At 37.1% G+C, this 72,089-nt stretch overlaps 4 protein-coding genes across 4 annotated transcripts; 1 reads left to right on the top strand and 3 right to left on the bottom strand.

Annotated features, from left to right (window-relative positions):
• Positions 1-7,042: 7,042 nt before the first annotated feature.
• Positions 7,043-8,815, top strand: LOC111388276 (DELLA protein RGL1-like). Its single transcript, XM_023012962.1, has one exon. The coding sequence runs from the start codon at positions 7,043-7,045 to the stop codon at positions 8,813-8,815; it is 1,773 nt and encodes a 590-aa protein (XP_022868730.1).
• Positions 8,816-8,831: 16 nt separating this feature from the next.
• On the bottom strand, positions 8,832-10,609 carry LOC111388275 (bZIP transcription factor 2-like). Its single transcript, XM_023012961.1, has 3 exons — positions 10,382-10,609; positions 9,706-9,849; positions 8,832-8,873 (listed from the first exon to the last, which is right to left on the bottom strand). Exons 1-3 carry the CDS (start codon positions 10,607-10,609, stop codon positions 8,832-8,834), a joined length of 414 nt encoding a protein of 137 aa, XP_022868729.1.
• An 11,812-nt stretch (positions 10,610-22,421) lies between these two features.
• LOC111388274 lies at positions 22,422-24,299 on the bottom strand. The gene is made up of 3 exons (XM_023012959.1): positions 23,544-24,299; positions 22,831-23,210; positions 22,422-22,776 (listed from the first exon to the last, which is right to left on the bottom strand). The coding sequence occupies exons 1-3, from the start codon at positions 24,297-24,299 to the stop codon at positions 22,422-22,424; spliced, it is 1,491 nt and encodes a 496-aa protein (XP_022868727.1).
• An 11,536-nt stretch (positions 24,300-35,835) lies between these two features.
• On the bottom strand, positions 35,836-64,998 carry LOC111388272 (serine/threonine-protein phosphatase 4 regulatory subunit 3-like). Its single transcript, XM_023012958.1, has 25 exons — positions 64,911-64,998; positions 64,651-64,703; positions 59,428-59,508; positions 59,192-59,291; positions 59,000-59,084; positions 58,847-58,896; positions 58,331-58,410; positions 57,784-57,843; positions 57,171-57,270; positions 57,004-57,081; positions 42,098-42,162; positions 41,878-41,946; positions 41,713-41,790; positions 41,541-41,636; positions 39,821-39,891; positions 39,524-39,601; positions 39,319-39,429; positions 38,764-38,788; positions 38,464-38,681; positions 38,260-38,374; positions 37,509-37,640; positions 37,311-37,418; positions 37,129-37,235; positions 36,946-37,014; positions 35,836-36,840 (listed from the first exon to the last, which is right to left on the bottom strand). Exons 1-25 carry the CDS (start codon positions 64,915-64,917, stop codon positions 36,327-36,329), a joined length of 2,550 nt encoding a protein of 849 aa, XP_022868726.1. The 5' UTR covers positions 64,918-64,998; the 3' UTR covers positions 35,836-36,326.
• Positions 64,999-72,089: the final 7,091 nt, after the last annotated feature.

Below are 72,089 nucleotides of genomic sequence, written 5' to 3'. Positions count from 1 at the left end.
TTCTATTCCTTGATATTTGTATAATTTTTGACATAAAATGCTACGAGGCTTTCGGGTCAAACTCTATGTTAAATTCTTTGGGATGGACCGTTAGATAAAAAATGTTAAATCCTACGGGATGGACCGTTTGGTCAAGTATGTTAAATCTTATAGGAAATGAGGATTATTAAGAAATTCCTTGAGCTCTAAATCTAAGAAATGTTGATATGTTATGTCAGTTTTATATTCATATCATGTGAATAAGAATGTGCATGTATTCTTATTGAGTATTTTCAAAATACTCACTTTTACAATACTTTTCAGATGAGAACGGATCGTTTGGACGCGTGCAAGATTGACCGAGTGATGCTTATGAGAACGCCAAGTAAATTTTTTAGAAAAGATAATTATCAAACTTTATTCGAAAACATCTTCATATTGAATTTTGTGTACATTGTTTAATAGTTATTTTTATGCATTTTCAACACTTAATGAAAGTAATATTTCCGTTTAAATAGACAAAGAAGATGATGTAACACCTCGAGCTTTGGAAGATTGACAGAATGATGCTTATGGGGTTGCCAAGTAGATTTTCTAGAAAAGATAATTGCCAAACTTTTATTTGAAGAACTTCTTCATATTGAATTTTGTGCACATTGTTTAATAGCTATTTTCATGCATTTTTAACATTTAATGAAAGTGGTATTTCCGCTTAAATTAGACAAAGAAGATGTTGGTAACACTTCGAGCTATTTTTATTTTAAAATTATTAATAATAATGAAAAAGAGCTCAGGGCTTTACAATATCTTTTAGGTCAAATCTCGAATTTAACATATCTTTAGTAGATTTAATCATCTTATTGTCACTACCAATGATAAACATGTCGTCAACCATTTTCAGTATCATTAACATAAACACATTTGTCACACTCACTAATGTTAAATCCACTCTCCATCATAACATTATTAAATTTTTCATGACATTGTTTGGATCTTGTTTCAAGCCATATAGTGATTTCACTAATTTACAGACTTTCTTTTCCTGTCTTGATGATGAAAACTCCTCGAATTGTTTCATATAGATTTCTTCCTCTAAATTTCCATTTAAAAAGGCAATTTTAACATCCATCTGATGTACTTTAAGATTTCGCAAAGCGGCAATAGTAAGTATCATCCTAATAATTGTTATTCTCGTTACTGGAGAATACGTATCAAAGTAATTAAAGCCTTTCCTTTGTTTGTAACCTTTTATTACTAATCCGGCCTTATACTTTTCGATATTCCATCCGCTTTTATTTTTCTTTTGAAAATCCATTTGTAACCTAGTGGTTTGCTTTCTAGAGGAAGATCTACTAGCTCTCATTTATGATTTTACAATATGGAATCTATTTCATTTTTAATGGTATCTTTCCAAGTCCTTCCGAAGAATTCATAGCATCTTGATAACGTTGGAGTTCGCTTTCAATCATATAGGTCAGAAAATCAAGAACATAAAATTTTTCTGTCATTTTCTGTTTGCTACGTCTAACCTCAGTCTTCATTTTCTAGTTCTTGGTCCTGACTATTTTTTGTCATAGTCTCATATGTTAATTTAAAGGAGCTTGCTTCCTCTTTGGACTTGTACAAAAATACATGTTTAAAGATGAAACATTTCTTGATTCCAATATCTTGTTTTGTGTATGTTTGGGATTTTAGAGTCATACACAAGAAATCGATAAGCACTGTTATTATGTGCATAGTCAATGAAGATGCAATCTACAATTTTTGGGTCTATCTTTACCTTCTTTGGTGTTGAAACAGCCACTTTCACAAGACATCCCCACACTTGTAAGTACTTATTGGAAGACTTTCTTTCTTTCCATAAATCATAAGGAGTTTTTTCCATTTTCTTCCGAGGCAACTTATTTAAAATTTAATTTGCTAATGACACAGCTTTCCCCCACATGTTCTACGATAACCTAGATTTTACTTGCATTGCATTTATTATTATTTTTAAGGTGCGATTTTTTTGTTCAACAACACAATTTTGTTGCAGAGAATAATGTGCATTGGTTTCATGTATGATTTCATGTTGTGCACAGAATTGAACAAATGATGCTCAATACTCACCACCTTGATCATTTCAAAACACCTTAATTTTCTTATTAAGTTGATTTTCAACTTCATTTTATAGAAAGAAAATTTCTCTATGTTTTCATCCTTTCTTTTAAGCAGATACACATAACAGTATTTTGTGTCATCATTAACAAAAGTAATAAAATACTTGTTGCTACCTTTTGTCTGCACAAGTTTTAAATCACATACGACACTGTGAATTAAATCAAGTGACTCTATATTTCGTTCAATTAATTTAAAGGATAACCTTGTTAATTTTGTTTCAACACAAGTTTCGCAGTTATCATTTGATTACGCCTAAAGAATAACGCGGTAATTTTAGTATAGTTTTGGGGTGTCGTATCCATAAGGAGATGGGAAAATAGTCCAAAGGTTCAAAAACTAGGGTTTTGTTGTGATTTTATGCAAATGCAACGTGTTAATTGAAATAGAATTCAAATAACAATGTATCAGTTAAGGAAATTTAAATCAATGTGTGAAGTAGTAAAGCGTCGGAATTCCCTCGATTAGATTGGATCAATCAACATCAATTTTGAATGAAGATACTCAATTAAAGGTTCTTTTTTTATCCGAACACTTTAATTGGAAGATTTACACATTCAAACCCTTCTTTATTTCCTTAAGAGTTCCAAATCTAGATTTCTCACACAACATAATTTCACAATTGTTTATTGAAATTAGATCCAAAATCGATCATATACCTCAAGCATATGATAGTAAAAGATCACACCAACAAACGGTCTGAAATTGAAAATCAATAAATACTTCGATCATTTGATAAAAAAAACTTGATTGAATTAATGAAAATTTAATGTGAATTAACCCAATCTCAAACATGCCAACAAATATAAGAAATCTAATTTTAGAATTTTTAACAATGAAAAAAACAAATTACATGCAAGAAAAAACGTTGAAAAAATCAAATCTAACCGAATTTCTTCGTGGCTTCACCAATTAATTTAATTTTCCATGGATTTCTTGAGCTAAACTTGAGAGAAATTTGATGTGGAGAGGAATAATGGCGTTCTAGGTCGAGATTAGGGCTAAAAAACGTGTGATAAACAAGTTTCCATAAGTGTCCGCGTCAAAATAGAAATCTGGGATTTCATCCTCGAAAAATACCCATGCGGCCGCATGGTTATAAGCCATGTGACTGTATAGTTAAACCAAAATGGTATCAAAAGTTCTCGGAATGCAGCCATGCGACCGCATGGTTGTCACCATTTTCTTCGCCAGATAGCTTCCTGTATTTTGACCATAACTTTCTTTCTTGCTATCCAATTGAGATGATTCAAGTTGCGTTGGAAAGTTAACACGAAGGGCTACATTTTTTTTCAAAATTATCTTCAAATTTGATCATCTTCCATATCAAAATGGGGTCCTAATATGAGGCTGAAAACTGGTACGTAACTTTTTCAATTGGGAATTGATTTGTGAAGATATTATGATTATATTTCACTTTCTTTGACTTCTAATTGCACCCAATTGACCTTTAGCATTCTTGAATCATCATTCTATCGCCCGTCTCGTCTATGGATTATTTGCAACTTAGCCCATGAACTTTCACTTTCTTCCACTTTGTCCCTTTTTACTCATTTCTTCCAAATTTCAACATTTTCCATTAAATTGCAACCTAGATCAAAACATAAAAGTAATGAATGCATTTTGACGTTAAATAATCGTATGAATGCGACAATTAAGAGGGGAAAATATCATATTTTACACTCTTATCATCGTTGGAATCAATGTGGAATGTCGGTATGCAAAGTTAACTAGTCTATGTAAAGTATCATAGTTAACATGTCCTAGTCCACCATACCACAAGTTGGAAGACTCAGGCAAGTAAGCAGAAGATTTTACTTATTCATTTTTTTACTTAACAATCATTACATTCAGTTTAAATATACCATCGGAAATATAACTTTTTCCACAAACATTCCACCTTTTGACAAAATGACTTTGTCTAACTCAAATATAATACGAAAACCATGCTTATTCAAAAGGTTCTTGGAAATTTTCGGCACGTACAACACATATTTAAAAGTCAGCTCCTTCCCCGAGGTCATTTTCAGATCCACCTTTTCTTGACCCTTGATTTTAAAAGTTGCTGAATTTCTCATGAACAACTTCTCTCCATTCCTAATTGCTTTGGAAGCAACAAACAACTCCTTATCAGAGCACACATACTGTGTAGCACCCGTGTCAATCCACCATTCTTTTGGGTTAGAACTTACCATGTTCGCTTTAGAAATGACTGCTGCGAGATTCATTTCCGACACATCATGTGCCATGTAGTCAACTACATTTACTTCTTTATTATTCTTCTTTGGAAATCTGCACTTCAAAGACTTGTAACCTACTTTGTCACAATTGAAACATTTTTCTTAAAATTTCTTTTTAGAAATGCCTCCTTTCAGTCCCAGCTTAGTACATTTGCCATTAGATGTCCTAGACTTGTTCTTTAAAGTCTTAGAACTTTGATCGTGCTCAACAACATTAGCTTTAGCCACAATAGGATTGAATACCTTCTTATGGAACTTCTATTGTCTTCTTTAATTCGAAGTCTAACAACCAGTTCTTCAACATTCGTTTCCTTTCATTTGTGCTTAAAATAATTCTTAAAATCTTTCCAGGTGAGGAGCAGTTTTTAATAATTGCAGTCACTTGGAAAGTTTCACTTAGAATTATTCTTTCGGTATGAATCTCGTAAAGAATCACTTGGAGTTCTTATACTTGACTGATTACTATTTTAGAGTTCACTATCTTATGACCCAAGAATTGGCCAACAATGAATTTCTTGGCCCCTGCATCCCTAGTTTTATATTTTCAATCCAATGACTCCTATAGCTCCTTATCAGTTTTCATGGTGCTTTACACATTGTACAACGAGTCTGCTAAGTCGTTCACGATGTAGTTTCGGCATAGAAAATTCGAATGTTTCAAAGCATCAACCATACTGATCACTTGAACATCTTCCTCACCCTCATTGAGTTTTGGAACAATTTCAGTCAAAAATCTGGTAAAATTCAAGGTGGTCAGGTAAAATAACATTTTCTGCTATCACCTCTTGAAATTCAAGCCATTGAATTTCCCTGATTTTTCTCCATAATTAACCGGAACAGTAACAGTGTGGCTAGTTGTTGGAGTCATAGATTGACTCACAACATGATTTGATAATTTAGCCACAATCTGACCCATAACACTACTGGATACTTGAGCCACAGCAGAGCCCACGGGCTTATTTCCTGCAGCAATAGTTTAGAATACATCCATGCTGGTTAATTCGATTGTAATTTCGGAAAGACAAACGTAGAATTTGTTTCTAAAGTTAACACTATAAGAAACCAATTTTTTCTTTCAATCTATTTTAAGTTTGTTGGATTAAATGTTAGTGGAGGAATACCAGATTGACACATACCGTATATGCAACATACCGAATTTACGTATATTGTATATGCAACATACTGTATTTATGCATACCGTATATGTACCTTAACGTATTTGCTAGTTATCGTATATGCAGCAACTTACTGTCTATGCAACTTGTATATTCCGTATATACAGTGAACTTGAATATTATCCAAAATATAGCAGATTAAATTGCAATAAACTGAACAAGTTAATCTACTTAACCAAAATAGCAGATTAAATTATAATAAAACAAAATTAATAAACTAATTAGCCAAAACAAGAAATTTTAATCGAGGCCTGTGTGAATAGAGTTTCTTTAAAATAAAGGATTAATTTGGACATCTATCTCCCAGGATACAACGAAGGAACAATAGAATTTGAGCACTTCAAATACTACTCTGTCGAGTAGAGTTTGTGTCAGAACAGTATCACAAAAAATACAGACAAGACCAAGATTGTATATATGCAGTATGCAGATCGAAAACTTATGGAGAAACTGTTTATGCAAACTGTGGAAAATCGGGTTGTATATATAGGCTCAACGTCATTAATGCCATTAAGTCGTATATGATGACAATGAATGTAGGAGTTTCGACTTTTTTGGAATTTATACGGTCGGTTGGAGGAAAAAAATTAGCAAAACATAGACTCTTCTAAGGGGCCAATTTTCAAATCTGAAACTTATTTCGATTCGATTTTCCCCCTACACTCGCACATAGAGAGAGTCTCTATGTTATACATGATTACACCATTCCAAAGTGCAATCCTATTTAATGTGATATATGCTTTCATAATTTTCCTATGTGGGACAACATCAAATGGATTCCTTCCAACAATATAAATTCCTTTCAATTGGCAGACTTTGAGCTCCAATTTCTCACTCTCATTTTTGGTAAGTAAATATATGATTTCGATGTTTTCACGGAGGAGAATACAAATCAATCTTGAACTTCCAAAATAACCAACCGGGTTCCACTCAAGTTTTGTGCCAAAGTTCGCCACTCAACACATTTTTTTAGCAGAAGTTACGTCGGTGTCCTACTGGATTGCGATTCTTGTTTGTGTTGTCAATTATGTGCTGATAAAATTTAGTGCTTGTTCGTGCCCTATTATTTGTGTGTAATGTATTATGGAATAGTGATTGATGTTGAAATGTGTGGTAAAAAAAGAAAGAATTTTTTTTGATTTACGTGTAATATTATTTTAATGAAGAATGTGTAGATGAAAATCAGTACTCTAACAAAAAATGTGGCAAAATGTGAAAGAAAAGAAGACAAACAAAGCCTTAATGTAACTTATTTATATTAATGTCAAATATCAGACGAATGCTGGCTATTGAAAATGTCGTCCACATTGATTGAAGTGATTGAATATGCCAAAGTTTGCACCATTTACAAGGAACTTACACTAAATATTTGTTGGAAGCTTCTGTAATTTTATGAAAAATGGAACTGCTATTTATAGGAGGATTAGCTATTACAGAAACTAAGTGTAGAAGTACTCATTGAACGTTCAAATAGAGGTTCCAAAAGTTGAGATGTCAAACGGAGTTTTCCCAACCGATCAATTTACTTCTGATGGAGTAAAGAGTACTGAGAACTGGGGAGGTGAGAAGTTAACAAATCATAATGGCCTCTTTGGAGGTGGGGAATGGGACCTATCAGATTTTGATCCATTTGGCTCCAGCATGGTGGTCTTTCAGGCACAAGATAGTATAACTCGGCCAGGCTTTGCCATGTCCGAGTACCAAATTGACCGACAACTAAAACGGTACACTGATTTTGTTAGCTTTGATGATTTGTATCTTGATGTTGTCTCTCTGCCTTTTCGATCACTTGACGATGAATACAGAAAGCTTGTTAGTATCAAGTCGCAAAATTCAGAGCTTAATGCACCCAAGAAGAAAAGACAGTATGGATTCCCTTCAGGTTCTCTTGAGATCCTGAAGAGATATGGAAGCAGATGCAGAAGGTTCAACGGTAAAAAGGGCAGTATGCCGAGCTCGGAGATACAATACACTAATAGTAACGATCCAACACTTTCAGCTGAAATAATCATTCGACTGGCTGCAGAAAAATTTATTCAATCCAGTTCTACTTCTAAATGTAGCGATGAGGTTACCTTGCTTAGCCATCCGTATTCAAGTTCAATTTTGGCAAACTCTGCAGGAGATTCAGAAGAGGTTCATCTTGTCCAGAATCTTCTGTCCTCTGCAGAAAAATTGGGCGAGCAGCAGTACGAGCGTGCGATCCAGCTCCTTCGTGAGTGTGACAAAATGAGTTCCAATAGAGGAAGCCCTATCCAGAGATTAGTCTTTTATTTTAATGAGGCTCTTTATGAGAAGATTGAGAGAGAAACTGGAAGAATTACTCCGAGGGGTTTGGGGAAAAAGACTGCAGATCCTCTAGAAGCATTGAAGTGTCGAGATTCAACCCTTATAGCATTTCACGGTGAGATGCCTATTTCTCAGATTACCAAATTAGCAGGAATTCAAGCCTTAATAGAACATGTAGCAGAGGCAAGGAAGGTACACGTCATTGACCTTGAGATCAGGAATGGATTACATTGCATAATCTTGATGCAAGCTCTTTTGACTAGATTCGAAAATCCTGTTAAGCATCTTAAAATTACGGTTGTGGGAACAAAATCAAAGGAAAAATTAGAAGAGACAGGTAGGCGTCTTACAAGCTTTGCAGAGTCCCTGAACTTGGCATTTTCTTTTATCATTGTCATGATAGATGATATTTTAGATCTCAATAAAGACCTCTTCAAGTTGCATGATGATGAAGCTGTTACCATCTATGCAGCATACACTTTGACAACTATGATTGGATGCCCAGATAGACTGGAGCACGTGATGAGAGTGATCAAAACTATCAATCCTGGTGTAATGATTTTCACAGAAATTGAGGCAAATTGTAATTCTCCAATTTTTGTGGACCGATTTGTAGAAGCACTGTTTTACTATGGTGCATTTTTTGATCTCCTGGCCGATTGTATGAAGGACGACGAGAAAAATAGAAGGGATGCTGAATCAACTTGCTTCAGCTCTGCAATAAGAAATATTGTGGCAGCAGAGGGAGAGGAAAGGAAGATTCGACATGTGAGTATCAGTGTCTGGAGGGCATTTTTTGCACGTTTTGGTTTGGTTGAGGTAGAACTGAGCATGTCATCTATTTATCAAGCCAATCTGGTGCTTAAGAACTTCAGCTGTGGGTACGCCTGCACTTTTGATATGGATGGAAAATGCTTAACTATTGGTTGGAAGGGCACACCTCTTAGTTCACTTTCTGCATGGAAGTTTCAATGAAATCTGCTACTTTCCACTAATTCCCTTTCCACTGCTCTTTCACATATCCTATATTTCTCTGTAATTACACAATATCTTTATGCATGATGAATCTTAGCAAAATTAAGCTTGTTTTGGAGTTTCTCAAGTAGAATGATATAATCACTTGTTCTTTCGCTTGGCACTCTAGTTATAGGTAGATAATAGAAGAGGGGTCCACGTACGTATTTAACCAGAAAAAAATAGATTAAGCCTTTAAATCAAAGTCAGGTCCTATATATGTATTAAGGCTCATTTGTATTTGACAGACATCCTGGACTCCCTCAGCTTACATCCACCTTTCTAATTGAATATAAATTTGGATGTGAGTGTTCTATTTAATGTTAGTTTGTTATATCATTAGCAGAAGCATGAGTTCAAATTTCTGATTATCAATTAAGATACCATCCTTTGAGGTCAGGGTTCCTTTACATCTGTTCGAATTAATCCATTTTTTGTCAAACATGACCAGTTGAGGTAGTTGAATTTTTCCGAGATACTAGTTGCAGTTATAGGTTTAATGTTTCTTTTCTAAATTACATCATAAGGTTGGTAGTGTGCAGAGGGAGATTTCTGTCCAATTGTAGAGCTGAATGGTAGTGCATTATATATACGGGCGCTTGGTGTTTGAGTAGGAATAGACATTTCACACTTCGACTTCTCATTCCTAGGATTGTAATGCAGTGCCGAATTATATATATATATATATATTTGTGTGTGTGTGTGTTAGATAGCGACCCTATTAATTTTAATCATTTGACATTGAATTGTGGGCACAAGTATTACATAGGAAGTATCTCAATGATGGGGGATTCTTACGCGCTTTTGATGGTAAAAGTTAGCAACGAGGAGATAGAAGAAACTGTATTTACCAAGGCAGAACATAGGGTGAATAAACTTGTGTTTTTAATATTCTGCTCACTAGCGTCTGTACTCTTCGAGAAACATTTACACTTTAGAGCTATAGCATTTTTGACATGTTGAAGATGAAATTTAGTATTCCGAAACATCTCAAGCTGTTCAATAAATAGTAGAACATAATTAGTACTCAGTTCAACCTCCTGTCCAATTTCATAGGTAATGTGTTTCATGAAAAATAGCTAGTGGTCACATGGTTTTATTACTCAAGAAACTGTATGATATCATTTCTCATTTGACGTTTTAATTGCTTATAAAGTAGAACTTAGTCAAATGTACATCTTAAAAAGTGCTACTTAAGTAATTAACGAGCTATTAAAATAGAATGTTTCTAAATTGACTATTGTCCTAAAAGAGTTCGATGTTGAAGAATATTGTCAGGTTTATCATGTTCTTTTTACACAAAACGTTAAAAAACAACGTATTTACTTTTTCGAAAAACGTAAGCCATATGCAAATCATGCACGGATTTGATGCTTTAAATCTGGAAAATCCCAGCAGAGGTCATTGTAGGCTGAGACTGGAAATGAGGCTTCCATAGTTTAAGCAAGGGACCTTGTAAAATCTCCATTGAGGGCTCATTTGCCTCACTCATATACCTAGAAACTATGTCTAGTCTAGAGACTCTACCCTTTTTCGCAGTTCTTCGCGCTGCAATCTCAATATTTTGTTTCTAGATTCAGTGCTCTCGTAAAGTGGTGTAATTTCATTGATCTTATGAATCATTTCATTGCATTTGGTCGTGAAATACATAATCTCATCGTTTAGATCTTTAACGTGTTGCTCATGCTTCATCCTTGATCGTTTAGCTGATTCACGGTTTGATATCAGTCTCTCCCTCTTCTTCTCATCTATCATATCTTCAGAACTTGAGTAGTTGAGTTACTAAACTTATTCCTTGATGAGGTTTACCCTGTTAGAATTTATTGAATGAAATTAAACTCCATAAAGCAGAAGAAAGAGGCACTCCATGATTGGAGGAGAATAAACCTCCATGAAAGGAGGGATTGGAATTCCACAATCCAATCATTTATTAATGAATACAATGACTCCATTTATAGAGAAAAAAGATGAGTAATTAACTGACTAATTTACTAATTAACAGGCTAATCACTAACTAATTAACATCCTAGACATGAGCTGGAATATTCTAAATTTGCTATAACATATTTCTAACACACCCCCTCAAGATGGATTATAGATATCAACAATAGTTCATCTTGAAGATTAAAGAGTATATTGGAGGGAAAAAAACATGATGAATAGCCTTGCAGAACAAATCTCTTGAATCCATCATATGAGCATCCATTAGATCAGCACGAAACATCACCAGACATTCCATTCCCATTCCATTTCGTGCCAGTGCACAATGCTTTCAGAGTTGAGGAGACTTGTTTTGTACGATAAACTTGGTAAGGTTCATATTGCAGAAAGGGATGATGTTCTCAATGGTAGCAAACTGGCGGGTCTTCAGATTTCACCAGATCTGATAGAGAAACAAGACTTAGTATAGGCTCTGACCATCCATAAAGATCTTTGAAAGTTCAGAGAACCAAAATCTGAAAGAGGAGAAATTTTATTGCAGAGAATCAAAGGACGAATTTTGATGTTGCTGGCGCCATTTTCTACAGACGAGAACTGAACTTTTGCTGGAATAGCACTTTCTTGAATTATGCTAAAATAGAAGAAATTAGAGATCTGCTTTCATTTGTACAGAACACAGAAAGAGGGGATGAAAATCTCATAAAAACACAGCAGCAGGAAGAACTCTGCTTCGATACCATGTTAGAATTTATTGAATGAAATTAAACTCCATAAAGCAGAAGAAAGATGCACTCCATGATTGGAGGAGAAGAAACCTCCATGAAAGGAGGGATTGGAATTCCACAATCCAATCATTTATTAATGAATACAATGACTCCATTTATAGAGAAAAAAGATGAGTAATTAACTGACTAATTTGCTAATTAACAGGCTAATCACTAACTAATTAACATCCTAGACATGAGCTGGAATATTCTAAATTTGCTGTAACATATTTCTAACATACCCTACAATCGTTCTATTATAAAGAAATATGAGAATTTGTATAACTTTCGTGTCTATGAATCACAACACACTAGAGACTCAAGAGAAAACATAGAACCACTACAGAAATATCATGACTAAAAGTCTAAAACATGCATAAATGAGCTGGAACATTCTAAATTTGCTGTAACATATTTCTAACATACCCTACAATCGTTCTATTATAAGGAAATATGAGAATTTGTATAACTTTCGTGTCTATAAATCACAACACACTAGAGACTCAAGAGAAAACATAGAACCACTACAGAAATATCATGACTAAAAGTCTAAAACATGCATAAATGAGAAATTAAGATGAGCTGAAGAAATGTGAAGGGTTTTGAGAATTTATCCATAGCAATATATATATAAACTTGGATAAGGTTCAACGAAAGCAAAACCACTTATGACATTCTTGTTGGAGAAAATAATGGTTTCATTATTCTCTTGCTTTTGTGTTTATTAGTTACACGTATCTACAACGCTTCAACTACATGTGTTTACGTGTCTTAAAGTAAAGTTTGTTAAATTTTTTTGGTACACGAGATATATTGCTATGAGTAATTTAAGATCATACTCGACTTGAAATTAATAAAAGAGATGAATTATATGTAAGTTTATATGAGAGACTAAAAAGAGAGTAGAGGTAACAAATAAGATACAGCTCAAATGCTGCAAAGATATTCTTTGTTGTCATTAAAATAAGAATTTAAACAGTTTGGCAACCACGGATTCAAAAGTAGTATTCCACTTAAAGTTGCATTGGCTCACTAATATTTATTTTGTTTTCTTCTTGTCATATATGCCTACTCATCAATTTAATTTATCAAAATATCAATGGTTCTTATTTTCTTTTTTCATTGACTATTGTCCTACATGCAAGTTCGGATTGCTACATGTTGACCTAATGCTTTTTGTTGACGCTCAAAAATGACACCAACAGATGTTGAGCCCACTCACGTCCACGCAGGCAAATTCCAACGCGTTTAGATTGTTGATTTGATCGAACGATAGAATAGACGTAGGAGATGCTCCTTCGACACGAGACTAAACAGTTCAGGCGCCGGAAAAGTGACTAAAAAGCTTGCAAACAAGCAGTCATAATCTTGCCCAAGGACGATCACAACTTTTGCAAGTAAATGATAAAAGAGAGCAAAAAGGAATACAATCAAATGGCAAGAAACGTATGGAGTTGTAATTATTTTCCCCTCCAAGATGTATCAAAAATTAATATACCCGTTCCTTATTCTTTTCCCAGGTTTGCTCCCCTTTTTTCTCTATATTGTTATTTCTATTGTTTGCACACCCTCCTTTTTGTTTTTCTAAGGGAAAGTTATATATTGAGTTTTGGGAAAACATGGTGGCCGTTGGATCCGAATCACGTGCTCCTACCTCCTTCTTTTATATATCACATCCTTCTTACACATGTATTTATTACATTGAAAAAGAGTCAAATGCCCTATATTTCTAGACTGATATTCTTGACACGAGATAAAGTAGACGTCAAATCAATCTTTCATAAAGATATTCGCCAATCAGCAGATATGGTAGCCTCTTCCTCTTTTAAGACTTCAGCCTCATCTTTTAGAGATTTGGCTGGTGGTGAACATAGGGACTTCGACATAGACCCTTCGTCAAGGCCTCGGCATATATCCGGGTGAGTAGCACCTTGACCAGAATAAGGACTTCGGCTCTGTAGCCTTCATAACCTTGTCGCTTCATCTTTTCCTATGTTTTGGGTTTGGCTCTTCTAATGTCATTAGTGGGGCTTCCACGTGTTGCTTTTTGATGGCAAACTTAATACGGGGAATAACAACATCCCCTCAAGTCTAATTGCTAAATATTCATATGAGAGTTTAGACTTGACAAAAATATGCAACAATAGACATCGGAACTGAGACCGAGGCTCATATGTCCCATACAAATAAACGACGTTTTCTCAAAGTATGTTCATGGAGAACTAAAGTCATGAATGCCGAAGTCATGGATTGTAAGAATCGAGGTAATTTGCACCGTTGTCGAAGTGGTTCAAATTTTGACTGAAGTGATATATTATGTAAGACGGTTTGGAAAATTTGAACGTCTCTTGTTATTTATCATCATAGATTGCTATGCTGTCGTTTGGCTTTCTTGAAGAGGGCGATGTCTCTTATTTTCAATGTGTGCCCCTGAACACGTGTTTTGACTTGGACCATAGAAGTTAAAGCATTAGAAGCAGTGAATGGTCCAGATGTGGCCTGAATTTGGACGGCTCAGATCTTTGAGATCTGATGGTTGACAATACATGTGCTTGCCTGTAAAAGGCTCACTTGCTTGGATACTCATTTGTTTGTATAAGTCATGTTGATTCGTGAATGTCTCTGCAATATGACCAAAAATTATATTTGTCCTTGGTGGATTTCGAGGAGAGTTGGTACAAGGGACTGCTTGGTTTCGGACGATGCCATGGAATGTGCGAATGGGATAATTCTTGGGTATAATGCACCAGATGTTTGGGCCTATGAAAATGAACATGCAACCTCAGCACAATCTTCTTTGAACGCCTTGAGATCAATGCTGAAATGCGGGGGGTTGCCAATTGCTTTGAGTAAATTATGTTGCAATAGGGTACGACCTCTATTTGAAGTGCCCCAAGTGGCATTATATGGATTCTCAAGGGTCGGCGTCAACGTGCCTCCCCTAAGCAGCTAGGTGTCACGAGTTTTATGTAACGTGATTTAACCACAAGCGTACGGTGTCAAGTTTTGTAGTATATTAAAGAATTGAAAAGTGTTGAACCCACAGGGATTGATATTCGACTTCTACTGAATACTATAATTGTGTCCGCGTTTACTTTATCTAGACAATCGAATGTTAAATTGATGTTTGAATATTAAACTAATGTCGATGAATTAAACAATGCAAGGAACGTGAAGTAATTTTTTAAAGATTGGATCAGAATTATGTAATGTCTAGGGAGTGATTTCACCATATTATCGACATAATTCTCAACCCCTATAGATATTCCTATCAACTATTTCCCAAATTCATAGGAGAGAATCCTAAATTAATTGTATTTCCTTTTCTCGAACGTCAAATATAACCTATCTCTATATTTTAATGCCAATATCTCTATTCCGAATTAAATATATAAAGATTATCAAGCATTTGGTCCTTGTTTTACCCTCAAAGATTTGCACTTTCTCGCGAAACCTACAAATCTAAGTTATATTGTTCTTAGATCATGCCTAAATTTCCCTCTCTCGAGCATCAAATTTAGAGCAACAATTCATTCAATTGGTGATCAGGCAACTAAAAGCATTACGTAAAAACAATACAAATCAATTCTGGAAAAATCAATGGGAATACTATAAAGAAATAAAATTATGTCTCAAATAGGTTACATCAAACCCTAGATTTAAAAGTTTAGTTCATAGTGGAGAATAAAATTACAATGAAATACAAAATAGAGTGCATGGATAAGAGAAAGATAGAAAAAAACTCAAGTTGCTACTCTATTTCTCAGTCTTGTCCTTGATTTCTCAGTTTTCTACCTGCTTTTTCTCCAAAATCGGGTCAATCTTCTCTCAATTGGTGCTTCTTTTTCTCTTGCCTCTTCAGCCATCTCCACCCCTAAACTTGGTCTTCATCTTGGTACTTATATTTTCTAAGAGTCCTCAATGGTTAGGGTATGATTTGTGGGCCGAAAAGATAATTAAAAATCCGGGTTTTATTGTTTCGGGATTTAGCGCCATGGCGTCGCGATGATAATGTTAACTGGCGCCATGGTGCCTAGGTCTGGCGCTATGGCGCCAGTGTTTCTGCATCGCTTCCTCTTTGTTGGGCGCCATGGCGCCCAGGTTTGGCGCCTTTTCAGTGTCGTGGCGCCAGTGCCACTGCTTTGCTTCGCTTCACTTTGTTGGCGCCTTTTCAGTGCCGTGGCGCCAGTGCCACTGCTTTGCTTCGCTTCACTTTGTTTTTCAAGCCTATTTTTCACTCCAATCTTATTCAATACTTGCTTATTCATGCTCCATTTCATTGATCATCATTTTTCCTCATCACAGGCTCCCAATAGTGGTATTTTCTCGAGAGTTGTCCAAACTGCAAAACAACACGAACACACACATCAAAACGTTCAAAAATGCCCAAGAACAAATCAATAAACATGATTTAGAAGCTCTAGTTTAATGAGTGAATTACACTCAGCAAACACCCCCAAACTTAGTTCTTTGCTTGTCCTCGAGCAAACACAAAACTAAAGATAATCATTAACGAACACAAAAGCACAACTAAACAGACAAAGTCACTCAAAAGAAACTTTACGTTAGACACCTTGCATTTATAGCTCAAGATTAAAAACACAGCGTCAAATTCATGAATTACTTCAAAACTACAATGCACGCGTCAAATTCTCGCTTATTCAATGCAAACGGGTATGTGTGTGGAGAGTTAAGCACAACGCTGTACAATAATAAATTAACCCAATTTCCAACCTTAAAAGTCAAGTATTTCCTTGCCTCGCTCGTGGGATTCACACACCCCCAAACTTGTTTTCTTTTCTCTTTCCAAGGTGTATTCTAAAGTTGAATTTTCAATGCTAAATTCTTACACCACTCAAGTTTGGTTAGATTTCACTATTGCAGTTCAACCTATCAACAGATAAGGATTCTCCTTATTTTTGACTGCTTCAACCTCTAGGAATCAACCAAGTTACTAACCTCTTATCAAAGGTTTAATCCTCTAAAACAAGTGTTCCGGGCTTAATCAAGACATGTGATATCAAATTTTTTTTTTAATTATAAATGTATTCTTTAAACACCCTTTGGGTGGACGTCACTTCCTTAAACTTTCTAAATGACCCTTGTAATGAGTTTTAGGCCGATGACTCCCAAATCAGACGACTTTAGGGCACCAGGTTTTAAACCCTTACATGCTTAATCACTCGAGTCATAAAGGCTACGAAGAGATGATTCACAATGAGATTATTAAAGTTGTCCTCATTGGGATCTTTTTTATGTAATGACTAGTGCAATGCCCCTTATTAAACACCTATTCTCGAAAATCGACCTCTAACTTAAAGTTTTCACCCAATTTTCATCCTATTAGTCTTAGACAATCCACACAAAATTTAGCACACATGGAATCCACATTTATCTCCAGGTTTCCCCGCAACAGCTTAACTTACCTAACATCATATATTTGGTTTAAGGACATAATAATGTTTAAAGGTTGTTTCGGTTTAACATCTAAGTTATCTTATTCAACCTATAAACATGAATCAACCTACTCATGTACAACGCCACAATCAACACGTGCAAATATAATTTTCGTTTCATACGAATAAGCAAAAATCTAACTCACACATATAACTTATCCATAATCCATAAACCAATACGTGTTCTTAATATTATACATCATCGTCGACAAGGCTGTCTAACTCACACAAGCATGCAAAACATGAAATGAATTTTTTTTTTTTATAGATGCACACAATCACACAAAATAAAAATAAAAAGGCAATTTTAGACAAATTTTAGACAATTTAAGACACTCCCCCCAAACTTAAACTACACATTGCCCTCAATGTGAAAATGGAAGAAGGGAAAGAGAGATACCTTAGTGAAGACATCAATTGTCTTTCTCTTCATCAAGTGGAGCAAGAGGGTGGGAATGAGGTGGAAGTGATGGCGGTGGAAGAAAGGTGAGCTCGAGATGGGCGAATGCCATGACCGCCATGCAAGTGTTCTGGTATTGAAATTGGTCAAAGATGGTGGATTGTAGATGAATCATTTGTACTTGTATGCCATCCTGCCATCGGGTCATGCGCAAATCCATGGCTTCAAGACGCCGAATGATGTCCCCCGTAGCATCAGAAGGTTGTAGAGGCGGTGGTGTACGAGGTAACGGACGAGATGACTAAGAAGAGCTAGGCACTTCCTGATGTCCCACACGCCTATCATGGAGGTCCCATGTAAGTGGCTGTTTTGGGTGTAATACTTCATCAGTTTCACGCATGGGAACACCCCCGTGTATGAAAAGGTCATAGGTTAAAGAGGGGTGACCCAGACTGCTTGTTGCGAGCCCGACAAGGATGCAAAGAATGCTATTTTGAATGACTCGGCCAACATCAATAGAATATCCTTTTTGAATCACAAAATTCAATAAGGCCCGTTCCTTTGTGACCTCGCTGGTGTTGCTACTAGGGATCAGTTTGGATGATATGAAGTGGTGCCAGATTTTACAGTTAGGTATCAGACCAGATGAAGGGAAGTGGGTTACATCACTAGCTGATCTTTTCCATTCAGTATCGAGGCGAGCTATAGTGAAAATTATCTCCCCGGGATCAACCCCCTCATCCCGGAGTCGAGAATAGTCATCATTGGGTATATCTCGCGTGTGGTAGAACCAGTTAATTGAGGCACTATCAAACTTGATCCAAAAACCCCGTACAAAATCCTTGAAGTTCTCATGTTCATTGGTGTTGGCATAGAACTCTTTCACCAAAGGAATGGATGCAGCACTAGGTTGCTTAGTAAACTTCTCCCATCCCAAACTGTGAATTTTATTTGGTAAAAAATTATCAAGGCCCCTCTCAGGAATGCAATTTCGATGTACCACACTGTGCCTATAGCGTTCCTCTGCTTCGAAACTAATGAATCGTCGACGATCAAACGCTATAGTAGAGGAAGAGGCAATGACCTTGGATTTCTTTTTAGGAGGCATGGAGTAAGTGTTCTTTCACAATATCAAATGAAGTTAACCGTCCACCTGAATCAATTAAAGGATTTTGTCTTAGAAAATGAAGTATGTCCCAAGTAAGCACGAAAATCTTAATGAAACAAAGTATCGAACATGAGGCAGGCGGCTAGAATAAACAAGTACAAAGCCAAATGCAAGCCATCAAAAATAACCCAAGAATAATACAAAAGGAGTCTTTGGTGAAATTTATCAAACACTTTGTGGGCAAGACAATAAATTAGTAGTTAAGAAAATTCAAGCCCATAGAAAATTGCAAAGTCTTCTAACATAGATTCCAACATTAGCAAAGAATGTCAAAGAGGAAGAAGAAAAAGCACATGGTGGGTATACAACAAAATAATTTCGAAGATAACACAAAAGCCCACACAAGCTTTCCCAAAACACAATCCAACAAAGAAAAATAATATTGTGACATAGTCCTAAACAAGATTACCATTAGAAGTTCGAATTAAACCAAAAAAAAGAAAATTGCATTGTAAAAGAATGTACCTTCTTTGAAGAACTAGTCACTAGCCTTTCATTTCTAAGATATGGGTTGTTATAGATGTGAAAATGTATAAATGTGGGGTAGTATGAGAGAATTTGGTGTGTGCAAGTGTGGGGAGGAAGAGGGGGAGAATTGAGAGAAGAGAAGAATAAAAGGGTTTGGGGGTAGGGAAATGAAAAAAAAAAAAAAAACGTATGATGATGTTTTTTAAAAAGGGTTAGGCGCCCAGGTCTAGCGCCACGATGCCAGTGTTACTAAAAATTATTATTATTATTATTATTATTTTATTTTTTTAAAGAGAGTTGGCGCTGCAGCGCCAAATATGGATGCCACGGTGCCAACTACTCTGAAAAGGAGGTAAACAATTTGTTTTTTTATTACGTTTACCTCCTACCTACTCCCTTCCCATATTGATTAGAGTGTTGATGCAACCATTTTGAGCATGACCCTACAAAATAAAAAGAAAACGAACTTACCAAATTGGCCTGAGAAGAAAAGAACATGTCAAAATAATGAAAAGAAACTTAAGGAATAGAACTTAAGTTGCCTACCAATAAGCGCTTCTTTTACGTCTATGGTTGGACGTGAACGTGGTGTTAAGTTGGTTTATCAAGGTTAATTTCTTCCACATCCCTATTTTCTTCTCCATAGTAATGCTTGAGGCGTTGTCCATTTGCCTGAAAGGTAGACCCATCCATGCTTACTAACTCCACTGCACCATAAGGGAACACCTTACAAATTACAAATGGTCCAGACCACCGAGATTTGAGCTTGCCAGGAAAGAGTTTCAAGCGAGAATTGAATAGAAGAACTAGCTCTCCTGCCTTGAAATCCCTCCTTAGGATTCTTTTGTCATGCCACATTTTTGTTCGTTCCTTGTATATCTTTGCATTTTCGTATGCATCATTCCGGAATTCCTCCAACTCATCAAGCTGCAACAAGCGTTGTGAACTAGCCAATTTCATATCTAAATTTAATTTCTTCACAGCCCAATAAGCTCGATGCTCCAATTTCACCGGCAGATGACAAGCTTTTTCGAATACCAGACGGTAGGGTAACATTCCAATTGGTGTTTTAAAGGTAGTTGGGTATGCCCAAAGAGCGTCGTCCAGTTTGAGAGACCAGTCCTTTCGATTGGTATTTATTGTCTTTTCCAAAATTTGTTTAATCTCTCTGTTAGACACCTCTGCTTGCCCATTCGGCTGTGGATGATAACCAAGTGCCAACTTGTGCTTAACATTATACTTAGCTAGAAGAGAATTGAACAGTTTGTTACAGAAACGTGTACTTTCCTCACTTACTATTGCCCTGGGCGTGCCAAAACGAGTAAAGATATTTTTCTGTAGAAACCTCAAAACCACCTTTGCATCATTTGTTGGTGTAGCAATGGCTTCAACCCATTTAGATACATAGTCAACTGCAAGGAGAATGTATGCCTGACCAAAAGAAGATGAAAACGGACCCATGAAGTCGATACCCCACACATCAAATTCCACCTCAAGCATATTAGTTAATGGTAGCTCATGATGCCTTGAAATGTTTCCAGTACGTTAACAACGGTCACATGTCTTCACAAAAGCATAGCAGCCTTTGAACAGATTCGGCCAATAGAAATCGGATTGCAATACCTTTGCAGCAGTACGCGTGAGACCGAAATGACCTCCATAAAGTGAAGAGTGGCAATGCTGCATGATTGATTATGTTTCTTCACCAAGGAAACACCTCCTGATTATTCTATCAGCACATCTTTTGAACAATATTGGATCATCCTATAGATATGACTTGACGTCATGGAGGGATTTCCTCTTTTGATGAAAGGTCAAGTCAGGTGGCAATCTTCCAAACACTAAGTAATTAACAAAATCAGCATACCGTGGGATCTTTGTTGATACAGTTAGCAAGATCTCGTTAAGGAAAGTTTCTCGAATTTGACTGTCATCTACCACCTTTTCATTCTCTAACCATGAGAGATGGTCTGCAACCACATTCTCACTGCCTTTCTTATCCCAAATCTCTACATCAACTTCCTGTAGTAGCAATATCCATCGAATTAGGCGTGGCTTGGCATCCTTCTTTTCAAAGAGATAACGGATTACTGCATGGTCCGTGTAAATTATCACTTTGGTGCCAATGAGGTAGGATATGAATTTATCACATGCAAACACTACTGCTAGCATTTCCTTCTCTGTTGTGGTGTAATTTAGTTGAGCTCCATTAAGAGTTTTGCTGGCATAGTGGATTGCCTGAAAAATCTTATCACTCCTTTGTCCCAAAACCCCCTACTGTGTAGTCACTGGCATCACACATAACCTCAAATGACTTATCCCAATCTGGTGCTACCATCACTGGAGCAGTGACTAATTTTGTCTTTATGGTTTCAAAAGCCAGTAAGCAATCTCCATCAAATATGAATGTTGTGTCTTTCTCTAAAAGATTACATAGGGGTTTTGTCACTTTTGAGAAATCTTTGATAAATTTCCTGTAGAATCCAGCGTGCCCTAAGAAACTTCAAATGCCTTTGACATTGGTGGGTGGTGGTAACTTTGCAATTGTATCAATTTTTGCTCTATCCACTTCTAGTCCCCTTGCTGAAACATGGTGGCCTAGCACAATTCCTTCTTGTACCATGAAGTGGCACTTTTCCCGGTTTAGAACTAAATTCTTGTCCTCACAACGTTGCGGCACTAAGGAGAGATTGTGAATGCAGTTATCAAAAGAAGTACCAAACACTGAAAAGTCATCCATAAATACCTCCATAATGTCCTCAACCATGTCTGCAAAGATTGCCATCATGCATCTCTAAAAAGTGGCCGGTGCATTACATAACCCGAATGGCATCCGTCTATAAGCAAAAGTTCCATAAGGACAGGTGAAAGTTGTCTTTTCTTGATCTTCTGGTGCTATAGCGATCTGGTTGTAGCCCGAATATCCATCAAGAAAACAATACTAGGAGTAGCCAACTAATCTGTCCAACATTTGATCGATGAACGGGAGTGGGAAATGATCCTTTCTAGTTGCCTTGTTCAACTTCCTATAGTCAATGCACACCTTCCAGCCAGTTACTGTTCTAGTTGGAATTAGCTCATTGTTGTCGTTCTTAATTACTGTCATCCCTCCTTTCTTTGGTACCACCTGCACTGGGCTAACCCATTCACTATTTGAAATGGCAAAAATGATTCCTGCCTTCAATAGCTTTAGTATCTCCGCTCGAACCATTTCTTTCATTGCTGGGTTTAACCTTCTCTGGTGTTCGATGGAAGGCTTGCAAGAATCTTCCATGAGGATTTTATGCATGCAGACTATAGGACTTATCCCCTTGATGTCAGCTATCGACCAGCCCAAAGCAGCCTTGTGATCCCTCAACACTTTCAATAATCAGTCATCTTCGTCCCTGGTGAGTGATGAAGAAATGATCACTGGAAATGCAAAATTGTCTCCCAGAAATGCATAGCGGAGGTGATCTGGTAATTGCTTCAGTTCAATCTTACTACTTTCGCTGCTTTCTTTATCATCTAATTCCTCTGATTGTTGAATATCTTCACACTGTGACAGGTTGTTTTCAACTGGTGTAGACTTTAGAGCCAATATGCAATCAACTAGGTCTTTGTTCCCTGCATATTCTCCAAAAGAGCTGATTTCATCCTTTGTTGAACTAAACATCATACACTGCTCCAAGGGATCTTCAATATATAATTTCTCATCGCGCACAGCAGAATCAATGAAGCCAGTCCTGTGGCATGTGTCAGTGTCGTCCTAGTACTTCATTGTTTGATAGATATTGAACCTCACCTCTTCTTGATTTACTCTCAATGTCAAATGTCCTCCTTGTACATCAATTAATGCTCTTCCAGTTGCTAAAAATGGCCTGCCTAAAATTAGTGGGATTTCTTGATCTTCTTCTATATCCAGTACCACAAAATCAGTTGGGAAGATGAATTTGTCGACCTTTACTAACACGTCTTCAATAATACTTCGTGGGTAAGTGAGGGACCTATCAGCTAGTTGTAGAGTCACTGTTGTTGGCTTGACTTTTTCGAGGCCTAACTTCTTGAATACTGATAACAGCATTAGGTTGATGCTTGCTCCTAAATCATAGAGGGCATTTTCAAAGGAAGAGCTTCCAATGGTGCATGGAATAGTGACGCTGCCCGAATCTTTTTTCTTCTGAGGAAGTTTCTTTTAAAGAATAGCGCTGCATTCTTCTGTCAATTTTATCGTTTCATATTCCTCCAATTTTCGCTTCTTTGACATCACTTCCTTCATAAACTTTGTGTAATTTGGCATTTGTTCCAAAGCATCTACAAAAGGAATATTAATGTGAATTTTCTTGAAAATTTCTAAAAATTTTGCAAATTGATCATCAAATTTTTTCTTTTGAAAACGCCGTGAAAATGGAAGTGGTGGTGTGAGAATTGGTGGGTTGTCAGGGAAGGATATGGAGTAAGGTCTGTGAGCTTTATTTGTTCCTTTGGCTTGCTTTTCTTGCTCTTATACTACTTGTTCTTTCTCCTTATCAGGTGTGGGGTTGCTTTCTTCGGTGGGTTCACTTTCTCCAACTTGCTTGCCATTCCTTAATATAACGGCTTTACAGTGCTCCTTTGGATTGACTTCTGTATCACTTGGAAATTTTCCTTGTTGCTGAGACTTCATTGAGGTAGCCAACTGACCAATTTGCACTTCAAGATTCTTCATTGTGGCTCCCATGTTGGACACATGTGTTTCAATATTATCCAACCGTGATTTATCTTTGTTGAAGCGTGATCTTGTCTCAGAAATGAATGTCCCAAGAATGTCTTCCAAGGGTGGTTTCCCGTCAGAATTTTGAGTGTTGAATCCGGGTGGAGGTTGAAGTGTGTTTCTATTGTTGCCATATGACAAGTTCTCGTGATTCCTCAACCCTGGATGATAGTGATTGGCTTGGTAACTTCCTCTTTGATTGTAGTTTCTACTGTTGACATATTGGGCCTGCTCATTTGCAACCTCTGTCTCTTGGTGTGATGAAGAAGTACTCATGACTGAATCTACCTTCTGTTGATTTCCTTGAGTGGTAAGCATGACTATCTGATTTGTGAGTGATGCAACCTGAGCTGCTAGTGCTGTGATGGGATCCACTTCATGAAATTCTGCCACTTTCTTTACACCCGATCCCTCACTTGGCCATTGGTAGCTGTTGGTGGCTATGTCATCCAATAAAGCATATGCAGCCTCTGTTGTTTTAGCCATTAAAATGCCTCCCGCGGCTGCATCTACCATAGTCCTTGTCTGCCCATTTAGCCCATTATAAGATATCTCAATTTGCACCCATTTCTGGAACCAATGTGAGGACATCTCCTAAGCAAGTCTTTAAATCTTTCCCAGCCTTCATAGAATGGCTTGAAGTCGAGTTGTTTGAATTGGCTAATTTCACCGCGAAGTTGAGCTGATTTAGAAGGTCGAAAGTACTTGGTGAGGAATTTCTGAGCCAAATCATCCCAAGTTGTAATTGAGCCATACGGTAGTGACTGGAACCAAGCCTTTGCTTTATCCCTTAAAGAGAATGAGAATAGGTGGAGTCTAATTGCATCTTCACTAACCCCATTCATCTTCACCGTGTCACAAATTTCCAAAAAGGATCCAAGATGAGCATTTGGGTCTTCTATTGCAGCACCCCAAACTGATTTTGCTGCACCATATGTATCAATCTTGGCTTCAATTCGAAATTGTTTGCCGCAATTGTTGGGCGTGCGATGCCGAAATAGTTGTCATTGACAATTGGTCTTATGTAGTCCCGAATAGCCCTTTGTTGGTTATCCTCATTGGCTGCTCTAGCATCCTGTTCTGCCATTGCTTCCCGTTCATTTCTTTGTATGCCTCTGAGAATGCAAAATGTGCATTCTGGTTCAGGATCAACAGGTAGTAGATATAGATTTCTCGCCCTTCGCATAAACAGGTGAAAATAACCACAATGAAGCTTTTAAAGATAGACAAAAAAAGAATAAAACTAAATTAAATATTACGATAGAAATAACAATCTAAAGTTAAATGAACGCTAGTTGGTAATAATATCAATTGAAATCGAATGAATCAATCCCCGGCAGCGGTGCCAAAAACTTGTCACAAGTTTTATGTAACGTGATTTAACCGCAAGCGTACGGTGTCAAATTTTGTAGTACATTAAGGAATTGAAAAGTGTCGAACCCACAGGGATTGATATTCGACTTCTACTGAATACTATAATTGTGTCCACGTTTACTTTATCTAGACAATCTGATATTAAATTGATGTTTGAATATTAAACTAATGTCGATGAATTAAATAACACAACGAACATGAAGCAATTTTTTAAAGATTGGATCAGAATTATGTAATGTCTAGGGAGTGATTTCACCATATTATCGACATAATTCTCAACCCCTATAGATATTCCTATCAACTATTTCCCAAATTAATAGGCAAGAATCCGGAATTAATTCTATTTCCTTCTCTCGAACGTCAAATAGAACCTATCTCTATATTTTAATCCCAATATCTCTATTCCAAATTAAATATATAAAGATTATCAAGCACTTGGTCCTTGTTTTACCCTCAAAGATTTGCACTCTCTCAAAACCTACAAATCCAAGTTATATTGTTCTTAGATAACGCCTAAATTTCCCTCTCTCGAGCAATAAATTTAGAGCAACAATTCATTCAATTGGTGATCAGGCAACTGAAAGCATTATGTAAGAACAATACAAATCAATTCTGGAAAAATCAATGGGAATACTATAAAGAAATAAAATTATGTCTCAAATAGGTTATATCAAACCCTAGATTTAAAAGTTTAGTTCATAGTGGAGAATAAAATTGCAATGAAATACAAAATAGAGTGCATGGATAAGAGAAAGATAGAAAAAAAAAACTCAAGTTGCTGCTCTATTTCTCAGTCTTGTTACTTGATTTCTCAGTTTTTTGCCTGCTTCTTTTCCAAAATCGGGTCAATCTTCTCTCAATTGGTGCTTCTTTTTCTCTTGCCTCTTCAGCCGTCTCCACCCCTAAACTTGGTCTTCATCTTGGTATTTATATTTTCTAAGAATCCTCAATGGTTAGGGTATGATTTTTGGGCCGAAAAGATAATTACAAATTTGGGTTTTATTGTTTCGGGATTTGGCACCACGGCACCCAAGTTTGGTGCCATGGCGCTACGATGATAATGTTAACTGGTGCCATGGCACCCGAGTCTGGCGCCAGTGTTTCTGCTTTGCTTCCTCTTTGTTGGACGCCATGGCGCTAGTGTTACTGCTGGTTTGAACTCTTTTGGGCGCCATGGCGTCCCTTTTTCGGCGCCGTGGCGCCAGTACCACTACTTTGCTTCTCTTCACTCTGTTTTCCAAGCCTATTTTCCACTCCAATCTTATTCAATACTTGCTTATTCATGGTCCATTTCATTGATCATCATTTTTGCTCATCACAGGCTCCCAATAGTGGTATTTTCTCGAGAGTTGTCCAAACTGCAAAACAACACGAACACACACATCAAAACGTTCAAAAATGCCCAAGAACAAATCAAAAAACGTGATTTAGAAGCTCTAGTTTAATGAGTGAATTACACTCATCACTAGGCTATCCCTCTGTCGGAGCGTACTAGGTAAAGTGTATTGTAGTCGTAGCTTGAGTTTCAACATGGTCCGGTAGATCTCGTAGTTGTGAAGATTGCTGTATATGGTAGACACCCCTCAAAAGGGAGAGGTCCGGTGGATTGTATATCTGATGTAATAGTTGCACCTTGTATTTCTATTTTTTTACTTATTTTACTAAGTGCTTTGTAATGCTTTGTAAGTGGCTGATCACCTCAGTTGTAATGTGTTCGTAGTAATGAATAAAATTTCTGTCTTTTTATGCAAATTTTTGTGTTTGAGCTCGAAATTGTTACTGTTTTGTGATTGGGTGTGCTCTTCGAGTTCCAGCTCGTTTTTCAAGTTCCTTTTAGGCCTTTCATTTTTGGAGGTGGCCCTCCTTGGGGTGTAGCTCTTTTTATTAAGGTGACTCTTTTCGGCTAACCTTCGTTGACAATCTTTTAAGCTGATATATTTTGAAGTGCCTCCGTAGGCTAATGCCTCTTAGGTTAGTTTGCATAGGAGTGCCTCTTAGGCTATTTTCTTTTATTCCTTTAAAGGAATTGCCTCGGAACATGTCATATATTTTGTTGAAATTTCGACGGCCTCTTCTCTGTAATGTTGATTAAACCAGTCCACTAACAAATAGGCACAGGGCCCATTTTTCCCTTCCCAATACTTATAAATGGCATCTCACACTTTTCTAAGATACGATATACAAGAAGCCTATCATGTATCGCAACAAGGCATATGCCTGATGATGGTGTATGTAATGCGACATGTATACTAGTGCTAGTAAAAATGATGTCATGAGTCATGAAGTAAGCTAGCCATAACGTGACATGCAGACTAACAGTAATCATACTAGTCCCCAAATCCGACATAGATATTCACATATTGGGGACTTAAAAGTGAATTTTGCATAGGCACTTATTGTGAACGTTGTCTGAAGCCTTGAAGTAGGCTAGGTCTTTGGCCTCGAAGAAGTTGAAGTTATAGGCCGAAACTGTTTACTTCAGACAGTTTGAAGAGAGCCGAGGTCCCTGTTTTTTCCGAAGCTCTATGGCTTGTTATATATGTATATATTTTTCTAAGGCAAGAAGGTCTATCCTGTCGCCCAGGTCGAAGTTTTAACACTTGTAATCGATTTTCTTTTGATTTCGTGAAGCTAAGCTGACGGCTCATGCATGGTCCTCCTCTACAGTTGGTCAAAGGGAACTCGCATATTTATGGGGTGGTCCTTATGTGGTCCTCCCTTATCATTTTCTATATAGGGCAGTTCTGTTGAGGTGGTTCTTCTTCGCCTCTTCTTTGAACAGACTTTTTTTCAAGTACATTGTTCGGTTTGAGGCTGTACATAAGGTGGAGCCATGCTCTCTTTGATCTATTCTGATCCTCCTCGTTTAGCCTCTTTGGATGGGATCAAAGTCTTTAGCCCATTAACAATAGGAGGGTCGGCCTTCACATTTTGAGCCAAAGCTTCTGCAGATAATATAATTCTATGAGGCTTATGGTTGAGCTGCTTTAGCTTAAGAAGATAGCAGATCGCACCTTTTTCTACATTAATCTACCGAGAGGTCAACTCTTATTGGCTGACGTTATAGGGCCAGCCTCGATAATTATATGCCTTAGCGCCTCTTTTCATAAGAGGATTTAGCCCGAGATGGCCAAAATTGGAGCTCATCTTCTTGGGCGAGGCCTTCTATCTTTCTCAAGGAGTAGTTCTTAAAACTTTCGTCCCTAACCACATCTTTTGGATGGGATGGAGAAGACAATAGATCATTTTTTGTAAGGCTTGTGCCCTTGATTTATTGATCTACTGCGAGGTTGGCTCATGTTTGCCGAAGTTATGGAGTTCGAACCGACAATTATATGTCTTAGTACTCTTTTAACAAAAGGGCTTTGCTTGAAATGGCCGATTTTTGGATGAACATTTCCTTGGGCTTATATGTTTCTCCTTTTGTGGTCAATCTGGGTTGTTCCGCATCCAAGTTAGTATAGCTTGTCTTTCACACCTATTCCTAGGTGAGGAATGCATGTATCTAGGGGCGAGCTCAGTTGCAGTTTCTGGTTGAGGTTGTACATGCTGGCTTTCCAATGATGGAGGGTTGGACAGATGTGGCTGGCTCAAGGGGATAGGAGGGAGTCTGGTTTGAACGTGCAAAATGCGGGGTCTAATCTGCCTGCTCCTTATAGGACCAAGTCTATCAAAGACACTAGCCAACCCCCTTGGCGTGATTACCCTACTATATTTTGACGGAACGACAGTCTCCTCGATTATTTGGTTGGTGGCGTAGTTGTCATCCATATCCATATCCACATCCACCTCCCTTTTTGGCGTCATAACCTCGTTGTTTTGTGAGTTGGCCAATTGAACTTGCACATGCCTTTGCGGTTCTTCCATTGAGTGTTTTATCGGGAGATGGCTCTCATGTTTGCGGCGATGGTGGCCAATTCCCTAGTGAGCCTCGCTGCTAGCTTGGGCCTTTCTTCGAGCCACCTCTTCGGTGGCGAATTGCTAGAGCGGTTGGCCATGGCTCCTGGGTTATTAGGGCTCTTTGCAAGGACACTTTCTTGCCAAGGCATTCTCTAGTTTGCCTAGGTGCAATTTCATCCTCTATCGAACTCATGGTTGTACTTCCTTGACAGATAACCACTTTTTGACTCTGTTCCTGGGATTGATTTCCTTTACTCAAGGATTTAGCAGAGTTCCTTTTGAGTTGCCTTTTTCAGCATCTCAACCACGCCCCGTATCACTCTTTTCCAAGAACGTTACCTTTTGTTCAAAAGCTTTATCTCACAAGGCACTCGTGGTTTAGCTATTCTAAGTTTCCCATAGATAGTGCTAATCTGTTGATCCTAAAAAATGGCAACAATAGATGCCGAGCCCACTCTTATCCATGAGGCCAAATTTCGGTACATTTAGATCGTCGATTTGATCGGACAGTAGCATGGACGCATGAGATGCTCCTTCGACACGAGACTAAGCAGTTCAGACACCGACAAAATGACCAAAAAGCTTGCAAACGAGCAGTGATAATTTTGCCCAAACACGATCACAACTTTTGCAAGTAAATGATAAAAGAGAGAAAAAAGGAGTACAATCAAATGGCAAGAAACATATGGAGTTGTACTTATTTTTCCCTCCAAAACGTGCCAAAAATTAATATACATGTTCCTTATTCTTTTTCCCGGGTATTTTTCCACTTTTTCTCTATATGTGTTATTTCTATTGTTTCACAAACCCTTCTTTTTTTAAAGGGGAGGTTATATATAGAGTTTAGGGAAGACGTGGTGGCAATTAGATCCGAACTAGGTGTCCCTACTTCCTTCTTCTATACATCACTTCCTTCTTACACATGCATTTAACACATTGGCAAATAGTGAAATGTCCTATATTTCTAGACTGATATTCCTGACACAAGATAAAGTAGACGTTCAATTAGTTTTTCATAAAGTTATTTGCCAAGTTGACAGATATGGCAGCCTCTTCGTCTCTTAGGGCTTCAGCCTCATATTTCAGAGCTTGGGCTGGTGGTGAACATGAGGACTTCGGCATAGATCCTCCATCAAGGCATCAACATATATCTAGGTGAGTGGCACCTCAGCCAAAATAAAGACTTCGGCTCTGTAGCCTTTGTAACCTTATTTCTTCGTCTTTTCTTATGTTTTGGGGATAGCTCTTTTGATGTCATTAGTGGGGCTTCCACGTGTTGCTTTTTGATGGCCAACTTAATGTGGGGAGTAACACTTTGCCAAATATTATCCATCTATTGAGAATTGCATTAAAGCAAAAAAGTTAAAATTTTAAATAATCATCTGTCGATTAGTTAATTTTTCAATTGTTAGAGGACTTCTGTTACGTAACTCTAGCAAACAAGGTGCTCTTTAATCTAATGAAAAATATTAATTTTTCAATAATTCTTCTCAAACAAGCCCACAGGCACTAAGCCAATAGGGGGGACACAAGTCCACCAAAGAAAAAGAGGGCCTACGTGGCCTTGTTTCCCAAGAATACCCCTTAATTTTTTTCTTAAAACGACAAAGCACTATGATAATCTTATAAATTAGCTCTAAAAGCAAGGTGTTTGATGTACTTTTTTGGTCTAACTGAACTCATTAAAATAGAATATTTATTTATTGTACCTATATCAGAAAGCAAAACTTTTGTATTCAAACTTCATGCATATATTCTTCAGCACTTTGAAAATATTCAAGAAATTTAATTATTATTGGGTGGCCGCCATCCAATTTTCAGATGATGATTTACTATATTACTATTGTCTTTCAATCTATTGAATAAAGATCAATTTGAATTGATTGGCTCAAATGCTATGATCTGTAGGACGGGGGCACACAAGGCAGCGTTACAAACTCAATGGATTAGGAGTTGTGCTTGGTGTACAGCCACCTTTACCCATTGATTAGTAGTAGGTTGTTTGAAACAAATGAATTGAATTTCTCTCTTCCTAAATGGTTTAAAGTTTTTATGCTGATGAACAGAATCGAATCGAATTTCTCTCTCTTAGGCTTCGTCCTTCCTCCGAATATGAAAGAAACTAATGGGAACGGGAAATGATCCACTGTCGACTGGCCTGCCTATTAGGAATTATATATATTGCCTCCTATCAAAAAGCAATGTCAAATTTGGGAGGTAATACTTTACTTGCAAACATTCCTCTCTCCAAAATCGAACCTTCCATTCCATCATTGCTTGAGAATTCATAGCCTCGTCTGTGGGCACAAGATTCCTTGCATTCATAACCATGAAGTGGCTCAAATTGTTCCATTTCTGCACATAGCCAGCTAAACTTCCCATCAACTCTCCATACTTTCCCAAAAATTTCTCTATTCCTATCCACTTCATCTTCTTCATCCAAGCCTCTCTAAAATCACATTGTCCCTATTAGAGCAAAACTTGAGCATTCTTAAGCAACAACTTCACCATTTCATCCCATCATCACGCTGTGTGTAGGGTTGGCAATGGGTCGAGCCGAGCCGGCTCGGCCCTTAATGCCACGAGCTCGGCTTGTGCTTGTGGCGAGCCGAGCTCGGCTCGTTGAAATTGGGCGAGCTCGGCTCAGCCCACGAGCTCGTGGGCAGAGCCGAGCTTCGGCTCATGGGCTCGCCTATTTTTTTTTTTTTTTAGTAAAGAATAGAGTTTTAAAAATAAAAAGTGTTAAAAAATACAAATAATTTAACAAAAAAAAGTTTTTATTTTTTTTATTTATATCATATTGTAATTTGTAATACTTTTTATAAAGTATAAAATATTTATATAAAGAAAACGAATTATTTTTTGAAATACATTTACAAAAAGTATATTTTTTTATTTCTTTTTAAAGTTAATAAAATGTAAACCCTCCTCCTTTATCTGGGCTTGAGACCGACTATATCAATTTTAAGTAGGCGGAATTAAAAATTGTACACGAACAACTTGTTGTAACATGTACAATTTTTTAAAGAAAATTAAATTTAACAATTAAAAAATAAAAAAAATTGATTAATATAATTAAATCAAATATCACTTACCTAACGACATGCAATTTCAGCGTATTTATCTTGTAGTCGAAAATAAGCGTCCTGCCAATCCTTCACACACATTAACGCTTCCAAAACATCTTCTTTCAGTCGACTCCTGACATCAGTCAAAACCCTTTTACTTGCACTAAAGACTCCGAAACAATAGTGCTAACCAGAGGTGTCAATAGATCTTTCGCAATTGCAGAAACAATTGGCCAACGTCTTTCATACTTTCGCCAGAATTCAATTACTTTTTCTGAAGTTTTTTTAATTGTTCTGTCTGTTGGCATATTATAATTGAAATAATCAATTAATTCAACAGGCATTGCATTTTGAGTTTCGGCTGATGTTTGATGAGATGCAGATGTAGATGTAGACGACATGGCACTAGATGAACACATTGCAGTTGCATCATATCTAAATGTATTAATGCCCTGAAATAAATTCATTATTTCCGCAGCATCTTCTTCAGTTTCAGCAGAAGGAATAGGTGCAGCAGAGGGTACCCGACTAACATTTGCACCCATTCTTTTCGCATATAAATCATACATTCCAAATAATGTTTGCTCTAAATTCTTATAGGTGATAGGTGTATCAAGTATTAAAACTTTATTGATTTGATCAATTACGTATTTAGTTCCCGAAATATTATATCGGGGGTCCATTGCGCATGCTAAAGAAAATAACATAGGCAGTTCTTCCCAATATTTTCTAAACTTTAATTCCATAGCAATTAAAATTTCACTAAAAGCAAGATCATTTTTATATTTATGGAATGTTCTTGCAATTATATAAAGGCGTTCAAGCACCATACAGCTTGTGGGATAATAAACGCCGGATAAAATCTTTGTGGTCTCATAAAAAGATGTCAAAAATCGTCTAACTTTCAAAGCTAAAATCCAATCGGATTCATTTAACATACCATCATCATCACTTCAAACATGTCTATTATTATAAAAGTCAGTTATTAAATTTTCGAAACATTCACATGATTTTAATAGCAAGTATGTAGAGTTTCATCTATGACCTACCTCGCTAACAAATGCTTTAGTAGTTATCACCCCTAGTTCGGCACAAAAATCTTCAAATACTTGTTTTCTACTATGAGAGATCGTAATATATACTAATGAATTCCTAATCCTTTGAAGTTCATCCTTTATATGTTTTAAACCATCTTGCACAATTAAATTCAAGATATGACACACATAACGAATATGAAACAAATACCCACCAAAATCAGGTTGAAGTGTCCTACACAATTTATCGACGACTACCTTATTAACGCTAGCATTATCAAAAGTAAAAGATCGAATTTTACTCTCACAATAATATTCTCTAACAATATTGATAATAGCATTATATACATTATTAGCATTGTGAGGAAATTCAATAATTCTAAAAGCAATAATTTTCTTATGCATGCACCAAAGTGAGTCTATATAGTGTGCGGTTGCAGCTATATATGCTCTTTTATTAACCCCTTCCCATATATCAGAAGTTAAGGATATAACACCCCCATATTGTTGCAAATTCATAATTAATTGTTGTTTTGAATTATTGAAATAATTTATTGTATTGACACGAAGAGTGTTTCGACTTACCCCAACGTACATCGGTTGTAGATATTCTTTCACGAACGAGACGAAGTGTTGGTTGTCTGCAATAGCCAAATGCAACTCAATCGCGGTAACAAATTTCACCATTCCGGTTTGAGTCTCGTCCTCCTAATACACCCATGTGGATAGGGGTGAAGTTGTAGAACCGGCGCCTGGACTGCCAAATTGTAATTATGTTTGACCAGCTGGAAGAAGTCCATGTCTGGCTACACATGATTTGTAGTGGCGGTTGAGATAAGTGGTACCAATTCCTTTTTGCCATGTCAATCTTTGTTGACAGTATTTACGTACTGCTTTAGATTCTGTAGGACCATCAACGACTTTTCCTGTTAAAATCAACTTAAAGTGATCACAACATTTTGCTTGTTTTTTGGCCTTTCGCTTTCCCCTCGCATCTGGGATATTTAATTGCTGATCTTCATCTTCATGCTCCGCTTCGGGAACGTTAATATCATCCAAATCAATTGGAGTGTGGTTTCCCTGACCGTGAATGTGAATATCTTCAAATATCGGTATGTCATTTAGACCGGTAAATTCATTTGAAAATTGACTTTGCGGCGTCCTAGGCGATTCTCCATGATGTGGCAATGGCTCACATCCTGTATCGAACAAGCTCTCAACAAATGAATGTTTATCCATTTCTGTGATTGTTTATAATGAAATCTTGACTAGATGAATATAAATGTAATGAGATTCTGAGAATTGAGAATTGGATGAATTAAAATTGTAACTAATAAACTGTAAAAATTGAATTGATATTGTATATTTTGCAGCACAAAAGAGTAAAAACTCGATAATTGATATAATAAAAGAGAGTTGTAATCTTGGAAGAGCAATTGATATGAAAAAAAAATCTTTGGGGGAAGGGGGTATTTATAGAAAAAAAAAAGGGGAGGGGGGGGACAAAAAAACAACAGTTCAGTGACCAAACGATCACAGGCTCAACGAGCCACGAGTCGAACCGGCTCGGCCCAATTGACATCCCTTGTGTGTGCCCAACACGTTGTTGCGCACCTCTAAACCATGTTTTCATTGACTTCAAGTGCCTTTTTTGCTTCCAAACACTCCCACTAAATCATCTTGGTAAGGAGTTAACCTTCTGAAGTGATATATACCGGCTAAACCAGTCATGATTGCCATCTCTCCAATTACCATTTCTAGTTTATCCAACAGCATCAGATTGAAGTTTCTCTTTTGCTTTTCATTTATCAGACCTATATCGTAAGCATTTATAGCATGAGTAGCCACTTCCTATTGCAACAAATTTCTTAATAGCAGTAATAAGGTGCTTAGCAACATCGTGTTGGTTTCTTGCAATTTCTTGAGGTGCGGCAGCTCCAGTTCCAATAGGACTAGCAAGAAAAAGCAAGCCAAAGATTCGTTTCCAAGAACCTGGATTGCCTTCAGTGCAGGTGCGCCATGGGCCTTGCTCGTATAAGTTGGCTAGCATGGAGGAGCAGCCTGGGCCACCTTGGAGCCAAACGAAGATTGGTAATTCTGACTGGAATTTTGGGATTCATAAAATGGGTAGAAAATGGCATAACCAGACGTGGAATTCACTGAGGTATTATTTGGAGGGGAGGGCTTGTTTAGGGGTAGGAAGCAGCGGCGGCGGACTCTGGCTGTGTGGAGTCGAGGGAGTGGAAGAGGATAGTGACGGAGACGAGTTTAAAGGAATGGTATTAGAGATGAGCTGTCTTTCAAGTCTTCGACATATCTCTACTTGTGTTCCTCTCCTCAGAAATAACCTTTTAATATTTCGATTCCTTCAATGATTTGTGTCATTAACAATGGATTGCAATAAAAAATGTATAAACTTTATAATAACATTTGCAAATTCAAGAAGAAAAAAAATCCTTCAAATTGTTTGGTAATGGCACTGCAACCAAGAGAAGAAACAAGATGTAGGCCATTATAATGCATACGCATCATAAATTATAAATGTTTTTTTGTAGTATACAAGTAGAACAGTGAAAATTATTTGCACTGATCACCCATTAAAAATAACATAGAAGTCTCTGCTTTAACCATTAACACCGTTATTCAATTTTACCCTTCAATACCTAGAAAACAAAATTAACGCCTCAACAATCACTCCCTTTAAATACTATACAGATATTAAATACAAAAACATTTGAACACAATATGGCCTAAACGTGCCTCAACCTCTCTTGGTCGCACAAAATTGTCTAATAAAGAAACAATAACTATACAGAATATTAGAGAGTTCGCATTAACCATATAAAAAATCTAAAATCATCAAAAGCGCAAGCAAGGGAGAATTGGAGAAGCAAAAACTATAGTTATTGAATGTTTTACAGACAAGTACTCCGCCTAAAATGGCAGGAAAACTAAATTAGGGAAGCCTACAGGTAATCTCTGCATTGCTACAGCGCTGTACAGTATCCTCCCCGTGTCAAGGGGTATTCATTTGAAATACCCCTCCGCATCCTTGCCCATTCCTTTTGGTCAAGTTCTCTATTGAAAGTTGAGATAGCCATGGCCCACTCTTCCACAGCAGAAGTGTTAACTAGTAAATTACATGGATAGCTTTCCAGAGAGACCTCTCAGGATCCATTCACAGCCATTTCCGGTGAGGACTTGGGCGATAGCAATGCACAGTCATCAACCCGCTGCCTATTATCTGGGTAATCATGCAAGCTATCAGAAAAGCTTCTAGGAGAAGCAGCTTCATCTTTTGCATGGGTTTCCACATCTGTATTTCTATTATCATCAGCCAACCTTATAGACCCCTTTACATTGCAATTTCGTTCTATATTATTACTGTTTGCATCCAACTGGGGACCATCAATTCCAGCACCAGTTTTAGATTTCTTACTTGGTATTACAGCCTGAGTCAGTGTAGAGCACAAGGCAGCAAGTACACCCTCTCTTGGCTTTGTGCCTTTTGGCGACTGCATCAACCTTTTTGGCTCCGGCTCCTCCTCTGTAACTAATTTGCGTTTTAACCGGAACTCTGCCAGTCCCTCATCTTCCTCGGATATATCAGACAGTTTTTTAGGTGGAGGCTTGTAATCCTCATCATCCTCGTCATCTTCGTAGTCAACAAGTCCACTAGGCCTTTATAAATAGATGTAAGATTGATTTATAAGTACCTAGGATGATGAAAATTAAAATTATAGTTGTGGAAATTAATATCTCAATGAAGGGTAGTTTGAAGCAGACCCATTAGCCAGGACAGGCTGAGATTGCACTCTGTTAGAGGTAGCCACTGATGCAGAATTTTCTTCATCACTAATTAAATGCAGAATCGGTAATTATGTGGTATATGTGATTTGAGATCCACCATTATACAATCCACAACCATTCAAAAAAAAAAAAAAAATGCAGCAGAAAGCAAACATGCACCTGTCATTAAAGTAGTCTTCTTCTTCTTTCTCCAAAGCTCGCTCATCTGTCCGTTTCCTCTGGTCTAACAAACTAGCATTGCTTCTTGCTCCGTCAGTCTCTAGGGACTGCAAATTCATCTATCATGATCTAAACACAGAGAAGTTCAAATGCCATAAAAACCCATAAAAGAACAGAAGTACCTGCTCGTATTTAACTTTCAGAGCTTGAATGGAAGGTAAGTTCTCCAATTTGACTAACTGATCCCAGAAAGAATCAACTACATATCTAAGTAATAACTTCAAGTTCTCCTGCAAAACACGTTTCAGGAAACGAAATGGTAAAATATAGCTAGATGCATCTGTTATGCAAGTTAACGGACATCTGAAGGGGATAACCACCTTTCGGATATGTTCAAAAAGTTCAAGAATGGCAGAGTTCAATAGATTGTATCGATCCCCATTACCAACAAATGCATCTACAATGGGTTTGAAAAGGTTGTTCTTCACAATGTGATCCATCAGATGCTCATCCTGCAAAAAATCACCAAACAAACAATGACTTGCATATCCAAAGAAATGGAGAACCAAGCTTATGCATGCCATTGGACACCTAGAATGAAAACATAAGGTTTCACAAGAGTTATTCATGAAAAAACACAATTTCAAGGGAGACAGAGCCAAAGAGCATGACCAGCATACAAAATAGCAGGTCAAAATACTTTAAATTACTAAGGCACTTCGTTTCTTAAATACACACCATTCTTCCTTTGGGTGATCAGATACACACAGAAATATGATAATCAATTGGAAAGCATTATCCTTGAGGAGCATAAATTTTATAAAATGCAGCAAATCAGGTAGAGTGAAGAGGGAAGATTTACCAATTTATAATCAAGTGTGCACGCACCAATTATAGGATAAAAACTTCAAATAGTTCCACAGAAAGTAACGTTTCATATTAAATTATCCAGGAGTGAACAGTTCAAATGTAAACTTTGTTTATCTCTTGGATAGAAATCACAATTTTTTTTATTTTTTTCTCAAAATTTCATAGAGAAGAAAAGGATAGAACCAATTCCTATAATTATGAAACCCATATAAGATACAGAGGAATTCTCTAGAATTTCAAAAGATAAATCAACCAACTTACACTGCGAGAAATAAGAGTCCTCACGAATCTAACAGCAGCAACTACAAGATACTTTTCCGGTCTTCTTGTCAAATACAAAACCTTACCGATCACGTCGTCAAGTAAAAAATTACATCTGCAGAACAACATGAAGCTAAAATTCAAAATGAATTCTGATGCAGCATTTCACAACTATCAAAAAAAAAAATGAAGGATTAAATTTACTTTATTCTATAAGGATGCTGCAAAACACAGAAGCATAGAAGATCGCAAATGTTCAAAAGTATTTCAGGTTTCACTCCACTTTGATCCCCAGTTCCTCCATCTGAGCTCACAAACTTACTGCCTGTTTGAGCAGAATCATTTGATGCACATGATGATGTTATAGCATCAATTAATTGACCGAAGTGCTTCTCGTAGAAAATTTCAACAATAGTATCTCTCTGCAAGAAAAGTAAAATTATCAAATAAATGACAAGGACTGCAAAAATTTGTAACTATTATAACAAAAATAATGCCAATAACCTCCTCACATGCATAGAAAATTATACTTCATTCCAAATATCACGAACATGTAAAGCCACATAGATGATCTTAAGTCCATATGCTTCTGAAAGTTTCCAATTTTACAGATTACAAGAAAAAATTGGATTATATAACTATAAAAGACAATTTTTCTAATGCAATGTCTATTAGTGTGTGACAAAGTCCTACGTTTTTGAAGATGATGTTATTCCATGTTCAGGTCACGTCATGTTTATGCCCGTATCCATGATCATGGAAGTGTCCATACTTAGATCTACACTTAATGCAAAATTCAAGAGTTTTTCTAAATGTCTGCCTCAATGTAGCACCTAACTCCACTGATACTCTAAAGGCAATTTATGCACCATTACATGAAGCAAATGATCCAGAAGGCAATAGCACGGAGGTTCCCTTAAAGCAACCATTTTAACAAAGTGATCTTGAAAATGCTTGAAGCAGGAAAAGAGTATACAGAAGGAAAGGATGCGTCCTTATACGAAACATCAAGTTGAACGGGAGAAAAAGAGAAATGCCCCTAAAATCTAAAATAGAAGCTAGAATCCAGTATTGCTCACCAGAAGTCCAAAGAGAACACCTTCTTGCCTGGTTACATAAGAGCGCAAAATACTTGGATCCTGATTCAGAAACAGAATGAGGATCTCTGTCCTGCATCCATTACAGCAAATTATTGTGAATATTTCAAATACTCTGGCCAGAAAAAATATAAGTAATGGTAAAATCCTTTGACTTATTTTATTACCCAGTCAACACAAGCTTTTTGTCTTCACTCTGCAAAACATCAGCTATGATGTCAAATATGCCTTCGCTGACAAGATCCCTACAAGCATAAAAATACTTCCAGTAACAAATAAAGAACATAAATAACACCAATTCATACACGTGACTTTTTTTACATTTCACTTCTCATGCAGCAAAACTTGAACTCATTGAACAAGTGAAAAATCAATTTCTAAGATAAGAAGATGTGACTATGATGTAATTTATATTGATTTTTTACCAGAAAAAGAATAAAATGGAAAGTACGACTTTAACGTACCTAAATAGCCGGAGCTGCTGAACCATCTGCAAGCTCTTACTTAATGTACAAAACTCATGCAAGAAGTGTACCTATTTCAATCAAAAAAATGTGTTGTATGGTAAGACAGCGAACAGCCCAACCCCACCCGGAAAATTCTTATGTAAATAAGCAGAAAACAGTGGCAGAGACGTTGATTAAAATTTTTTAAAATTCTGAATTTATTCTTGTCTTTATTTTTATACTTTGTATTTCAAAAAATAAAAAAAAAATAAAAATATTTTGTATTAGAATCTTTATTTGTTTAACGTAACACAAAGGTTGTACAATATATAACTAGTGCCAATTCAAGAAAAATGCATATAGAAAGTAAAAAACAAATTTAACATGAAGTTTCCAAACCTTTCTCACTTAGTTTTGATTTTTTATGCAAATGCTTCAATAATTAAAAATTTACACTCCAAACTGAACAAATGTGCTTGTTGTGTCCTCCATGTGCAGAAATTAAAATAATACAAAATATAGGGCATAGCATATGGCACGTTGGATCATGCCCGAGACATGTCAAGAAAGTGTCCCTAGCACATCAAAAATTTATACGACAGACCACGTGAATTTTGAGATGATGTCCCTGAGTGTTGATGTCCTAGGTACTGGACACCAACACCCACCACAGGAAGAGTGTTCATGCTTTACATATGTCAATACTTCAATATTTGTCCTAGTCAAAATAATAGGGGTAATAACAACAAGCCTTTCCACCGTAACCGAATCAAAATTATGAAATAATGGATGCATTATTCCATCCTCTCCATTAACATTCTTTAAAAGAAAACTAATTCCAACCCATTAAAGCTTCAAGGTTTAAAGAGTTACTGGAGTTGAGAACAGCCAAGATAGAGGAAGTTTGTCTATATATCCAGTCCCAAATCAATCACATGTTTTTCACCTATACAAACAACCACACATAATTCAGTCTCTCAACTAAGGATTATCTGTTTATGAATATGATCTGATATCCAGAAAGCTCTTATGTCTTATATATGAAGAAATAAAACATAATACTAGAACCAGCAGTTGTATTGCTAATTCATTTTACATATGTAAAATATAAGCATGTAAGGTTCTTTTTTGAGCACTACAAGCATATAAAGTATTACCGAATTTATCTCTCGCAGTTAGCATTTCGTAGGAGCAATTTACAAGTACTAACCTCTGAGCATTAGAAACATTAATTTAGTGTGGAACTAATTTGGTGTTGAGAAAAATAGAACCAGTATTATCTACAAACAATTTGGAGGTTGTAGTTACAATAAATCAAAACCATTAATTTTGGGTTGAACAAAGTTAGTTTTTAATAATTGGATTGGTTATTAGTGACTATTAACTTAAGAAATATTAAATAAAGCTGGTCTGCAGTAATTTTAGGGAACAACTGGAACACTGGCAGCACAAATGGAACACCAGCAGCCTGTCAAATATCAAGTTAAACTAGAGTCACAAAACTTTGTTACTGAGCCAACGAATGTCATTGTTTGATGGTCAATGTTGCGTAACTTATCCTAGAAATCTCGCATAACTAATAAATTCAAGATCTGATTGTAGTCATGAAATTGTGAGATGATATGTGACTCATAATTTGAGTCCCCAAGATTTTAGCATCCATATCAACGCTGCCACCACCAAACATAGATGAACTTTGAAGAAATGAGTACAGAGGTATTCCAGGATCAATGTTTACCAATGTTTTTTTTGATTCTGAAGTAGTAGTAGGAGACTTCAATGTTGCAAACAATTCCTGAATGAAGGTGCTGTCATCTTTCAACAACGAAACAACCTACAGCAAATAACAGAATCAGAATTGGGATAAAAATAGATGTTTAAGGGTTGAAGCAACTTTGACGGGATCCTACAGTTGCATTATTTGAATGAACTATGGAATTAAGACTTGCAACAGTGGCCTCATCCAATGCTCTGGGCAAAATGACATCCTGCCAAAGGCAGTACAAAACATAAGTTTTCATTTATAATACAAGTTGTGAACAAGAAGATCCACTTCAAAGCATCAATAGTATTACCTTCAGATAACCAATTCTGTAAGTTTGATGTATCTTGGAAAGGATTAAAGGGTCTTTAATAGGTATGGCCTGAAATATGCCATATAGAATTAGGAATGAGAAAAAATATGGCCTGCACATCAAGCAACTCATTCGGCCAATCTTTCAATACCAACATTTCCACAAGCTGACATTTTTTTTCTTTTCCGATTGAGGGGAGGGGGTGATCTGAAGAATGTACCTCCTTGAAAACTACATGCTCATTTAAGAAGCTGCGATGATGAACATAAGCTGCCTCGGGATCATCTGCAAATAAAATGTAAAGGAATTCACCATTGTCAGAGATAAGGACCAAGCTGAAATGTCCAAGACAATGAACAACTCGAAGTAATAATACTCCATTTAAATCCAAATAGGTATGAAATTAAGATGGAACAGAGTTTTATTAAGTATCATTGAGTATATTTTACATGGTATCAGAGCCAGTTTCTAAGAGAACCGGATGGAGCTCCCCCTACAATCCAAATTAACCCAGCCACCACACCACCACCCAACCCAGCCAACACCCATACCTACCAGCGACGGCGACGGCGACGACCAACTGTCCGGTAGGCACCACGCCATAAATCAGGCCCCCCAACCACTACCTTCACACACAGGCCCTAGCGCCACCGTCGGGATCTCTTATGTTATCCACGGCACGTCTTGGGACAGCACAACCGGCGACAGCCCTGGTGGAAATAGGGCAGAAATCGGCAAAGAGTGGAGAAATCCAGGGAGTACATGGAAGAGTTCGCTAGATCCGACCACTTTTCAGGGAAACGCGCCGCACCAGAGGCCTCAACAGAGGCCGGCTACCTTGGCCGGCGTTCTGTCTCCTACACGCGCCGAACCAGCTACTCGTCTACCGGCGCGTGTGGGTCACGCGTCGCCATCGTAAAATATGCAAAGGCAGCCCGCTGCTCCAAGATCAATCGGCTTGTCCGTTCCTCCGTTTGAAGATACCAGAAGGTGCAAATGGAAAGGGATGAGCGTCGGTCTCGCAGGTGTTTCAAGCAATTGTTGACTCATTTGTTGCTAGGGATAAGACAAAACGACAAGCGGTGAATGAATAAAACAGACAAAGGATAACTTATGCAGAAATTACAGCAAACTCACAGACCTCAGAGCATGCCAACCAACGAATTCTTCGGCAAAAGGAAAGGACAATTAAAGTCGGTGATAACGAAGGTCATGACATTTGTTTGAGTAGGGCTAAAATAATGGCCCGTGTCCAGGAGTTGAAAGGAGTATTGGATGACATGAAATTGGTACGCTATCACAAGTGTGGGGTTGAGTTGGATGAGGATCAAACCGGTGAAATACACGTACCGGGATTGACTCATGAGGAACTACCATCAATTACAGAACATGAAAAGCAGGGAAGCGATGAACATTGTGAGTCTCAGGAGAGGATGGAAGCGGGGTACTATAAAAAACATGACGGGGTTGACTTAGTGGGGTTCAACCGGAATGAAGTAGACACGGGGATTGCAGTAGAATGAGAGGTGGAACCACTGTCTAAGGAAGGAGAGTCGAGTATGGTGAACTTGGAGACAATGAAAATGGACGTTGTGAAAGAAAACAACACTACACATTCGACATCAAGGATTACGAACATTTATAATAGGAGGACAAAAGAAAATGATATGGGGACCGAAAAAGATTTGGTGTTGTAGGTAGATGCTGCCAAGAAGGGAGAAAGCGACAGTGACATTATACAAGTGGTGGAAGAGAAAGAACGGTCCTTTGATCATCTCGAGGGCTATCACGGAGAGGAAACTTCATAAGCTGATGTGTTTGAAGTTGAACACCCACCTTCAAATTGGGTTCGACAAAAAATTCAGGAATTCGGTAGGTTGGTTGGCTTGTCATGTGATGGATATGAAAGTAGATTGTTACAATTATTCAAGGAGCTGGAGGCTAATAGGGGACAAGACATCAGTACACGTGGAAGTAAATTAAGAAGAAATGGTGATTGCGAACTTAAGAAGCTTGAATGGTCAATAAACTATGCTGGTAAGGGTGTGGAGAGTCCAAAAAAGGAACAATGGGGAGGGATTACGGAGTACTATAATGATGCCAAAACTCATTAGCTGGAACGTAAGGGGGCTCAATGAGGTTGGTAAAAGGCTTGGTGTTCGACATTTGCTAAGGGGATGGGGGGCAAATCTTGTTTGCTTACAAGAAATTAAGATGGATTTTATCTCGAGAGCGGTGATTAGTAGTTTATTGGGGGGGGGGGAACCATGTAGGATATCAGTTTTTGGGGTCATCGGGGATATCAGGAGGCGTGTTGGTGATGTGGGACACTAGAGTGCTTGAGATGGAGGAGGTGAGTATAGGGGTGTTCTCTATATCGATTTCTTTCAAAAATTGCGAGGATGGATTTCAGTGGATGTTCACAGGAGTTTATGGGCCTAATTCTGATGACAGTAGAGTGGGCTTGTGGGATGAACTAGCTGGAATGAGTGCTTGGTGGAATTTCCCAACATGTATCGGGAGTGATTTCAATGCGATTCGATTTCCTTCGGAGAGGTCGAGTGGTGGGAGACTAACTAGGGCAATGAAGGAGATCTCAAATTTTATTATGGAGAATTTGTTGGTGGATTTACCCATGATTGGGGGAGATTTTTCCTGGACATCTAATCGGGATCGACCCGTCTTGTCTCGCATTGATAGGTTCTTGATTTGTAGGGAGTGAAAGTCCAAATATTCAGGTGTCACTCAGAGAAGATTGGGGAAGGTGTACTCGGATCATTTTCCTATTATGTTATCTGGGAAAAGGAGGGGTGGAGGAAGAAGACCTTTCAGGTTTGAGAAGATGTGGTTGAAAGTAGAAAGTTTCAGGGAGCGAATACAGACGTGGTGGATCAGAAACTAAAGGCGTTGAAAGGGGACTTAAAGAAATAGAATGAGGAAGTTGTGGGCAATGTTAACTGTAGTAAAAATCAATCTGTCAGAGATAGAGGAGTTGGATAGGCGGGAGGAGAGTCAATGGTTGGATAGGGAGGAGAAGGAGAGACATATAGTATTAAAGGAAGAGATGAAAAGGTTGTTGGAGATGGAGGAGATTACTTGGCAACAGAAATCTAGAGTTACTTGGTTGAAAGAAGGGGATAAATGTACTAAGTTCTTCCACAAGGTCGCTAATTCTAATATGCGGAACAATTCCATCACAGTTTTGGAGGTGGACGAGGTTACTTATGAGGAACCACAGGAAATTGGAAACCAACTGGTGAATTTCTATCAAAACCTCTATTGGGAGCAATTTGAATGGAGGCCAGAATTGGAGGGATTGCACTTTTCTACTATCATGGAGGATGATGTCAAATGGATGGAGAGACCATTTCGGGAGGATGAAATTAAGGAGGTAGTGTTCAGCATGAACGATGATAAGGCTCTGGGACCGGACGATTTCTCGTTCTCATTCTACAAGGCGTGCTGGGATGTGGTTCGACCAGACATTGTGAATATTTTATCTTATTTTTTTGAACGTGGCAGATTCCAGAGAAGTTCTAACGCTACATTTATTGTGCTCATCCCTAAGAAGCCTAGAGCGACTGATATTAAGGACTTTCGCCACATTAGCCTTGTCAGTGGGGTGTATAAGATTATTGCGAAAGTCTTGGCAAGCAGATTAAAAGAGGTGCTGGGAAAAGTAGTGTCCAAATTTCAGAATGCATTTGTAAAAGGGTGTCAGATTTTAGACTCTGTGCTTATAGCGAATGAATACATAGATTCAAGAATGCGTCTAAGGGTCCCAGGGATGTTATGTAAGCTAGATATTCAGAAGGTTTACGATCATGTAAATTGGGGATTCCTGTTGTATATGCTTAGGCGCTGTGGTTTTGGGAATAAGTGGTGTAAATGGATTCAATTCTGTATTTCTACTGTTTCATTCTCAGTTTTGGTCAACGGAACGCCTGAGGGTTATTTCTGTAGTAGTAGAGGCTTGAGACAAGGGGATCCATTGTTATTTGTCATTGTGATGGAAGCTTTTAGTAGGATGATTGAAAGAGCCGTAGGAGCGGGTTTGATAAGGGGTTTTATGGTTGATCAATTGCAGGGGTCCCATCTGTTATTTGCAGATGACACGCTGATCTTATGCGATGCAGATGTTGAACAATTCAGGAACTTGCGCCATCTACTCCTATGCTTTGAAGCGGTCCCTGGTTTGAAGATCAATTTGGGAAAGTCTGAGGCTATTCCAGTAGGGGAGGTCGATAACGTGGAGGAGCTGGCTGATATATTGAGTTATAAGGTGCACAGTTGCCGATATCATATCTAGGGCTCCCGTTAGGGGCACGATTTAAAAGTACCCATATCTGGAATGGTATTGTGGAAAGAATGGAGAGAAGGTTAGCAGGGTGGAAGCGTATGTAACTTTCTAAGAGAGGCAGACTTACTCTCATTAAATCCACTCTCTCCAATCTCCCTACTTACTTTTTGTCATTGTTCCCCATTTTGATTGCAGTGACAAAGAGATTAGAGAGATTTCAAAGAGAATTTCTGCGGGCAGGGTTGGGGGAGGAGAGGAGACTCCATTTGGTCAATTGGGGAGTTGTCTGTTTACCAATGAGGATGGGGGGTCTTCGGGTGAGGAGCCTTGTGTTGCTCAATAAGACCTTATTAGGCAAGTGGTGTGGCGATTTGGAGTCGAGAGGGAGAGCTTATGGAGAGAAATAATTGGGTCGAAGTATGGTGTAACGGATGGGGGATGGTGTACATTTGAGGATCGTGGTTCTTATGGGGTGAATTTGTGGAGGTATATCCGACGGGGATAGAGTGATTTTTTGGACAAACTGAAGTTTGTGGTCGGAAATGGTAATGAGATTAGATTTTGGCATGATTGTTGGTGTGGAGATCAACCGATGAATGAGGGATTTCCTTCCTTGCACCGCATTGTCTCAGTGCCCTCTACTATGGTGAGTGATCTCTTAGTCGTTCATAATGGGAGCTATAGTTGGAATATTACTTTTGGAGGGGTCTACAGTATTGGGAATTGGAAGATTATTCGTTGTTTATGACCTTTCTACATGATGCACAAATTCGGGTAGGAGAAAGTGATTGTATCAGGTGGAGGACAGTACGGGATGACATTTTTTCAGTTCGCTCGTACTTTGGTTCCCTCATGAGATGTGTAAATAATTCATTCCCCTGGACGTTGGTGTGGCAATGTAAATTGCCTCCTCAGGTGGCATTCTTATTACAGACAGTTGTAAGAGGACAGGTCTCAACGATGGATAATCTTTAATGTAAAGGCTTCTATGTAACCGAGTGGTATTATATGTGCAAGAAGGATGGGGAGACGATCGATCATTTGTTTATTCATTGTGATGATGTATGTTGGATTTGGAGTAGTATACTTGGTTCTCAATCTATAAATTAGGTGATACCTCGTCGTATAGAGGACGTGATACGATCAACATTTGTGGGAATGAAATCATAAGCCTTAATGCCAATTAAAAGAAAAAGCTCCCCGTGACAATAGACCTTCACCAGATTTATGATTAAAACAAATAAATTCCATTTCAGAAAATGATATATACAATTTCAGATAAGTACACCACTTCATAATTAGTCAAATCACACCTCAAGGTCTCTCCTGTGAAGTTCAGACCAACATGCGACACAATTAACATGACTCCGAACACATCAACATGCCATTTTCCAAAAATCAAACATGTTATATAAAATATGATATTCTTATTATCCTAGCAAAATATAAGACTCATGTCTGAATTAGAAACTAAAACTGAAATGTAACGAACAACATCAACTGACACTTGGTGTCAATAAAGGAAGATGATGGCCCAACATCAAATAGATAAAAATTGAAGTACCCTGAAATCTCCTAGTTCAACTGCAACCATTTAGTGCAATTTGAAGCTACTGATGCCCTAACTTAAATTGTCCTCACCTTAGCCCTTTCTTTAGAATGATGTAACTCTTAGAGTGCATTTGATTGCCAATATTTTTTATCCTAAATGTCATTTTTCTACCAAAATTCCTACTTTTGTGTTGTTTAATTAATATTTTTTTCATGAAAAACATTTTCTTACTTTTGATCACATGACCATATTTTCCTTGAAAACACGGAAAATATTTTCTTCAAGGCGAGTAGATTTTTATTTTCTAGGTAATTCTCCCTCTTTCTCTCTCATCTACCCACCAATAAAAAATAGGTAAGTATAACATTTTCTAAGTAGAAAATTAAATCAATCAAACATATTTAATTAACAATTTGTATGCAAATAAGTTCTAGGTAATTTAATTGTCTAGAATTTATTTTCTTCTCATGTAAATTTACTTATAAAACGCACCATTATTTCAATACGGCGATTACTATGAGTGGGCTAACAGGGATGTGAACTTCGCCTGGGCAACTAGAGTTCCATCAGATCAGTGCCAGACAACGACAAGGTGAAAACTGAAGGCATAGTTGCTGTTGCTCATGAACTGAGAGTAAGCTTGGATAAAGAGGCTGAGTTGTTTTTTAAATTTTTTTTTATTTTAATAGGGTAACTTACCTTAAAAAATAAGAAAAACAAAAAGCTTTTTCTGTCAGCATCGTAATAACATATTGCTGACCCATGGGACTTCTTAAAGTCCCCCAGTGATCAAGAGTCAAGACCCTAAATTTTGACATAAAACTTTGACACAACAGTGGGTTGCGCAGGATTTGATACCATTCTTAGGCTATGAACCTCTGAGGAAGTTAAGAACAGATGTATTTTGAAGCAGACAGATCTGTGATAAGAACCTGTTTCTATCAATGACATTTCCAGCTCTACAAGACAAGATTAAAGATATAGAAACCAGTAACAAGAAAATAAGTTCGTATTTCTGCAAAAGTGGTGACAATAATGGACAGACTCTGAAAATTACATCAAAAATATAAATCTGCTTAATGGAATACAATGAAAAATGCTTGAAGAAAGAAGATGATAAATGGACATTCGAGAGGTCCAATTCTCTCCCAAGGAATTACTCAATTTTTCCTCCCCTTCACTGAAATCGACTCCCCTTATTTATAGGTTGTTCTGCTTCTAGATCATTCGTCCAACAAATTATGTAACTGTGCATGTGGCCTCCTTTCTTCCTGCATTCCCTTTTCAGCCATTGCCCCCTTGTTGCGCCTTTGGTATGTAATCTAGACTGCGGGCCTATCATTACTCCCCCCAACATGACTCACCTTGTCCACAAGGTGAAAAGATGGAAATTGCTGTCTTAGAAGGCCATATGACTCCCAGGTTGCTTCTAAAGGCGGCAGCCCTTTCCATTGTATTATAACATCCAAACCCCTAATGTTGTGGCCTGTCCTTGGTCTCACCCCCAGTCCTCATTCAATTGGATAGACACTTCATCCACTGCATGCTCTACTCCCTCGATGCTCTACTCCCTCTGCTTTGCGCAACTGTGACACATGGAAAACCGAATGAATATTACACGTAGTTGGTAGGGGCAACTTATATGCAACTTGTCCAATCTTCTTCTCGACTGCAAATGGTCCATAAAACCTTGGAGCCAATTTCTCATTATCTCGTGTAGCCAATGTTTTCCAGTGTTTGGGTCTAATCTTCAAGTATACCAAATCACCAATATGGAATTGGACATCCCTCCGTTTGGAGTCAGCTCTGCTCTTCATTTTAGCCTGAGCCCGGAGTAACTGTGCCTTCGATTCATCTAGGATTTGATCAAGTTCCAGTAACTGTTGTTCCACTGCCGACACTGGGGTGGATCCTTTCTCAAACCTCAGTAAAGATGGAGGATCATGCCCATGTACAATCTAAAAAGTAGTCGTCTTTGTGGCTGTGTGGTAAGATGTGTTATACCATAACTCTGCCCACGGTAACCAACTGAACCAAGACTTGGGTTGTGACGAAGCAAAACAACGGAGATAGGTTTCTAAAGTGCGATTCAATACCTCAAATTGTCCATTAGACTGGATGACTCACAAAGACCTTATCTCTGTCAGAGACTATAGAATGAGGTATCCCATAAAGTCCCACTTCCTTAACAAAAACTCCTGCCACACTTACTGCTGTAATAGGATGTTTACGTCCAATAAAATGTCCATACTTCCTCAATCAGTCCACCACCACCACCAAAATTGTATCCATGGTTCCTAACTTCGGTAGACCCTCAATGAAGTCCATGGCGTCATCTTCCCAAACACGTCTCGAAATAGTGAGTGGTTATAAAAGCCCCTGGTGAAAGAGCACTATACTTGGGTTGTTGGCAAACGGTACAATGGCTAACGTACCGGTGGACATCGGACTTGATCCCTTCCTAATAGACGTTTACCACTTTACCGTGATATGCTTGTAAGTTTTCAGAAACCTAGAGTGTACACCCATCTTGCTGTCATGTCCCTCTTGCAACATCAACGGAATTAATTTCAAACCTTTTGGAAGCAACAGTCTCCCCTTAAACAGCAACTGACCATTCACCACTGCTTAATCTTGCCTGCTAGAGGGATCCTGAGTGATATCCTAGATGATGTTCTGCAGTTGTTGGTCTGCTCTTACCTCATCATCTAAAGTGTCAGCTATACCACTATAGGAATTGATAAAGCCATCAATTCTTCTGAGGAACTAACTCTGGAAAGTGCGTCAGCATCTTTATTTTCAATCCCTGGTCGATATTGAATCTCAAATTGGTACCTCATCAATTTAAGCATCCACTTCTGGTATTCTAGATTTACCTCCCGTTGTTTCATCAAGAATTTCAGGCTTTTTTATCTATGTGAACAAAGAAATTTTGGCCTAGCAAGTAGTGCCTCCACTTTTGAATAGCGAAAACGATAGCCATCAACTATCTTTCATAAGCTGAGTTAACCCTCTCCTTTGGGTTAAGTGCATGGCTAAAATATGCAATCGGATGTTGATCCTACATCAGTACAGCCCCCAACCCAAACCCTGAAGCATCGATTTCTGTAATGAAGGATTTCTTAAAGTCAGGAAGGGCCAAAACCAAAACACTAGTCATCGCTACTTTCAGTCTATTGAAGGCTTGTTACGCTTCACCATCCCAAAAAAAGTTGTCCTTATGTAGTCATTCCGTTGGTGGCCATGCCAACTTACCATAATCCTTAACAAAACGACGATAGTACCCCGTAAGCCCCAAAAAACCCCGCAACGAATCGGGGCTTGGCCAATCCACCATGGCTTGGATCTTTGACTTCTACAGCTACCTCGTGGCGTGAAATAATGTGCCCTAAATACTCCATCTATAGCTGACCAAAACTACATTTTTTCTTGTTGGCATATAACTGATGTTGGGATAGTACTTGCAATACCCTTCTAAGACGTCTCACATATTCCCCTACATTGCGGTTGAATAAAGATGTCATCGAAGAACACCAAAACGAATCGCCTCAACTCCTCCTTGACCAACTCATTCATGAGTGATTGAAACGTAGCAGGAGCGTGAGTGAGTCCAATGGCATCACAAGAAACTCATAGTGCCCTTCATGTGTTCTGAAACCTGTCTTAGGAATATCTTCAGGTTTGACCCGAATTTGATGGTACCATGCCTTCAAATCCAGTTTCGAGAAGATCGTCGCTCCATGTAATTCATTTAATAACTCATCAATTCTAGGGAAAGGAAACTTATCCAGCACTGTCACTTTGTTTGCAGCTCTATAATCTACGCAAAACCACCACCCACCATCTTTTTTCTTCACCAACAAGACTGGGCTCAAAAAAAGACTGGTGCTATGCCTGATAATTCTAGCTGCCAAAACCTCTCGAACCCAACTTCTCTATTTCATTTTTCTGAACATGGGGTAGCAATAGGGCCATACATTGATAAGGGGTCGTTCCCGGCTGGAGAGTGACGGCATCATCTCGATCACGCTGTGGTGGCAACCCCATAGGTTTTTCAAAATCCTTCTTAAACTCGTCCAGCACCTGCTCGATTTCTGCAAGCATCTCCTGATGCCCTTCTCCCAGGTCAACCCCCAAACTGCCCAATTCAAGGAGTACTCTTTTTCCCTTTTGAATGCCTTCATCATAGCCTTCAATGCGATCAAGGTTTTACTAAGGCTCAGGTCCCCTTGCAAGGTCATTGTGGTTTCCCCAATTTGTAATTTCATCATGAGTGCCCTCCAGTCAATCTTCGTTTGACCCAAAGTTGATAGCATTTCATTCCCAAAATCATGTCGGAGCTCCCCAGATTCAAAGGTAGAAAATCCTCTTATCACCTCAATATTTTGAAGTGATAATTGCACTCCCTTACACACCCCTGGCCCTTGCACCGCCAACCTAGTACCCATAATCCCCCCATATCCTAGTGTCTTTTTACTTGGCAAACCTAATTTCCTTACCAAGTCTGCTAATATAAAGTTATGACTAGCTCCACAATCGATTAACACTACTACTTCCTCCCCTAAAATTTTTCCTTTTAACTTTCATAGTACGAGGTGGTGTGAGCCCTACCATTGAATTCATCGACAACTCCACCATCTCACCAGCCATTGACTTCTCTTCTCCAATCACCTCCTCCGCTGATTCCTCTACTACCCATTCATCCTGTCGTTCTTCATCACAAACCAATAGCACCTGTAATTCCCTATTCTTGCACTTATGCCCAATGGGGTACTTTTCATCACAGTGGAAGCATAGCCCCTTGTCCTTCTTGGCCTTTAATTCGGATTCAATAAGCCTCTTGAAGAACTAGTTGGCTGAGCCAATTGACGTGGAGGAACGAGGCATCGTCAGCTTAGGATTAGATCTCTAGGGCGTAATCGCGTTACTTCATGGGGACGATAGGTACCAACTGGGCTGGAATTTGCTTTACTCTTTATGGGTCCAGATCCAATAACATGGGCCTGAAGGGCCTGATTTTTCTCTTCAATTCTTTGGGCCAATTCCATTATTTGGTCCAACCCTTTAGGCTACATCACCCTAATCTCGGTCCTAATTTCTGAGTTCAGCCCATTTATGAAGTGGCCTTCTAGGATAGCCTCATAGATATCTCCAATCAATGCTGCTAATATCTCAAATGCAATCCTATATGCTGCTATTGAGCCTTCTTGTCACAGGGCGAGGGATTGCTCCTTAAGGGTTCCCTCCAAAGAAGACCTAAATCAAGCTCGCATCAGTACCTTGAGCTCTTCCCAAATTCACACACCCGTCCTCTTCTACTCCCTTTGATACCAGGCTAGCGCTCCCTCTTCAAAACACAAAACTGCCATCTCTAATTTCTCCCCCTCTGTCAGTTGGTTCACAATAAAATAGCGTTCTGCCCTAAAGATCCACTCATCTGGGTTTTTCCCCTTGAACACCATCTCCAGCTTTCTCCCTTTAGTTTCTAGTCTCCAGTTCCCGCCGACAGCACCTCCCATTTTCTACTAGTCTCCAAGCCTGGTGAAATATCAAAGTGCATAGTGTACTCTGAATCTCTCCCTCCATCTTGTCCCTTTCCTTTTCTCTCTATCTACTTCCTCCCACTTCGATCTCATGAAGGTGAACTGCTCTGAAATAATTACCATGTTTTTCTCCATATTTTGCACCCTCTGCAACTCCACCTGCATCCATTCCATTCCATGTTGCATTCCTTCCAGCTGCTCCTGTAGTTTCTGATGAGTCTCTTCTAAACTCCCCACTCGATCTACCAAATTCACCATCAGGATTGATGGTTCTAATACCAGTTGATAAGAACATGTTTCTATCAATGACCTTTCCGGCTCTACAAGACAAGATTAAAGATATAGAAACCAGTAACAAGAGTATTGGAATGGAAAATAAGTTTGTATTTCGGCAAAAGTGGTAAAAATGATGGACAGACTCTGAGAAGTACATCAAAAATATAAATCTGCTTGATGAAATACAATGAAAAATGCTTGAAGAAATAAGATGATAAATGGACATTCGAGAGGTCCAATTCTACCCCTAGGAATTACCCAATTTTTCCTCCCCTTCACTAAAACCAACTCCCTTATTTATAGGTTGTTCTGCTTCTAGATCATTCGCCCAACAGATTATGTAACTGTGCATGTGGCCTCCTTCCTGCATTCCCTTTTCTGCCCTTGCCCCCTTGTTGCGCCTTTGGTATGTAATCTGGACTGCAGCCTATCAATCTGCTTTTCCTTTTACTTTTTCTTTTGAGATGAAAAGCTACTAAAAATCTAATAATTGCCATAAAGAAACTAAGAACTTCAAATTGATTCCCAAAATTTGCCCTAATATGCGCTGGATGTCCAAGTGAATCAGAAATTCTCCAAACAAATTACGGCATGAAAGTGTTTGAAATGTGTCTGATACTGATAACTAGCCCGGGCAGTACTTCAGTAACTTAATCGTAAGTTGGAAGATACATGAAAAATCAAAGACAGTCTAGCCTTGCCTTTTATGAGAAAGGATGAATGCAAATGCTGATATAGGATGATTACAGATGATCATGATAACGAATAAAAACCGAACTAAGTACCATAATCAGTTAAAGCTCATAGGAACATGTTAGTTGTTGAAGCAAATAGCAAAGACTTCAAGACACAAACATTTGTATTTTGCTGCTCCAAGAGAAGGGGAATGAGATTAAAACCTATAATACCGGTGCCAATGAGAGAAAAACAAAAAAAAAAAAAAAAAACAAAAAGATCACACTAAAGAGAAATATATTCAAAGACAACCAAAGAAGTTCTCCAAGTAGCTCAAATATTCTTAAATCTAGTGACCTGTTAGTGATACAAGGATAGGATATTCCAAGTGAAAAAGAAAATAAGTAGCCCATCTGATAATTAGGTGAATAAAGCAAATTTTGGACAATAGTAATCTTAGGTATATATATTTTTTTTGAAAAGTTAATTCCCTGCTTGCACCAATCAATTAGGACATAAGATAGAGTTACCATTAAAATATTTTAACACGAAATCAAGAGTATGATGGAATCCCCTACTTCAACTAATTTGTAACAGTTGAATGGATGCTAAATGGTCTGTCAAGGACAGAAATAGCAATCAAATGCTGTAGTAGACACTCAAGATCAAATTAATTGGTATTGTAATGCAGATTTTTAATTGAGAAATTAGTAGCAAAATTATTGAACTGAATAACAAGGATAACAGCTCCAAGCAATTCAAGAGGCCAGATCTCTCCTAATTGGCTCAACCAACTACTCTATGTTGCATACCCCAAATGAAACGTTGCCACTAGCATGAAAGTCGATCTATTACGACCAGCGCGGTTGTTCGTATTTCATTTTCTTCTTTCAAGCCTTAGAAAGCACTCACTGAGTTACTTACGGAATCTCAAATCTCTCTCGCTTCGACGCCTATACAATTTATGGCATTAATCCCCACACTACCCCTTCCCCTAAAAGAATGTGCTTCTCAATTATTTTGGATCCTTCTAAGGTATGTAGACTTGATGGGAGTTTATCATTACTCGCCCCCCTGAAATTCACCTTGTCCTCAAGGTAAAAATCATGGTCAATTCCCAAAATTCTATAAAATCGAACTAATTTCAGTGCCAGGCATGTAACGACTAGTGCTGAAAAGTGATAGCTCAAACAAAAGTAGTTAGCAGATCGATTAATTACTAGTATATGGTCCAAGAAAATCCCATACCCAGTTGCACCCTTTGCAGGTTTTCCAACAAATGAAACTGGCGAATTGGGGTACAATGGTGGAAAGTCCTATCATTGATCAACTCCGCGACCTGCTTTCCTTTTGCAACTATCGAATTAATTAATAATCCTAACGTATCAGTTATCATCCACTTCCACATCATTGTTGGCATTAAAAATCCTCCGAATTTTGTCGCCACCTGCCCATCCAAATCCATTTTCATCGATTTCCCACACTATTTCTCCTGTCTTCTATTATCACGAATAAGGTGGCTGATTTTTTATATTAGGTAACCTTGGTAATAGGCTCCTTCACTTTATTTAGGCCTATTATGTCTTGGACTTGATTAAATGAAATTTTGTAGTTTACTTGTTGGGCCAGCTTCCTGTCAATGTCCAGACCCATTAAATCCAATAATTTCCTTTCCTTCCTCCTCCTTTTTCAGCCCATTAATCACAGTGTCTTCCATCATCCTTCCTCCTCTTTTTCAGCCCATTAATCACGGCATCTTCCATCATCACTTCAGAATTTGACAGCAATAGAGCTGCAAGTACCTCAGAAATCGACATTTCGAGTTGACGACTTCGCGCCCCTGCCTTCCCTAATTCCTCCATGCGATTCCGATCTTCTTTACTCACTTCGATTTCTTCAATTTCTGGTGGGATTTCAAAATTAAAGGTGGGCTCCGACGAAGTGACTGTGACCTCCTTTTCCTTCCTGGTTGGCTCCTCCTGGCGTGCATGATGCAGCTATTTACTCCAGCTTCCTCCAATTTTGGGGGAATTTTAGAAGTGATGATGAGCTCCAGTGACTTTTCTATTATCCCCTTCTCATGCCTCTCTCGTTCCAATCCTCCCTCTTCTTTTATCATCAGATCAAGCTTCTTCATCATCCTAGACATCGCTCTTTGAAATTCAAATTTCATTCCTCCATGCTCTTCTTGCAGTACATCGATCTTAGTTTCCAAATGATTAACTCGATCTTCTAATTGCTTTTCTTCCTCAAATGAACTGTCCCAAGACCAGAATGATTGTTCTTACCATTTTGATAGAATCCCCTACTTCAACTAATCCATAACACTTGAATGGATGCTAGATGATTTGTCAAGGCCAGAGAAATAGAAATCGAATGTTGTGGTAGACACTCAAGGCCAAATTAATTGGTATTGGAATGCAGATTTGTAATTGAGAAATTAGTAACAAGATTATTGAACTGAATAACAAGGATAACAACTCCAAGCAATTCGTGAGGCTGGATCTCTCCTAATTGGCTTAACTAACTACTCAATATTTTGCATACCCCAAATGAAACATTGCCCCCCTATTTATAGGTTGTTACAATTTATGGCATTAATCCCCACACTACCCCTTCCCCCAAATGAATGTTCTTCTTAATTATTTTGGATCCTTCCAAGGTATGTAGACTTGATGGGAGTCTATCAGAGTATAGGACAAGACATGGAAGGGAAAAAAGGAGTCAAAGCACAATATGCTAGGGAAGAGAACATAAGAAAGAAAAGAAGCAGTACTTACATTCAAGACATCCGATTATATCCATGATCAATTCATCCCCAAATATTTTCTCAAAAATCTGGGGACTATTTAGTGAAACTGCAAAGAAAACACATGAAGATAATTAAGTTGATGGAATCACGAAAACATCTAAAAACATAATCCTACAGAACAGCAAGCCCACTTACTGATTCCTCTAACTAATTTGAAAATCAAGTGAAGACCATCAATATTTTCCAAATCATCACAAATTCTAAACAAGTCCACCAGCTTTCTGAAAAAATCTCGCTGCATTACCAATAAGCTTCTATTAACAGATGATTACATTAGAAAGGCACGAATATAACATATGAGAAAAAATAACAGTGCTTAGAAACAGAATGATTGTGACCTCCTTGAAAGGGAAAATAATACAAGGGAACCAATACTAAATACTTAAAAACATTAGATATCAAAGCCCAATGGATTCATTTATGCTACTAGCTTAGTTCCTTGGCTAAAACGCAGGATACAATTTATCTCACAACTCCAACCTAAATGAATTTCCTGAAGCAAGGAACTCTGCATTAAGGGCTGATGTTCTGTTATCCAACGCAAATACAAAACTATCCTAAAATGATAACTTGCATAGTTGCTCCCAAAATTGGCTACTAATAGATAAATGGAGGTGTCAATGATATACAATCATACGTATTGATACCATGGTGATACACTAAAGTGAGGCATATCCGTCAATAAACCACTTTCCGCAAATATAGAAGTCATGAATCTTCACAACCAAAAAAGATTGAGAATGCTTACATCATGTAGTATGAGTTCATTAACGCGCAATTGATCTGCAATTCCACTCTCAACTACAGTCTGCAAAAGGTGAATAGGTGAATAATCTTTATATAGGTAAAGAATGAACAAATCAAAAACTCAGCTCAACTTCATCAACAAGAAGAATACAGAGAATTACGAAGATTGTAATAAGATGCAATGAAGTGCCACAGCTACAAACAATAATAATACACTGGAAAAACATGAAAAAGTAAGAAAAAAGATATCCGGGAGGTTATCAAATTAATATTTTGGTGAAGTTCTGGTGAGCCAAAAAAGTGGGTAAAACTAGCAAAGATTGTCGTGAAATCGATTGGCGAAATGTTCAGGGTGCACGCATAATGGATCAAAGTACATCAGTCTCATGCAAAAAAATAAATAAATAAATAAAATTAAAAAATATATAATAATAATAATAATAATTAGGGAACACAACATTAAAATCACAACACGAGACTCTATTGGATGAGTATTTGCAGTGGACAGATGGAAAATAAAAGAGAGAGAGAGAAGACAAGAAAGGCACCTTAAGTATCAAAGGGAGAGTAGATAGCTCAACTGGAGGCAACTCTCTCAACCCATTATTGACATTATGGTATGTCTCATCTGAGAATATACATAATGCAACCTCAAACAACAGTTCAATTCCAGATTATACCCAACTTAACCATTTCAAATAGTTAAAAAGCAGAAACTTGTAGAGAAATTTTTAGACCTGATCAACGCTTCCATCTATCCTTAACCAAAAGAAAACTTTTAAAGAAGCATGACACACACAAAAATAAAGATAGTTGCTTCACTCCTAAACATGCACAACTAACAATAACAGCATATCTTTGCCATTGCGCTTTTAAAACATGTATCCAGTTATCATTACGTCATTCAATTTCTAAAACTAGGATAATAAGTTAATTAGTACATTTAAGTACCCAAAACCCTATCATTCCAAAACCACATGAAGGGATTTACAAAGAAAGAAATCAATGAAGATGTACTGCCCAATTTCTTCTAAAAATAATAGAGAAATACTGCAAACACTTACTACTAAGAGAGCTAAATTGTATATTCCTTTGCACGGTACATATATGGTCCCTGCATATGACAAAAGTGTACCGTGGAAAAGTGTTATTATCTAATACAGGGAAAGAAAGAGAGTTTTAATTGCATAAAGAAACGAGCTATATCTGATACTAGCCATATGTAAGAGCAACCAGTCATCTCCTGGAAGCTAAGGGCCAATTCAGTAGAGAACTTTGGATCTCTCCACGATATAATTGTGTCTGAAGATACAAGGTGCATTGCATATAAATAGTAAGCTAGGAAAAGCTAAGAAAGTGACAGTTAAAGGAAATTTCATAAGGAGAAAACAATGTATGACATAACATACCTTCTTGCTTTCGATATATATCTTGTGAGCTGATCCGGTGCAATAATAATGTTTCATTGTCTTCCTCATCAATAACAAACAATCCCAGATCTTCAGATCTCTGTCCCACAAGTCACAGTATTTCAAGTGCAGGAGATAAATATGAAATGATTTCAATTATCATATTAGAAAAGATTAGTATATAATACACAACATAAACAAGTTTAGTAAGAGAAGAATCCAAAAAGGGGTCAAACCTCCAGATAATCAACATTAACATGGCCAGTTCCTTGGTCATCCCATCTCCCATCCTCATTCAGGCGGTATACCTTAACACGCTGAAATTAACACCAAAAGAAGTGAGAACTCTGAGATTCATAAAGTCCAATCGTGATAATAATGTAAAATGGATGCAAAAGTTCTGCACAGATCTACCAGCAAATGTGGTTGACTCAGAAGTTCATCTATTATATATTTAATTTTAAAATTAAACAGTCATAGCCATCTAACAGTACTTCTATAACAAGGAATTGAACTGAGATAACGGTGTGCATCTTAATTTGTTGTATCCTGACAGGTAAATTCCTGCCTCTAGCTTGAGTTTAACATATTATTCTTTTTTATAATAAGACAATATTACACATGATAGGGCCAATGGAAGTCCACTGTTGAGAGAAAAAGCATTTCAATTAGATATATCGATACTATTAAGGACGTGTAGGAAGAAATAGTTACAAGTGTCGAGATTTAGTCGCAGTAATAGTAGAATTTCTCTATCAGTATAGTCTTTTACCAAGTTTCGGCCTCAAGTCCTTAACTTTTTGCCTTGTTCATGGACAGGTTAATATATCATATTCAAGATAATGTCCTATGATGCACAGTATTATTTAAGTGTATGAGCTTGGTTAATTAAACTAAAAAGGGTTAAGGACTTGTTCGAGCCCATTAAATTGGAAAAATGCATTTTCATGTGGTAGATTGATGGAGAATGTGTTATTAAAAAATAAGGAAAATTTTTGGATCTTGTGTAATATTATTTTACTGAAAAATGTGTGATTGAAAAGAAGTGAGAAAAAATGTATTTTGGGAAAAATAGGAATCAAACAAGGCCTAAATCATAAGATAGAACTTTGGAGCAGTACTTCAAAATATAAAATGTTTAGCTGAGTAGAACCAAGCCACGATACATGAAACGCTATTTGATTAATTGTAAGAACAAGGATAATAAAGAAGTTACTATATAGAGAATCTTGTCATCCTAAAAGGCTAAGAAGCACCGACACAACGACAAGTGTCCAACACGTATGTTAACACACGATTTTTCAAAAAAATTCAACTCGATACGTCATCTACACGTTGATTAAAATACTATTTTTAAATTAATAATCTAGAGTATTAAATTTTTTTATATTTATTTTTGTCTAGTATGATTGAAAAAAGAAAGAGATTTGGCTTCCTTCACAAGTTTGATTTTTAATTAGGCTAAAATGGTTAATTATAGTGATTTAAAAGTACCCATCTTTTCAGATTAAAATACTACCTTTTGTTTTTGAATTGAGGGTAAAATGGTAGTTCTATCGTTAAAAAAATTGAGGTAATTAATTTCTTTCATTTACAATAAAGCCAAAAATGCCTCTTCACTTATTCTTTAACAAATTAGGGCTTCTTCCATTCTTTCTTCGATTCACACCACAGCAACAGCCCTTCAATAGATAAAGTTTCAGCAGCCTGACTTCTCTCTTCCAGAACAAGTTCGCAGAGCAGCCCTCACCTTATTCAGTTCTTCATGGCCAAAAACCACCACAAGGGACTGTTGATGCTTTGTACTTCACAGCTAAAAGGTGATATCCAGGTTTGTATTAACAAAAAAGGAGAAATTGAAGGAGATTTATTGCATAGGATTAGAGCAAATTGGATGAAATGGAGATGCTAAACCAATTCTCTAGGACGAAAGATCCTTGCAAGGTTAAAAGGTGATAGTGATTAGGCCTACTATGTTCTATAGCACCGAGTATTCGGTTGTTAAATATCAAAATACTTTGCCCTTGTTTGAGCCCCATTCTTCTAAAAATTTATTTTTTCAAAACTCATTTTCAACCATACATTCTTCAATCAAATAATATTACAGGCAAACCTAAAATTTTTCCTTAATATTTAACCACACATTCTCCATCAATCTACTATTCAAAATGCATTCTTTCGAGGCTCAAAAAAGGGCTTAGAAAATGAATGTAACCTAAACGAGAAGTCTAGAATGTATGAACATACTAATATCTGCAACATTAAGTAAGGGGATAATTGCAGCAGAGGCTCCAAACCTTTAAAACATTAGTAGATTTCCCCCAAACCTTTAATTCGTTACAACCATCATCCCAAACCTTTCGAAACGTTGCGGCAGAGGCCCTTTTGAATGATTTAGATCCAAATGCCTATTAGTTGACTAAAAATTTTGAATTTGACCATATTTTTAAAAGAGTAAAATAGTGACTTTCCATTTACTACATTAAAATAAGTTAAATATTAAATTAGAAAAAGTAAAAAAAAAAAAATGTAGATCTTCAACCTCCCCCAACCCATCGCCATTGGCCACCGTCACCTATTGCCACTCTAAAATTCATCCATCTCCCTATCTCCATTGACTGTCATCAACAACCACTGCCATCGCACTTCAACTCTTTTCAATTTCACCATTTTTTTAATGCATGCTCAATAAGGACTTGCCTGAGTTTTTGCATCAATGGGTAGGTTAAATACTAGATTTCCAAGAATTGGAGTTCTGAATAGTAAGAAGCTATAACAATTTCAGCCCCCTTGGAACCATAATCCAAACTAGAATTTCTCCCCCAAGAAAGGTTAGATAGCAATCTGCTGATGTAGAAATCAATCATAGATGAAGTCAAAATCCCTACTACACTTCTCCAAAATTTTTGACCTCTTACTTTCTCCAAATATTTTTTGATCTCCAGTGGGTATTGGAGCCGTCGGTTTGTGCTGGATCCGACGATTTCCGTTGGTGCCGATGGTAAGAGATGGGTGGGGTGATTCTTAGATTGGAGGGATTTTGTGGTTGGGTGTTGGGGTCGCATAGGGTGGAGGGAGTGGAGATAAGGTAAAAGAAAATGTTTTCTTTTCTTTTAATTTTTATTTATTTTTATTCAATTATCCCTTTATTTAATTATTTTAATAGATATTTACTATTTCGCCCTTTTTTAATTAATTAAAATATGGTCAAACTAAACTTTTTGGTCAACTGACGAGGAAATGGATGAAAACCGTCCAAAAAGGCCTCCGTCGCAACATTTCGAAAGATTTGGGGTGACAGTTGCAACAAATTAAAAGTTCAAAAAAAGTTTGCTAGCGTTTTAAAGATTTGGGGCCTCTGCTGCAATTATCCCAATAAGTGCAAGGTAGCGTGACCTCTTTCAAAAATGTAAGGAGTGCAAGCGAAGACAATTTCCTTCAGCTTCTAATTGTGTTGAACTTGTGGAACAATATTGAACATTCACAAAATATCCTACGGGAAGAGTGAAATTAAACAACCCAAATCTAGGAGATAATCATAACAAGTAGGGTTGGGCAAATCTCCCGAACCCGAACCAAATCGAACCGAACCCGACGGTTCTTGTCAAATTAAATACCCGAACGGATATCTGAATTGAGAACCGACGGGTACGGTTCGGTTCTCAGTTCTAGACCAAGAACCGAAGAACAGAATAAGAGCCGAATATTTCTATTTTTTTTTTATATTGAGAAAATCAAATTATTTTAATTTTAATTTTTTCTAAACAAATTAACAAATTAACGATTTCTAAATCCAAATTTTTAGCCCAATAATTTGTTTCATTTCTAATTTTTTAATTTTGGCCCAATTACCCATTTTATTGTTTCATTTCTTAACCAAGCAAGATCAAATCCACTAAATAACCCTAAACACCAACACTAAAGTGCATAACATTGTCTCGACTCTCGCACTCACTCTCGCAGTCTCGCTAATATTCCAAAACCTATACAATCATCGGCCGACACTGTGACCTCCGATCGAAGCTGTGACCTTCGCCAACCGAAACGTAAGTAGCGATCATTTGAACAAGGTAGTTTACTAGTCTTTGACATTTCAAAACCATTGAATGTATCATTAATTGTATTTATATAATGTTGTTATAAATGTTAAAAAATTTAATTATAGTACAGAACCGAACTGAACCCGAACAGTTCCATAATTATATTTGGACCCGACGGTTCCATTTACTAGTTACCCGAAAAGTTCGGTTTCGAACCGAACCGACCCGCGCCCACCCCTAATAACAAGTTCTACTTTAAGTATAATGTAATAAAGAATTATTTTCTGGTTGAAGTGGCCAACACTGTGCAGATATCGGCAGACAGGTATACTTTCAACTTGACCAATAAGGTACATAAACATAATAAAACATAAGGAAACCAAATTCTACTTTCAATGCACCATGCAAATATTGGCGCACAGGTACAAGTTGAACTCGACTGTTAAGGTAAATAACATAGAGTAACAAATTCTACTTCAATGTTATGTAATTACAAAATATTTTTCAACTGAAGTGGCCAACACTATGCAAATATCGGCAAACGGGTACATGTTGAATTCAACCAATAGGTAAATAAACATAATAAAACAACATTCTGACGTAAGTGGCCAACACTGCAAATATCGGTGCAGAGGACATCTTGCTCAACCAATAAGGTAGATAAACTTGATAAAACAAAATTCACTTTCAAAGCCTGTTTGGGAGTGATTTTGAGAATTGATTTTTTAATCGTTAGGAGAAAAGTGGGGTCCACTTGTGAGAGAAGAAGTCAAATATAACGGCTAAAATACTGAAATAGTGAAATAACGGTCAAAAAATCAATTTTTTGGGAAGAAAAATCGCTCCCAAACAGGCCCTCAATATTTTGTAATTACATAATATTTTCTGCTTTAAGTGAAAACACCATCCACACACAGGTACACGTTGAACTCAACCCAAATTATTAGCAACAGCTTTATATGTATGGCAGCAAAAGGAGGATAGGAGAGTCGCATAACAATTTGAGAGAGTAAATATATAAACATAAATTCCATCAGCGAGAAGACCTCTTTCAGTTATCTCATTATTAAGCAAAGAAACTCAATTTCACCTATCTTTTGACCACTTGCATGCAGAAGACGGGCTTTAACAAGCTCAAATTTTACACACGAGAATACAAGTGAAGAAAACTTGTGAAACTCAAATTAATTCACGTACAATGAAAATTCGATGTCGAATCAGATCACAACATCAAGTAAAAAATGAAATCCTGAAACTCCACCATAAAATTCTAGAATCAATACATATAAAGCTTCGGCTACAAAGAAGAGAGCTGGATTTCAAATCCAAAAAAATAAAATTAATAATAAATAAATGACGGATATTGGTTCAATTGTAGGTCTAAAATACAGTTTACCAATTCTTCAAATTTTTACTCACCTGCATGGAATTGTTAGCGTTTGGTGACTTGTCTTGAGTGCCCATGAGAGAAGCTTATCCGGGGAAGTTCGTGGAATTCACGGTACGAAAAGCCCAGATTGAATTAGTTCACAGAAACTTGGAATAAAAATTAGGGTTTAGAAACAAAGCATATTTTAACGGAAAAAATAGTGAAAGTTATGGTGTGGCACAGTTCGGGTTTCAAATTCGGATCGATTGAAAAACACTAATCGCTATTAAAACTATTTGAGTGAACGAACCTTCCATCGCCCTCTGTATAATTGTCTCACTCTTTATCTTTCCCTGTGAAATATTTTTCTTCCGAGAGCCTGCCTGGCCTTTGAAAACCAGTATTTGTCAAATGATCATAATACCCTCGGTGTAAATGTAGAAATAACGAGCAGTGCCACTAACCTTGATGTCTACTTATCTAATATTCACGCGCCTTTCAATCGCGTAATAACCTGTATGTGCCTCATGACAGAATCAGCAATAAGTCTGATTGTACTTCATCATTTATAGATCACTTCAGTTTTGGTCCTCGCTCTTAGACTTCATTTGGCAATGTCCAATGTACCGACTACAATATTTACTTGCTCACTATTGACATAATTCGAACTTATTTGACAAATTTTAAATTATAATTTAAACTCGTAAAATATTATTTTTATCTACATATTTTTAATTATATTTATTTTTCATACATTTTAATGAAGACTAACTTATTTATTAATCATTTGATTTTTGGTCCTCACTTTTAGACTTCAATTGGCAATGTCCAATGTACCGACTACAATATTTACTTGATCACTATTGACATAATTTGGACTTATTTGACAAAATTTAAATTATAAATTAAGCTCGTAAGATATAATTTTTATTTACATATTTTATAATTATATTTATTATTCATACATTTTAATGGTTCCAAAACTTATAACCACTTAAAGTATTACCAAATAAATCCACAAATTTTTAATCATGTAGTAGTTTTAATTTTATAATATTGGATAGAAATTGAATGCATGCAAAGTATTTCAACTAAACCTCTATTTGGTAGGAATTAAAATCAAATTTTTAATAACTTTTGATAGAAGTTGATAAAATATATGATTGAAAATTTGTGAGATCCATAAAATGTGTGATTGAAATTTATTATTGAATTTGACTTAAATTAAAATATATATTTTAATTTCAACAAACAGTGGGCTAAATGTATGCAAAATATATTTAATTTTCAATTGAGAATAATAATATAATAATTTGACGAGAAACTAGTGAAAAATAAAACATAGGAAAAAATAATAAATATTTTATTAAATGCAATCATTGTACATTAAGAATATAAAGTAAGTTTGAGTCAAAAACACACTATTTTAAGAAGTTGAGACATAGTCTTTTGAAACTTATTTTTAAGCATTTACCTTTTTAAAATAAAGAGCATTCTTTATTTAGAGAATCTTTTAGAGATGCTCATAGAAATTTTTACACTCTAAATTTATAGATGCTATCTAAATTGCTCAATAGGTTCTTTTAACATAAAGAGTTTTCTTGGAGGTGCTCTTAGTAAAGACTAAAGAGGTGGCGTTACAAAGTTTAATTATGTAATTTTGTAAATGTATAATATTGGATAGAAATTGAAATTGGTGTTTCCTTCATTAACCGCAGTAAATTTTTTGTCTGCTTAGAATCTCAAAGAGACTTTTAAACGTAAGATTCCTCTATTTTAAAGAGTCAACATTTAAAATTATAGTCTAAGAGATTTTTCAAATTAACATTTTAAAATAAGAAGTGGATACAATTAAATGTATTCAAAGTATTTCAATTTTCGATAAAAGGAAATAACATAGTGCTTGTCTGGGTGTGTTGAAAAGCCATTTTTCGACCATTGATTCCATCAAATTAGAAGGTAACACGCCGCGCAACTTACGTTGGAAATTCATTCTCTTAGTTGAATTTACATTTTTGTCCCTCATGCTTGTGATTTCATTGTTGGTTGTCATTATACATTTGACCAATTTCATACGAATTGCAGCCTTTATTCATGGAAAGTGGGCCCATATGAGACAGAAACATGTAACGAATAAAAATTTCTATTGGAAATTCATTTTATTTGAAAAGAAGATTTTCCCATTTATCTCAACTTACAACAATCACAATCAAAATATGGCACACACATAGAAGTACACCGAAAAACAACAATTTAACGATTACAGAAAGTGTTATACACGCGCATCGCTCACTGACTTTGTGCCAACCAATAACGAAAACCATCCCACTCGTTTCGTTGCACTTCAGGTACGTTCATTTCAGCTGCGACCAGTTCGTGTTCGTCCGATAGTTCTACCTCCACTGCGTCGGGGTCTGCCTCCGCTCTTGTGAATGCTTCGTCGACAACTTTTGCCCATCGGAGGAAGTTGTGAATGCCCATGTAGCTACGACAACTGCAATCTGTACTTTAAAATTGTAGCGCGGTATACGATTCAGTATTTTTCATCGACTTTTTCAGACACCAAATACCCAGTCAATTACGTTTCTACATTACTAGTGCTTGAAGTTGTATTTCTCACACGCATTGCAAAATTTCTCCTGCAACCCGTCCAAGCATCATAAAACTGCTGGAAATGATACAATATATCGGACCCCTTATATGGAGCCATATATCCAGGTTTATGGGCAAATCCCGAGTCCACAAGATAATATTTTCCTGGAATAGGCAGGGAAAAATCAATTTTGGAACTGTGTATAGCATGCGCTAACATGTGTAAATCATGCGTTGTCCCCGTAAAACCCACGAGCACAAATGTAAAACATAGGTTGAAATCACATGCTGTAAGAACATTTTATATCGAAATTCCTTTGCGTCTAATAAAGTCCACACGTTCGTCTTGAGGCAAGACAGCTCTAACGTATTTTCTGTCAATCGTGCCAATGCAATCTTGGAATAATGAATGCTTGTTCCGATATTGTACATGATGCTTAGCACCCTAATTGTAGTTCGGATCTGGTCTTATCAGATGAGCACCGAATTCAAGAGCTGTTTGCAGCACAATCTTGAAGTAGTAGCCAATCGTTTCCAAAGAATGATTGAATAGCGTCTGAATCTGTAGTTACCCTTTTTCCATACGCTAATATGCATAGAAACATTCAAAACTTGTTCTTACATGTTTACTTGCTGGCAACTGCGCAGTTTGTATTCGTCCCACAGTATATGTGTAAAATCGTCGTAGCATGGTTGGGTACATCCTAAATTTTACGTAGCACTGTTGAGGACTACATTTCATCGCATCGAGCATGAATATATAGCCGTTTCTCGCGAACTGACTAATCCAGTATCTCTATTGACGGTAGTAGTTTGCGACATCAATTTTCAACATTCAACAGTAACGAAACCACTCAATAATGTCATCTGGTAACAGTTGCACGAATTTCGCTTCCCCAACCTCATCTCCATTATTAGAAGATGGCATAAGTACATAATTGAAATTGAAACGCACCACTGTACCTCTATCACCTTATTGGAAAATTCCCTAACTACTTTGGGATAAAACAAAGATTAAACAAGCAACCTCTACTTGTCCCCAACTTCCTTCAGGAATGCACTAGACTAGAAAATGTTCCCTTTTATAGATTTTGTCAACACTTCAATCATATTAGAGCAGAAAATGTTGTTCAAAAACGAGAAAAATGTGATGAGATTTTTCCTAACTATTAATGATAAGTCTATTGGTGCGGTTGTCAGTGCTTGACAATTTATTTTGGGAAAGGTTGAATAAGTCCAACAAACAAGGGGGTTGGGGAGCCTTGGAAAAGTACAAAGTCACACATGTAGATGTGAAAGAGGTGTAGTTGATAGTACATATATGGATACATAGTACATAACCCCAAATTATAAAGCAGTGAGGCAGAGTAAGTGTAACTGCAAAGCAGTGAGGCAGAGTACGTGTGACAATATCCCAAGCACAATTTCGAACCGACAGTTCCATCCGAGTAATATGCATAACGTGAAAATGGGATTCCCGTGAGATAAAAATAGACGCTGAATCACAATTACAGTTCATGAGCCCGCTCAGAAATAATAAATATTACATAACAGAAAGTAAAGGACATTCCACTCGATGATGACTTAAACTTGGTGTAGCGACAAAAAAAAAAAAACTTTTAAAATGCTAAAGGTTATGAAATGCCAAAAGACTTTGCATTTATTTCTCACATAAAATACATTGAAATGAAATCTAAACAATTATTCTCTTAAATGCTCAATGAAGGGCTACCAACATTTTTTTAAAGGCCAATTGGATTTTACATTTCATTTCTTCCAAGTCATTTATACCCTCAATTTATACATATACATAAAATTGTTTGCCCCTTTTTCATAGCCTAAGGCACCTTGAATCTGAAATTTTTCTAAAGAGAAGGCAAATAGTATGCTAAATTTTTACATATTGAACACAAAAGGGTATTCAAACATTAAGTATTAAGGTAGGGATGATCTCGGCACTTGTGTAAGTGGTTTAAGAATTATTTATTTTCGTTTTGAATCAAACTTATTGTTGTGTCACTCATGAAGGAGGCACCGTTTGGTGGCTCAAATGAGAGAAAGAGATTGAAGGTGACACTATTGTTGTGTTACTCATGAAAGAAGCACCCTTTGGTGGTTCAAAATAAGAGAAAGAAATTGACGGTGAGACGAATAATCAAAGTTTGCATTTCTGAAAACATATATGTATTTTATCATTTACTCTAGTGTCTTCCTACTGAGTATTGTTCGTAGTACTCACACCCACTATAATCTCATAGGTTGATTTGAGGCATGGCGGCGATTTGGCATAGTGGAAGTGTTCGGCAATCTGAAAAGCTTTCAACTTTCTAGTAAAATTTCCAATTTATGTCAACGTATTATGAATAATTAGACGATACTTTTAAAGATATTTAAACATTTGTTTCGTTCAATTTTATACGTTATTCACGTCAACCATAATTTGGAAACGTTGGTATGTCTATGACCGAAGTTTATTCACTGGTGATTATAATTTTAGATTCTATCTTCCATTTGAAAATGGTATAATTTGGGCTACGCTGCATATTTTAGAGTAAAATCAATAGTGTTTGAAAGATCTATGAGTCTTCTACTAGTAGCATTTGGAATTTCCTTAAAACATTATCTCGAGAAAAAGTTATATCCATTTTGGTAAACTGTACGTTTTAAATCCGAGTTTTCTGCTCAGCAGTTTCGAGCAATATTTTCATGCTTCAATCATTATCATCAAGCCCCCAAATTTTTATATGTGGTACATATATGAATACTTTAGTCCCTGTAAAATTTCATAAATTTTAAGAAATATTTGCTTGGCAAAATATATTTTTCTTCTGCTATTGTTCAACCCAAAATTGCTTAATCGCCTCCAAATATTTTCCAAAACCAAATTTGCCATAATTTTATAAGTTTATATGAATAACTACTTCCCATTATATTTTTATATATTTTCAAAACCCAAAAACTTTCTAATTTACAAATTACTTTAGTTAACATCAAAGGGGTCGAATCAAAAAAAGATCGATTATTTTTAACGCTTTGGGTTCCGAGAATTCGGGGTGTTACACTTGATCTTCCATTTTCCTCTATATTAAAAACAGGATCCATCCAGACAAACAACTCTCTATAAACCCCACTTAAAAATAGAATTAGCAAGAGAAAATGAAAGATGGCTATTCTATACCAGTACGCATAATATATCGATCATCATGGTATGTGAAGTTCACCTTGCATTACGTGGGATAATGATCAAGGGGATTTACAAGCACAGGACAAAGCTCAAATTCGACAACTACATTTCTTAAGACAGAGTGGAATGCGACATTTGAAACCAAAACTCTTGTCTCCAGTTAATTTAAATTAATATGGAGCTCATAAAAAATTACTGTAATATTCTTGTAGTAAGGAGCTAATACTGTATATGACATACCGTTTATCTGGTACCTTACTAACTTTATGATATGAAGCAACCCATGGAAAGACGAATACCATTTTTCTCTTATTTATGTGAATCAGTTTGGGTTCAAAAAATTTAGTTTACTAATATTATGCAAACTTAGGCATTATGTCGATTAAGACTACAAAGTAATCGAGAAAAGGATTTGGTGAGCGGAACATAAATAATGCTATATAATATTGACAATCCACACAATTTTGAATCATAAAAATGCAAGTGATGATTTCCAGCAGCTTTGTACCTGAATCTTTCGCACCTACCACTCGTTGGATGCGACAATGAACCTCTTACGGAGTTGTATTTGACGTCGATGCAGTCTAGCAACTCCTGTAAACATTTTATGCTTGAGTCGCAGAGAATCCCAATGTCTCTTCAATTGCTACTTACTTCAATTGTGATCGGAGTTGGCATTGAACAATTGGACAAGTGTGTGCCATCTATGTTTCATGAAGCACTTTCCAGTATGGTGACCATCGGTAATGACGGTCTCACAGGCTGCAATGAAGACTCAATTATCTTATGGCATCCAGTGGGCTTTCTTCCTCCCAGGCGCTTGGTGCAAGCTTGGTGGAGGGTTGAAATTAGAGGTATTTGCGAAAACCTATCTGCAACTACACATGGCAAAGAGAAGGATATGAGTTGGGGAGTAGAGATGTTGAATTCATGGCCATAGAACTCACAAAAGAAGAAGGAATGTCAGACACAAACCAAGGGGAAATATAGGTGCCGCTGCGGATGTCGTATTTTAGGTCGTTGCTATTGCTGTTGGATCGTGATGATTAAATCTCGTGGTCGGGTGAGGGAAATGGATTGCTCTATGGAAGGTAGGTAGGGAAATGATTACAGCATGGTGTGTTTGGGTGTGAAATGAGGAGGGTAAAAGTCGAAAGCCGGTGTAAATGGGTTGGATTTGTACTAATATATTTTTCAAATAATTTTTGAATATTAAATTGGTGAACAATTTCTAAACGGTCCAAAAATTAATATGTAGCATGCCTAGACATGCACATAATAATTTAGATGGAAGCTAGTGAAAATAAAAGATAGAAAAAAATAATGAATATTTTTTTTAGAATAGTAAAATTAAGTATTAAAAATATAAACACGTTGGGAAACTTAAAAAAATTTACTCTCTAAATTGTTAAATATGCTCTTTAAAAATAGAATCTCGTAAAGAAGCTCTTAGCAAAGATGTGGCATTCAATAATAATTCTCTTGTAACTTGATTTGGTTATATGTCAAACTAGTTCTTAATCCTCAAATAAATTTCATTTCCAATAAACTATTTGGTTCAATTGGGATTTTTTGTTTAATTCCAAAACACTGTGATTAACACTTAATCATTTATTAATCATAAGATGATCTTAGGATCAAAACCGTTCTCAATACTGTTATTCTTCTACTTCAGCTAATAACGGTGTTCTTAATAATTCTAAAAGGAATGTA

The sequence above is a fragment of the Olea europaea genome, unplaced genomic scaffold, assembly GCF_002742605.1.
Source record: "Olea europaea var. sylvestris unplaced genomic scaffold, O_europaea_v1 scaffold481, whole genome shotgun sequence".
In the NCBI taxonomy this organism is placed as follows: Eukaryota; Viridiplantae; Streptophyta; class Magnoliopsida; order Lamiales; family Oleaceae; genus Olea; species Olea europaea.
Note: the sequence above shows the minus strand (reverse complement) of the source record. Positions and strands in the feature narration are given on the sequence as shown.

Coding starts and splice junctions, on each gene's coding strand:
- LOC111388275 (XM_023012961.1), bottom strand. CDS start 10,609: ATGATAGATGAGAAGAAGAGGGAGAGACTGATATCAAACCGTGAATCA. Junction 9,850..10,381: donor GCGAAGAACTGCGAAAAAGG/GTAGAGTCTCTA, acceptor TTTATTGAACAG/CTTGAGATGTTTCGGAATAC. Junction 8,874..9,705: donor TCACCCTATGTTCTGCCTTG/GTAAATACAGTT, acceptor GTGTAATTACAG/AGAAATATAGGATATGTGAA.
- LOC111388276 (XM_023012962.1), top strand. CDS start 7,043: ATGTCAAACGGAGTTTTCCCAACCGATCAATTTACTTCTGATGGAGTA.
- LOC111388272 (XM_023012958.1), bottom strand. Junction 58,411..58,846: donor ACAATTTAGCTCTCTTAGTA/GTAAGTGTTTGC, acceptor GTATATTCTCAG/ATGAGACATACCATAATGTC. Junction 57,844..58,330: donor CTCTCCCTTTGATACTTAAG/GTGCCTTTCTTG, acceptor CACCTTTTGCAG/ACTGTAGTTGAGAGTGGAAT.
- LOC111388274 (XM_023012959.1), bottom strand. CDS start 24,299: ATGGTAGATGCAGCCGCGGGAGGCATTTTAATGGCTAAAACAACAGAG. Junction 23,211..23,543: donor CTGATAAGGAGAAAGAACAA/GTAGTATAAGAG, acceptor AAACTTCCTCAG/AAGAAAAAAGATTCGGGCAG. Junction 22,777..22,830: donor GTAAATCAAGAAGAGGTGAG/GTTCAATATCTA, acceptor CACATGCCACAG/GACTGGCTTCATTGATTCTG.